Genomic DNA, 60,948 nt, shown 5'->3' with positions numbered 1-60,948 from the left:
TTAGTATAACTGTGACATATGCATGTAATGTAATTTGAATGTACATTCAATTAAATGTAGTTGTTTTATTACTTTCTCTGTGTTCAATCCCAACATGTTTTTTCTTTCTTGTGCCCCAGGTCAAAACACAGCTCATTCCCTTTGAAATACTGTGAAAAAATCAAAATAATACATCTTTAAACACGAATAATTTGCTATTACTGAGAAAATTGAATAAAACATGTACACACAAATCAAAAAGTGTCACACTTGTAGTCTGCTTTTCATTTGATAGCACTCTATAGTCTACAGATAAACTCCACAACAAATAATAACACATGTAACTGATGAGCCAGACAGTAACAGTACAAGAAAAGGCAATGAACAAAAAGTCTTTGGATAAACAAAGAAATAAAACGCGAGTTAATATCGGCGTGGCTTTCCAGCGATGGCGAGAACTGAGGGAACTCAAGGGGCTGAAAAGTGACTCCTTGATGGCTTTATTTCTGCTGGACAGGTAAATCTTTCTTTTTGTATTTTGATCATACATATTTTTTTGTTTATTTTTTCATGAAGCATGTGTCATTAGCACACGTAGCTGCGTAATTTAGCTAACATAACATTACGTAGCGAGCCGTAGTAGAGACGATAAATAATCTATAGGAGCCCAGAAGGGAGGGGGTGGAGTGAATGGAAATAATGAGCTGTCTTTAAAACAGTCGTGAGAGGTCTATAGACACTCGATTTTTATACTTTCTTTTTCAGAGTACTTACATTTTAATTATGTATTGATATATAAATAAAGTTTAAACAAATTTGGAAAAAAAGTTTTTTATACATTTTTTTTACCTACCCTGCCTTTAATAATAGAAAAAAAGAGTATGTAATATCAAAGGTGGAATAATACAGAATAGACAAAATGAAGAATAAATTAATAGTTAATTATAGAGTAAAATAAATAATTGTGAAATGTAATTTTAAAATACTATTTGTGTAATAATTATTAAACAAATTAAGACACAACTAATGACAGAACACAAAAAATTGTGGACATGAGTTCCAAATTGTGTTTAATTAATGAGCTCCTTAAGTATAATATATACATGTACACACATACACACATACACACACACTCATACACACACACACACACACACACACACACACACACACACACACACAGACATACATACATACACACACATATATATATATATATATATATATATATATATATATATATATATATATATATATAAAAATCCTCTGAGAAATCCTCAAGAAAACATTTTATAATAAATACAGATTAATTCTTCACCGCTTCTCTCAAGATTTTCTATTTTATTCAATTAATGAGTCAAATAATGTAAAAGACTTGACGATGCTTCATTTGTTCTTTAATGCACATTACACACACTCATGCAGAAAACACACATTTTGAAACAGTGGTTTGTTTTTGTTAATACATATGAAGGTTTGGGTGTGAGTGTGTTAGGTTTACCTTGTACAACAAAATCTTAAAGTATAGTTATGTTTATCACACACCAGCATTAAACAGCCTGTGCAAAGCTTTTTAAATGCAGTCTAAAGTATTGTGATCGACTGAGGAAACTGGTTGTATTTAATTATTAATAACTAATAATTCCTTACATTAATATAGCGCTTTTCTGGGCACTCAAAGCACTTTACATAGAAGGATGAATCTCCTCAAACACCACCAGTGTGCAGCATCCACCTCCAAATATTTGACAAAAACTACAGAAACATTTAATAAGGTAATTATATTATTTATATTAAATTATTTTTTATCATTCAGGGCTGCTCTGGGTTTAGTACAAACACAACATTAGTCTGTGGAGGTATAGTCTTGTCTCTTGGAAATGCAGCTTCCTCAGCTTTCCTTGTCCTGTTTGCAACTGGCTAAAAGGGAAGAGAAAATAATAATAAAATACATAGAATAAGTTCAGTTTTATGAAAAGCTATGAAATCCTTAAAATTAAGTGATGATAAACTTAATCGGTAACACTTTTGAATAATGGTCCATTAGTTAATGTTAGTTAACTACTTTAGTTAACATGATCTAAGCAAGAACAATCCTTCTACAGCATTTATTAATCTTAGTTGATGTTAACTTCAACATTTACTAATGCATTATTTAAATCAAAAGTTGTGCTTGTTAACATTAGTTAATGCAGTGTGAATTAGCATGAACTAACAATGAATAACTGTATTTTCATTAACTAACATTAACAAAGATGAATAAATACAGTAATAAATGTACTGTTCATTGTTTATTCATGTTAATTAATGGATGAACTAACATTAATGGACCACGATTCTAAAGTGTTACCACTTAATCTTTGCTTTAGCTCCATCACTAATCTAGACAGTCAAAGTGCTCACTGTACATATTATGCTCATAACACCATTTAGTTTATGATATAAACGTAAATAAGAATTCATTTAAACTTTGAATTTTTATAAAGTCTCAGCTTTCACTTCTAACTAACGTTACGTTAGCGATATCGCTAGCTATTATTAATAGTCTGACACTAGCGGTTAATTAAGCTGTCAACATAATGTTAAAAATGACCAAAAAACATCGAGAAATAACGGTTGAGTCTACCTATGAAAGATAATACCCCGAGATCTGTTTTTATTATCGTGTGACGGTTTGTAGATGCCCAAGCTGCAGATGAGTCAGGTATGTTTTCTTCTGTCCTGATGTGAGAGAGTTTATCTTCTCGTTCCCGCCTACTTCGCAGAATTATGACGTTTGTAGCGTATCAATGACGTACGGGTCGGATACATATGGCCTGGCTGTTCAGACGGAGGTCGCATTTCAAAAGATCGGATACGTATTGGATTCAGGACCACATACCCAAGTGGCCTGGGTCATAGGCGCCGATACCGTGGGTGCTCCGGGGCTCGAGCACCCACGGAAAATACCGAGCACCCACGGAAAATCAGCACCCACGTGTGCCAGTGCCAGACTGCCAGTAGGCTACATTTATTTAAAAATAAACATTGCAGTTGGCGCTATGAAGCGTCTGCCACACTGTGATTGGTTATGTTGTTGTCAGTGACAGTGACATAACCAGTCGCATGCATGTTCCATATCCTATCCACCAATCACAGCGTTTCTGAAAACGTCCCATCCCCCACTATACAGTGCCGTGCGAGTATGTAATCATTTATTGCTTTCCGTAATCACTAATCATTAATCAGACTAAGAGTTATTCGTTCGCTATGAGACCTTGAGTAACAGCTGGTAGTACAGAGGGAAGAGAACGCAGGTCAGTATATCGCGATATACACTGTACATATTGTATAGACACACTAGGTAAGAAGTGAGCGCCACACATTCTCGAGGTCGGACATCCGGGACTTTTACTCCCATAATGCACTGCGCGCGCATAGCAACCGCGGCGAAGGGTAAAACAAACCAGCGCTCGCCATTAAGCAACACGAAGCGAAAGACAGACGAGCGGAGCTGTCGAGAAAACTGCCGAGAATCATGCCTAAAAACTGTTGTGTTGTTAGTTGCACAAACAACAGCGTAAAGAGGAGTGACCCTTTCATTTTATATGATACCTAGCAAGGCAACTGAGCCAGAAAGGAGAGAGAAATGGCTCCAGGCGATTGGACGAGGTGTTACATCACACAGCACAAAACTATGGCGGCCTACATCCGATTACCATTACGTTTGCTCCTCTCATTTCATGGAAGGTATGTTGTTATCAAGATTCTTCACATGTTTCTGTAGTTGCCTGTTAATGTGGTCGCCGTTTGCCCATCAGTCCCCCACTGGGAGCTTCTTAGTAGGAAAAATGTAGATGTTTTCACTTTGTTCCTCAAAACAGGAAAGAAGAACAACAACCCCGCACACCCAGATTACACTCCGTCCATTTTCCCGCAAGCAGTGCTGAAAGAATCAACTAAGAGTACCAAACTTGATCGCTTCAACAGAGCACAGAAAAGAAAATGTAAGTTCGCTACCCAGTTCCGGAGCCATTTTTTTTTGTTTGTTTAAAGGAATAGTGCACTTTAAAATGAAAATTCTGTCATCATTTACTCACCCTCATGTTGTTTCACACCTTTATGAATTTCTTTCTTCTGCTGAACACAAAGGAAGATATTTAGAAGAATGTAAGTAACCAGACAGTTTCTGGGTCCCATTGACTTCCATAGTATATATTATTTTCCTACTATGGAAGTCAATGGGACCCAGAAACTGACTGGTTACTGATATTCTTCTAAATGACAGAATTTTCATTTTAAAGTGAACTATTCCTTTAAGCCAGCCTCCTTGCACAGTAACGTTACCCTATATCGTTAACAGAAAAACATCAAACTGGAGTGTGACGCAAAAGATCAACTTGATACACAGTCTGTACCCATCCAGACATGAAAAATTTGTAGGCTTCAAGGGATCTATAATTGTCCATGGCGGCAGAACTAAAAACACCTGAAACAAAAGAAAATGAAGGGATTAATCTTTTTTTCATTGAGGTCTTTTTATACATGGACATTTCACATCTAGGAGAGTGACAATTGACCAGAGCAAAAACATTGACAAATTGCAAGTAAATGATACAAATGCTTTCATGTCAATCTTCACGCCTTTTAGTATTTCACAACTTATACTATGTCTAAGAAACAATTTCTCATTACAAATGTTAAAGTCTAGCTGTTGTCATTAGACACTACATTCATTAAAATTGAATCTGATGCCTGGTTACTGCAAAAAGTGTGAATAGAGGGTATGCACATACCATTTTACTTTAAATCTAAATAGAAATGTAATCTCAAATGAATGGAAAAATTGAGGGGCAAATCAAAGAATAACAAAATAATACCACTGCAGAGATGGCCACTCAATTTTCTGTTGCTATGTTATGACATTGCTATGCATAATGGTCGGCAGCTCTACACTGATAAGCAACAATGAAATGCACTAGTTGTGTGGGGAATAAGATACGTTTCTGCAGTTAGTCTATTTTTGCTTTTTTTGAAAAAACTGTGTCCCTCACTGACACTGTACAAGCTGTGCCACTGACAGACTGAGCTCATTACAGCCATTGTGTAACACAGTGCTTTTGAATAAACATCTTTTTTTTTTTTTTTAAATGAACATAATGTAATCGATGTTTGATGGGTATTTAAACATGACTGCAAGTGTAGGACACATGGTATGTACACATGGTGTTCATACCAGGGGATTTGATGAGGTAATTGTATATGTCTGGATACTCGAGCCTGGGCCATGCCTTTGGGTTGTTCTCCCAGGATTCAGCTGGATGTCGATAGGGACAAGATTGTAAGGTTAAACCTACAAGCGACAGCTTTCTGTGGTACCTGGTCAATGCAGGCGCAAGTAGACACTCTATATATTGATAAGACATTCTGTAATAGAATAAAGAAGATCTGTATTTGTATAGCTGCTAGCGCCTTTCACATACATGTAACGTTAGCTAACGTTAGTCACAAAGCGCTTTACATGAGTGTTTTATTACATTCACTTCACTTCTCACCACCGACATACATTCGCATACACAGATATCATTCATCATTAATACAAAGTAGTCACGTTAGTATCCATAACTGACATAATCCATAACAAAACTTCTGTGAATAGATACCTTTTTGATTTTCCTCGGGCTTTGCCTTGATCGCCTTCGGTTTGTTTTACCCTTCAAACACGGCGGCGGCGGCTTGTTGCTATGCAGGTCACATGATTTGTGACGTAACGCCGACCAAGAGAATTGTATTTCTGTTTTTGTTAGACAGTTTAGTTAAGGTGCCGGATGCACTGAAGATTTCGGTTTATTTTCTACATTTTGCTTTGGTTAGATTAGGTTTAGATTAAGGATTGTTTTCTTATATTGTGTTCTTTCCTTTGGCGCCGCTTTCGTTCTTTTCCCATTTTATTGTTTGTTTGTTTACATTTTCACCTTGTACATAGCGCACATTATTATTGTTATTTTACTCGATCTAGTGGCTTTGGCTTTTTGTGAATAAACAGACTGTCTGTCATGTTCTTCCACCTCATTTCATACCCAGCAGTAGCTACGTTAATATGTAAATGTTACGGTACATTCCCTAGACTCTTTAAAGTTCGTAACAGGATTTAAATGGGAACAATTTTCTGCTCAAGTATAGGCCTATATACGGTTTAAAAGAGGAAAAACTAATGGACACAAAAGTAGCCTACTTTTGGACAGAATACGAGTTCTTTGTTAAATACATAAAATAAAAAAATATTTTTTTAGCCTATATGAATAATGGATTCGAAACCTCAAAGAAAAGCCATGCCACTATCAAAAGAAACCTCGAAACATAAATGAGGTAGACATTCCCAGAAACTCATTATTTTAGTCGCAACAATCGGTTAATGGAAACGCTGTCCTTTCGCAATAGTTTTTTAATCAATATTTACAAAACATTAATTTCCCAAGAAGCTGAACGCATTAGCGGTTACGTGTCAGTTAAACTTTTCATCTCCAATCCTGTTTGTATTTTTGAGAAGTGACGCTGCTGTGTTTGTTTGTATCGGCCGCTGTCCATTAGCCTAAGGTTCTGAAATGCAATATTTTTTGAATAGCCTAGTCTATTTTTTTTATTTTTTAAATGGCGTGCGCCCTTGAGCACCCACGGAGAAAAACATAAATCGGCACCTATGGCCTGGGTCACATTTGAAAAGGAATTGGGTCGTTTCAGCCTGCATTGTGAACGTAGCCTAAGGTAATGCACAATGTTCTGAACTGAAGACTATTGTAGTAAGCCTTTGCTTTTTTTGAATATTCCACAGCAGTAGTTAATTTTATTTTGGTAGAATGCATTATCAAAATAATTTTGATTTCGTATTACCAAATAAATAACTAAAAATTCAAACTTTTCTTGTCATAGGTAAGTAACTATTAAGTTAAATGCACAGTCTACATAGTAATTCTGTAAATGTTGTTGGTTAAATGCAGTAATTTGAGAAAATAACATTTGATCTGTAATATTTAGGTTCAAGATGCAACCTTGCAGGATGATTTGGAGAAAGCAGTCAGCTGCTGTGACTCATGGCGATATCAAGTAGAGGGGCTTCCACTCGTAGTCGCCATGGCCAACAGAGATGTGTTTGTGAAAAATGCAGTTCTATACCATACTGTTGTGCAACGGCAGAGCTGTCTTGATCAACTCATTGATGGCTTGTCTCACTATGGAGTAAGATTTACCTCACAGTTCTGTATCATCTTTGATTATCTTTATGGCCTTTCATTTATGGTGTTGAATTTCCCTCCAGGTTTTATCACTCCTGAGAGAGAACCCCAGCTTGCGTGTGCTGCTTAACACACCAGGAGAGGACAAAGGTCAAGAAGCTGAATTTGTAGCTCGTATTCTCAAACCAAGCTACTCCGTACTGGGGATGAATCTTTATTCAGCACCATTTAAACAAACAGTTAAACAGTTAATTTGTGAAAGAACCCTTGCAGTGTAATACACCACTGTTTAGTGCAGGGCTCCACATGTTTGTTCATAGAGGACATAGTTTGTCTATGTTATAAAGCAATGGTTTCAATTGCAGTACATAAAAAAGCTGAAAAAGAAATACTTTAGATTGTGTTTTTCCATCTTGCTTCACACTCTTTGCCCTGTTTTCTTACAAAAAATGTTTACCTCTGTGAGGACTATCTGACCCTTCTTTATACTGTAAGATGTTGTACTGTATGATCGGAAGGATATGGAATCAGTCATCGCAGTAATAATAAATTACCAATGTAGTTACTTTAACCCTGTGATGTGTGTTTTTTTTTTAACAATTATTGTTTATGAATTTAATTACCATAGTTTTTTTTAATACTGAATCAGTAGTGAAGGAATAAAATATGTACATTTACTCTAGTAAGGTACTTCCGTAGAAATTTGAAGTACTTTTCACATTTAAATTTTGAAAGGCTTGTATATTCAGATTTATTGCTGTTGAATATTTTGTGCTAAACTGAAGATTGTATGTTCATATGTTGAAAAAAAATCCCACTCAATCACTTGACAAAACCTTTTGGATTCGCTGCAAAATGCAAAAATGTTTTTTTCTTACCTTTATGTACAGCAATCTTCTCAGAGATACATAATAAAGATACAAGTTATGTATTATTATATGAATTTTTAAAACACTGACAGGTATCGTTTTACTTCACTGAGTACGTTTACTTTGCATATTTAGGTACTTTAAAATCAGGAACAATGTAGTGGAAGACAGTTATGCATCAATACATCTGTAGAGCCCTGAAAAGTATTTCACTGTTCTTTCACATAACATGAGGAGTCATCTTGTATTTATCCACACTACCATTGCTTTGGACTTGATAGAAAACTAACAGATGCAAAAGTATGCCTGTAGCCTTTTTAACACTGACATCATATATGTGCCAACATGTAATTTTTTAAAAATCTATATGCTGGTGAGAGGCTGTAAATCTTGTAGTTCAAGAAGCACAACAAAGTATCAGTATTTGTTTCACAGTGTACTTTTGAAAGTACAATAAGGCTAATGTTACCCAGTTGTCCATGTCATGCTGAGATCACACATTTACAAGTTTCTCAAAAATAAACTGTTGTGTTCTCTGAAACAATGTTTTGTCATTGTTGTTGTCATTTTGAAGAGGGTTAATGGCATCATTCAGTTCTTGCAAATCCCTTTCATTCAATGGGGAAAATCCTCTTTGAGAGTTTGGTGAGGAACAAAAAACTACCCCTGCTGTTGAGAGTTCTGGGTTGTGAAAATGAGGCAAATCATTGTCCAGAGTAAAAAGCTGAACTGGTGTTCCATTTCCTTCAGATGATATAGAGTGATTGTTAAATCCAGCTTTGAATTCTTCCAAAGTTTGGTTGATTCTGGGTACAGGTAGAAAGACATAATGGAGACAAAATAGGTCTGTTGCATTGTCTATGTCTAGGATACCCAGGGATTCCAGTTCATAAAAAATGGGTGCATAAATATGGCTGCAGTTTTTGTTCAAGTCTCAGTTAAAACGCTCAATCCTCTGGTTGTGTACAGAACTTCCTGTTAAGACAGAGCCTTCCCCCCTGCTCGCATGCATGTCCTCCCAAATCTGAACGTTCTCTCCTCCGTGATCAGTCCTGATGTGCAGTGGTCTGTCAATCTGTCCAACAGCTGCAGTAAAGAGGTCTCTTACAGTTTCAGCACGATTATTGTTGGAGCAGTGAAGAATTATCAACATCCTACTGTATCCGTCTATGGCACCATGAACAACCAATTTCCACCTAATCAATTTATGATTTCCATCTTCATGCCATATGAAATTTGGATGTGGGACAGAGTATACTCGGCGAGCTATTGCTGTTCTTCTCCTGGCTAGGACACCAATTGGGTCCATCCTTCGCAGTGAATCTCTTACACATTGTCTTTGGACCACAACGGAGATGCCCCATTAGCATCACTTCTCCAACATTTGGGTGTTGAGTTTTTATTTGTGACACTTCAAGATCCAACTGTTGATCACTGATGCTCTTAAATTTTGATGTTGGGACATTATAGTCTTGCAGTAACTTGTAGAAAGTTGGCCTTGAGATTGAAAGAATAGATGCCGCTTCGGTAAAGGTGGTTTTCAGTGAAAGAACATGTTCAAGCTCCTCTTTGGAAATCTGATGTCTTCCTTGGTAGTCATTCTAGAACACACCAAAGAATATGACATTTGGAATGTTTATATAACAAACAAGGGTTATTCAAGAGAAAATTATAGACATGATGAGCATTCACATCCACTCATTATCTTCTGACTGAAAAAAAATTATAGATTGTACTGTACTTAAGGAATGTTTAAATAAAATGGACAATGAAAAGATGAGATGTTACTGAGAGTTAAATGAGAAATAAATCAAACAAATATGAACATGAATATCAATGAGTACTTACTGACAGACAGGTCACTGGAGCGAAGTCTGTTGCTGGTAAAGGTGTGGTAGCGCTGGTGCTGGAGCCCTGAGGAGTTTTAAAATATAAACAAAATACCAAAGATGTTATCTTGTCACATGTTAGTGTTGTATAAAATATGCCACCATGATTGGAACTAATGCTGAAACATTACACCTCACAAATTAAAAAACCAAACAGCCAGCTAGGTTACATGAGTATGCAAGTATACCGAGCGGTATGATGTCCCAGTGGAGGTGGTGGGTGTGGCTGGCCCTGGTGTGTAATTGTAAGTGGTGGGAGCCTGAATAGACATTAGCAAAACATTAGCAACATTATATTTCAATTGCTTTTAATGCTTATATGCCCAGCAGTCAAAGCAGGGTTGAGATTGGCAAAGGAAACAGAGAGATACATTTTAAGCTTTTTTACAGTATGCACTCTGACTCTGGTACCTTATTCACATTAAATTAAATGTTTTTATCATTGTGACTGCCTCTGTCCTCCATTAGCATTTCTCTCTCTCTAGCCAGCTAGTTTAGTTAAGTTTAGTTAAGTTAGCCTTGACAAGAATCCAATGCTACGTGATTTGGAAAACATACTTACCGAGGTTGCCTGTGGTGGCCCCGAGGCGGTTGCTGTCATTGTTGAAACATTTTGAATAGCCGCCAGGACGGCTCTGCCGATGCTCTCGGCTAACGGCGATTCGTTGGAAATTTTGAACAACAGTAACGTTAACAGTTACCGTACCTGGTCAGGGGCGGGCGGGGATATAGGCTCTTGCTGGCGTTTAAGCATGCGAACATAACAGAGAGTGATGACAGAGTGATGATGAGCATGATGAGTGAGGACATAACATTCAGTCAAAGTGAGACCCCTCGTGGCTGGCTATTAAGGCTACAGGTCATCATAAGTCCCGCACTTTTCATTAAAATGACACTAGCCTTCTCTTCAAATACAGTTTCTCCAAACGTGTTTATTATTTTTGGGGAAGTCGTGGCCTAATGGTTAGAGAGTCGGACTCCCAATCGAAAGGTTGTGGGTTCGAGTCCCGGGCCGGCAGGAATTGTGGGTGGGGGGAGTGCATGTACAGTTCTCTCTCCACCCTCAATACCACGACTTAGGTGTCCTTGCTCCCCGGGCGCTGCAGCATAAATGGCTGCCCACTGCTCCGGGTGTGTGCTCACAGTGTGTGTGTGTTCACTGCTCTGTGTGTGTGCATTTCGGATGGGTTAAATGCAGAGCACAAATTCTGAGTATGGGTCACCATACTTGGCTGAATGTCACTTCAATTTTAGGTAGTTATTATCACGATAAACCATGTCCAAGAGTCAATTTCCTCGGATGAGATGGTTTTTATTCGTTTCTTATTTGACACGATGCTATAAACACACACTGACCTCCTCGAGCTTTCATTGTGGCACTTCCGGTTGTCGGCATTTTGAATTTGCATATTAGTTAAATATTTAGTTTCACCCAAAACATTTAGATTTAACATTTAGATTTAGATTTAACATTTAGATTTAACATTTAGATTTAGATTTAACATTTAGATTTAGATTTAACATTTACATTTATATTTAAAATTTAGATTTAACATTTAGATTTAGATTTAACATTTACATTTATATTTAACATTTAGATTTAGATTTAACATTTAGATTTAACATTTACATTTAGATTTAACATTTAGATTTAGATTTAACATTTAGATTTAACATTTAGATTTAGATTTAACATTTACATTTAACATTTAGATTTAGATTTAACATTTACATTTAAATTTAAGGTTTAGATTTAGATTTAACATTTAGATTTAACATTTACATTTAGATTTAACATTTAGATTTAGATTTAACATTTAGATTTAATATTTAACATTTAGGTGTAACATTTAATATTTAGATTTAACATTTAATATTTAGATTTAACTATTTAAAATATCTCTAAGTTGACAAATATTGTTGTAAATGTGATAAAAAGTGACCGTCAAAAATTCATACCAGTTTTTAAAACATTGTTTGAAGCTAAATGTGACAAAATGTTGCTGTTATTATCAGCGTGAGCCGCTTTACAAACGGCGCCCCATACCTACTCTTCGTCTTTGTTTTTAAGTGTTGTGATGTATCTTAATCTGATTGTTTCCTGTTCAAGTCTGAGATGATGTGCTTTCAAAAGTGTAACATATTATTACCACTGAGAATCAGAAAATCAAGTTGAACGTTTACAAACCTAGCAATGTGGAGGAATGGGCAGCCAACAGGGGACAAAGAGTGAGTAGATCTTTTACAAAATCCAAAATGAAGTAGCCTATACTTATTTGCTTTAATCTCTTTAGGGATGCAGTCAGGATTAAACATTTCAAGCAACAACAACAAAACGTATTATGATTATTATTTGCTGGACCTAATAGAAGACTAGCAGATTATGTTTTAGCTGCTTATTTTAATTTCACTGTAAACTGTAAAAATTACTCACACTTTTTGTCTTAAATGGTTGTTGTTTTTACACATTTTAATGTTTATATATATATATATATATATATATATATATATATATATATATATATATATATATATATATATGTATGTATGTATATATATATATATATATATATATATACTATTCTAGCTCCTATTCTAAATTCGGATATACTATTTCTGAAACTGAACCAAAACGAAGAAACGAAAGTGAAAATAAGCAGAGGGGTGTGATCATCAGTAGCCTATATATACTGACTGCAAGTAATGTGCAATTGACCAGAAAGAACACGATGGAGGAACATCATTATCCCGTCATTGTCGAGGGAGACTGGGTGCCGGCAAAAAATACGAAAAATAAACTTCAGATTCATTTTCAGAGTAAGAAAAAATCTCAGGGAGGAGACTGCATCGAACAAAATAATGACGGGAGTAACTCTGCTACGATTCGGTTCAAATCATCTCACAGTAAGTGCTAAACAAAACATTCAAGGTCATTTCAGGTTTAAATACAAAGTGCAACAAACTGACGAAGCTGTCATACATTTAAAAAATATTTCAAAGAAGTTAGTACTAGACCACAGGCGTAGCCTAGATTACGCGGGGGAGGCACCTTTAATATCACGGAAATGCGTCCCCCGCACTTTTTCGGTCAAACTGTTCGCTTACAGGTTTTCAAGAGCTGGGGTGAATAAATATTGATTTAAACTCAAAGAGAAATTTTGCACATGACCTGATATTTTATTCTGACCCAGAATACTCGAAGCCGGAGGGCGCTCTCACGCAGAAAGTCATAGTCTACCATTAAATAAATGGTAGCGTCCAGCTATCGCTGTATGAAACAAATATATATATGGAAACACGATGACATTAAACATATGATTGCGACAATATATGGTTTTTCAAGTCATCTCCAGCAGGTGATAAATAAAGTATATGAACAATGAAGTGCTAATTGACTCAGCTTTTATTGCAGTATACAAAATATTCTGCCTTATGTGATAAAAAAAGTGTGTTTAGTATATAAACAAATCATTATTATTTGTTACTGTCCAACAATTATATATCTCTAAGCCAATTAAAGGCTGTTGCCTATAGTAGGCTATAGGCCTACACCATCATACATGTAGCCTACCCCTCACTTCTAAAAGATCACTACGCACCTGATTTGTCGTGAAGAAATGTTGAGCATTAAAAATCCTTTAATGCAGTGCAATTGCCGTTCATTATCCTGCTTGTTCCATGGTCATTTGCCAAGTTACTGTATAGACAAGTTAGTATTGCTCTTTGCAGGACATTAAATCATCAAATGTACTAATATTCTCTCCATAAAGTATTTAGTATAGAGACTGCAACCCCAAAAACTCAGAAACATACCAGAAACCATTTTAAATTCTAAAATAATAGAACATTAAATACTCAGAACAGATCTCCCACTATATTAAAAGCAAAACACATTAAAAGACAACTAATTTTAAGATTACTCACCTTTCAACTCTAAGAAGCAAAGCATGCTGGGAACTGTAAATCTGCTGTTAACTCATTCTGTGAATGTTTATATGTACATGTTTACATAGATTCATATTCATATGGGAATTCATACAGTATATGTAATATATGTGCACAATAAAGCTATTTCATAAAGATATAAAACTATGAATATTACATTCAATGCTATTTGTGTCTTTATTTCTAAACCTTTTTCTATGTATTAATATATAGCCTTATATTGTCAATGCTTATTTGCTATATATATTTCATTAAAATATATATTAATTTAATAAAAATGGACACAGTCATTAATATCTCATAAAATGTTGCAGAATTAACTGTTTTGTTCTTTGTTTTGACGTGTTGTGATGTACAGTATCTGACTAAATCTGATTGTTTGTGTTTAAGTCCGAGATGAAGTACTCTCAAAGGCAGACCACATTATTACAATTGACAATCAACAAATCAAGCTGAAAGTGTACAAACCCAGTGATGCAGAGGAACAAGCAGACAGCACTGGAACAAAAGTGTGTAGAATTATTACTAAATGCAGAATTAGGACCACAATGCTTTAAATCAAACCGTTTAGATTGCATGAAGTAACTCTATATTAAGAGATTGATCATTAAAATTATACTTCAGTTTTACGGTTGATGCATTTTAGGAAAATTTTAAATGAGTGATTAATTTTAAAGAGAGTTTCTCTGAGAATTTGGTTATCATTTCTCTATATTGTTTTAAAGGCTGTAGAGAGTAGAAAGAACAAAAACTCTTTGTCCATAAACATAATTGTGAATGATTTACATTTGTGTGGTTTTCAGACGGAGCAAGCATGTGGATATCAAGAACCAAGTAAGTAAATCATCTGAACTTTGGTCTCTTATGTGCGTGTAATCTTTATTTGTTAGGTTATGGTCCCATTACTGCTGCTGTGGTTGCACATTGATTTTAAGTAGCAAAGATATCAGTTAGGTACAGATTGATAGAAAACATTATTTTGTTTATTACCTGTAACTGACACGGCTAGCTGACCTTCCAACAAATAATTTGCAGGCATACTGTATGTCACTTTTATTTTGCCCTAAAGATCGAAGTGTGTCAAGTGCTGTTGTCCTGGAGAACCTTCCAGATGATGTTAAACAATATGTTTTGACTCTTTTGGTGGCAGGAATGACCCATGAGATAACTGGAATGAAACCCATCATAGAGAAGTTTTTGAAGAGAGGAAAAAATCAAATAGAGAGAGAGAAGAACAGTGTGACAGAGGACATGGAGATTTCTCCTGCCATGTACTCTCTGCTTGAACAAGATGGCATGAAAACTGTTTCTCAACATCTGCGCATTGACTACAACAAAAAGATGAACAGACTTATTTTATCAGGTCTTCATACAGAAACTCTTGCCTTCAAAAATTGGGTCCTTGAGAAGAAAATAAATATGAAACAGAAGTCCTTACAGATTAACTATTCAGTCCTAGAATTTCTAAGATCAGTGGATTGTGATGAAATGTCCAGAGATCTCTTCATATCTCATGGAATAACTGCTGTCTACACAATTGAAAATAGAGGTGTCATTGTGATTGGAAGCACAGAAAGAGCACTTAAAGAGGCAGAGAAGAGGATAAATACAGTTCTTACAACCAAAGTCCTTGTTGTAGAAGATCAGGGTGTCCTTCAAATGCCGGAGTGGCTGAATCTCAAGAAACAACTGGAGAATTTGTTCAGTACTGTCAAAAAGATATCTGTGTTGATAAACCTTTCCAGAAAGAGAGACAAAGTAATAGTGACTGGATACAGAAAACCTGTAATGGAGGTCAGTGAGTACTTAGGACGTTTAATTGAGAAACACACTAGAATCGTAGAAAAAGTTCATGTCAAATCACATGCTGTGGTTGATTTAATTAAAGTCAGAAAATCACAAGACTGGCAGCATTTCATTAAGTCTAAAGAGGTGAAAGTAAGTTTTGATTCAGTGAGACCCTTGATCGAACTGTCTGGAGAGCGTGCATTTGTCCAACAAGCTAGGACCTTCTTTGAAAGGATGGCAGGTGGTCTCTACACGGACACACTGATCTTACAAAAGTCAGGAGCAAAGAAGTATTTCAAAGATCAGGGTAAAATGATGCTCCCAATTCTGTTAAAGGAAAAACGATTTGTGGTGGTTCTTCAGGAAGATGACATGCTGGAAGAGGAGGGTGATTTATTTCAAGGTACAGTTGATGGTTTCACAAAAGATGTAGCAAGAAAAAAAAACTTAGAGACCACTTATACCTTTTTGTTTTTTATCTTTAGCAGAAGAATGGAATCAACGTATGATCAGAAGATTTGGTAAGAAGGTAGAGAATGATAAACGTGTACTTACTGAATTAAAGGTAATTTAAATAATAATAAAAGTATGTTCATTCCATTTTTTGTCTTTTTTCTTTTTTGGAGAAAATTTTTTTAGTTGGCGATGAAATTGAACCAGCTGTGTTTCATTTGTGTGGGGAGACACCAAAGGACCTGAGTGAAGCCCGGGACATGATCAACAGCATGATATTACGGGAGCATGTGAGCATCCCAATCCATGATCCAGCCATTGCTCATTTCACCAAAGAGGATGGAGAAATGCTGAAAGCTATGCAGAGGGAGCTCACAGTCAGTGTCCGGCTTGAGAAGAAAGGCCAAGACTCTGTCATCACACTGGAGGGTCTGACAAGAGACGTTCACACTGCAGACAATCGTATTCGAAACATGATCAGAAAGGTGGAAAGAAAGGAAAAACGAAGAAGTGAGGCATTTTTCATTAGCAGTATGGTTCAGTGGCAATATCAGGAAAATGGACGGAGCATCAAAAACTTTGATATGTTGACCAATTATGACCTGGAAGAGGCCTATCGGAAGAGACAGCCTACAGTGAAAATCAAAATTAACAATGATGAATATGAGGCTGATTTAGTTCGGAAAGAGGCCACAAAAAGAGGAATAAGTATTGAACTGAATAGAGTCGATCTGCAAGGTGAGATTATTTTATAATTTAAATAACATGAATCTTGTACAAGGATGATTTATTCACATTTTTCTTTTTGTCAATAGCTGCAGCTGGAGCTCAAAGCCCTTTGCCCTCACACTGGGAGGACATGACAGGACAGCCAGTTATTCTTATAAATCTCACAGCAGGCTCAAAGGAATATGCAGATGTGGAGAAAGAGTTCAGGAGAACCAATCTAACCTTTAACATCATTAAAGTAAGATTAAACTAAAGATAAATCTATTTATTAGTTTTGAAAGCTTCTACTCTGAATCTAATGTTTACATAAAGTAAATATTTATTTTTGCTTTTAGATTGAAAGAGTCCAGAACAGTGCACTTTGGAAAAGCTACATGATTAAAAAGGAGGAACTTGAAGTTAAAAACAAGCATAAAAACAACGAAAAACTTCTCTTCCATGGCACTGACACTTATAAGACCGATCAGATCAACCATCACGGCTTCAATCGCAGCTTCGCTGGCATGCATGGTATCAGTCAAATTCAGTATAAACGTCTTAACTTTTCTTTTAAACTTATAAATTGCTCTTGTTTTCTTTTGTATTTTATATCAACAGTCTTTTGCTCTTTTTTTAGGAGCCGTGTATGGGAATGGTACATATTTTGCTGTGGACCCAAGTTACTCAGCCCAAGGCTACTCTAAACCTGATGCCAACGGACACAAATGCATGTACCTTGTCAGGGTTCTTGTTGGTGACTTTACTCAAGGAAAACAAGGCCTTCCTGTTCCCCCTGCGAAGAGCTCCAGTAGTGTTGATCTCTATAACAGTGTGACTGATAACATGACCAACCCAACCATGTTTGTGATCTTCAATGATGTACAGGCTTACCCAGAATACCTGATCACCTTCCAGCAGGGCAGGGCTGGGGCTTATATTCATCCCAGGAAAATTTTGTTCCATTCAGCCCATAATTTCATATGGTGAATTTACATTTTTGGCTCAGTTATTCTTTAAAAATTATACAATTCGTTAAAGGTTATCACCTAATTTATGTAGGACACTAAGACCGATTAAACTAAACACATGTAGAAAACAAAGTAAGTAAACAACCTCTATAAAAGTGGCGTATATATTTCCAAATATTTAATATAGGTATAATAATAGCAACGTATATAAATGCATCTCCCTTGTTTTGCATAACAGACCACTACTCGAACGGCCCACCAGAAAAGTCCTGATGGCCAGAACATGCCTGGCTTCCAGTAATGTTTATGATAACTCAGTTTCTAGCTATAGTGTTTTTGATGTTGTTGTACATTGAGCTACTGAAGCTGAACGCACTGGTATATAACATACACGTATGTAATATTTAATGGCTATACAATTTACTGTCTGGAGTCAGGAAAAAAAGAAACAGCTCTTTTTCAGGTCACTGTATCTTTAAAATTATTAAAGATAATTTTGTTAAGTCTTGTCTTAGTGGAAGAGTGGTGAATCTTCTCACAGCAAGAACTGGCAATCTGGTGCAATCCATAAGGATGGGGATTCTGGGATTCATTGTTACATTTCTGTTTGTAAAACGTCTGTGGAACTTGTTCAGTGTGTCTCAGATGTTTATTTTTTTTTAATTAATGATCTATTTTATACAGAGTATCTACACAAATATTTGCAATTGTCAAGAAATTAGCTTACAGTAAAATCAGTTAAAAGTAAGAGAACATTTCTCTCTTTTTTTTGGAAGTTAAAATTAATGAATGAATGAATGAGCCTAATAATACAAAGTAGCCTAAGAGCAAACGTTTATTTCACATGGCTGGCTGAAGGAAAGTACGTTATACTCAGATGGTTGTACATCTAAGAAGTTGGTAATAATTTTTTTTTTGTAGCCTAACACATCCTTTTGATACCATGTATAACAGTGGTAGGAGACTGGCCATTATAATGCGTTTCAGATGTGGGTGTGTTGAAAATGGTCTGACACAGAAACAAAAGTGAAAATAAGCAGCGCATGATCAACTACTGACTCCAAATTCATTTCCTCGTTGACGAGAGGGATCACGATGGACGAATATCAAATCATTGTAGAGGGAAACTGGGAGTCTGAACACGTTAAAAGTTTGAAAAATAAACTTCAGATTCATTTTCAGAGTAAAAAGAAATCTCAGGGAGGAGACTGCGTCGTGAAATATAATGACAAGAGCAACTCTGCTACCATTCTGTTCAAATCGTCTGACAGTAAGTGCTGAACACAAAATCATTTTATGTTAACAAATAACATATTTTTATAGTATTTATTTATATTTATCTAGTAATGCAATCAGTTTGTGGAGAGACACTTTAAATACAAATCATTTAAACTTTGTGTCAGTAATGTCAGGGATTCGTCGTGTCCAGTTTAGACAGCATTACTGATTACAGTGAGTTATATTTAATTTTGACGCGTCCACACGGTGTAAGTTAGAAGGCTACTATACCCTATACTCTAGCGTCCTCTATCATTAATACATTTATTGTACTGTTTTGTGTTGTCCTTGTTTTAAAGTGTTGTGATGTATCTGAATAAATCTGATTGTTTGATTTTAAGTCCGAGATGGTGTGCTATCAAAGGCAGAACACATTATTACCATTGACAATCAACAAATCAAGCTTAAAGTGTACAAACCCAGCAATGTAGAGGAACAGATAGACAACACTGGACAACAAGTGAGTAGACTGGTTAGAGTTAGTAAAATGAATAAGACCACACTACTTTTACAGTCAAACCATGCTCTGAAAATAAAACCCTTTATTAAAGTGAAAGTGAAAGTGACGTGACATACAGCAAAGTGTGGTGACCCATACTCGGAATTCTTGCTCTGTATTTTACCCATCCAAAGTGCACACAAACAGCAGTGAACACACACCCAGAGCAGTGATTGCAATTTTAATGCAATTAGATTTCATTAAAGGGTTAGTTCACCCAAAATTGTGTTTTACTCACCCTTGAAGAATCCTAGGTGTATATGACTTTCTTCTTTCAGATGAATTCAATCTGAGTTAAATTAAAAATGGTCCTGGCTTTTACAAGGGTTAATATTGCAGTGGGTGGGTGTTTTTTTTTTAACTGTCCACAAGGCACCAAATAAAGTGCACATATCCGTAATAAAATATGCCTCACAGCTCTGGGGGATGAATACCTCCTGTAGCGAATCCATGCGTTTTTGTAAGGAAAAGATCCATATTTCAAATTTTAATAAACTCTTCTCTCTCACTTCATCTAACTGTGGTACGTGGAAGCCGTTCCGGCAGATGAGGTAGGATGTCGGCGTTGCGTTAATGACAAATGTGGAGAAAGAACAAAACAAAATGCGGTTTTGAATTAGAAGTACAAATTTGTAATGACAAATGTCTGAGTATTTTGATATTAGCCAAGAGGAGACTGTTTTCTTTTGCTAATGTAAACAAACTTGAAAGGCTAGCATATCTAAGAGGCGCACATGATGCATATGTCCTACGTCATCTGCCAGAAAAGCTTCCACCTATGATAAATAGTGGAAGTGATAGAAAAGTGTTTATTACGTTTGAAATAGGGCTAATGAACTAATCTAATGAACTTCTAATGAACTAATTGAAGAATCACCGCAGATGAGGCATTCAGTGCATGGCACTGCGACCAACTTAACATTTTATAGAGTTTAATGCAGCAAGATCAGTTTTAATCGTGTAACTGTTAATAGATTTGAACAAAGAAATAAAGTGTGACTACGCACAGGCCGTATTGATTGCAAATACAAAAACTAGACCAGTAAAGAAAACGCGTTACTTATTAAAATAATCACCCTTTAATCAAATATATGAACACAGAAAACTGCTGTTAACAGGTTAATATAACGTTTCCCATTCTATGACAAAATAAAATAATGGCAACTTACTCTGATGAACACGGCTCTCCTCTGAGTAGCTGCTAGCACTGTGTCTCCTTCTTGTGTGACAGTGTCAGCGTTAAGGCACAGTACTGCCACCTGGGGGCTCAACCAGGTACTGGCACTGGAGTATTTACATGTGGTGTTATCATAAGAGAACTGTTCATTTTAAATATTGCGGTTATTGCTAATATTGGTATATCATCACACACTAAATTAACACGATATCTATAATTGTTGCTTTGAATATCATGGTTATCGCCAATACCGGTATATCGCGACACCCCTAGTTTGAAATATGGATATTTTTCTTACATAAATGCATGGATTCACTACAGGAGGCATCACGACCCGAAGCAGTTTGAGGCATGTTTTATTATGGATGTATGCATTTTATTTGACATCTTGTGGACTGTTGAAAAAAAAAAACACCCACCAACTGCTATTATAATGCATTGAAGAGCAAGCAAGGAAATTGTTTTTATATAACTCAGAATGGATTAGTCAAAAAAAAAAAGAAGTCATATACACCTAGGATGCCTCGAGGGTGAGTAAAACAGGCTAATTTAAATTTTTTGGTGAACTAACCATTGAAGGCGCTATACATGAACAGAATGGTCTATCAGAAAAATATTATTTACATTTTTAGGTTAAGACATATATACATTTTAGTTTCTCTAAAGAGGTGTTTGCCATTTTTTCCATATTGTTGAAAATTGCAGGAGAGTCTAATAACCTTACTTCTTTAGTTCTCCATTTACATAATTGTCAATATTTTATGCTTGTGTTGTTTTAGATTGCCCGGGGCTGTGGATATCAGGAACCAAGTAAGTAAATGATCTGGACTTTGGTGTATAGCTGCTTACATGCATGTCTGTTAACGGTACTGCAAGGTGACTTTACAACAAATAATTTGCATTGAGATTGAATAAATATGTGTAACTTTAATTTTGCCTAAAGTTCAAAGTGCCTCTCAGACTGATGTGGATGTGAAGAAGCCTCAAGAGAAAAATGCTGTGGTCCTGGAGAACCTTCCAGATGATGTTAAACAAGACGTTTTGACTCTTTTGGTGGAAAACATCAGCAGTCTTCCTGAGAATGACTTTAGCATGGAATTAATACCAGAATTAAGAAAAGCAGTTTGACCTTTAAAAATACCAATGGTAAGTTCAACAGTAAAGTATACATTTATTTGTTTGTTTTATCATAATTTAAACATGTTTTACATGTTTAGGTTTATTGCATCAAAAGTTAATTTAGCTTAATATTGATTACATGGCACATGGTAGTCTTTTTGGATGGGGGAATGAGTTTCCATGTGAAAATTAGATTTTTGATAACATGACAACTTAAAGTTTCATGTTGTTGTTGGGACTTTATTAAACATATCTGGAAAATCTTTTTTATTATTATGATTTTTTTTTTACAGCTGCAGAAAAAATTCTTCAGGACAGCAGGACACATGAAAAGTTTAAACAGTATAATCTGAGGGCCCGTGCACTGGAGAGAAGCACATGTGTGCGAGTGGAGGATCTTCCAGCTGAGGCCAACAACAACAAGATGCTGCTGGAACTATATTTTGAGAAATGGGGTGGTCCAGTAGAAGAAGTTATCACAATTCCAGCAGAACAAGCAGCCATTATTACTTTTAAAGGGGAAGAAGGTAAACATTTGCAATTGCTGATAGTATTTGCTGTTATAGTTCCAGATTTGCTAACACTTCTTTGCCTCTTTTTGTCATCACCAACATATTAATTCATTGTATCTGTAACTTTTATTCTTTTCCAGCCAAAGAGATAGTTTTGAAGCTAGAGACTAACATCTGTGATGTTCCAGTCAAGATATATCCCTACTTTAAATCACTGGATACAGTCTTGTATGGTGGCAACAGGCCACAATTGAAGCAGCCTGAACCCATTACAGTCAGTGTACATCCTGCCATCAGGGAGTTCATCCTCAAGAAAGGGCAGATTTCCTCCATTAAAGACCAGATGAGCTCACACTTCTGCCAAATAAACATGGACAAACCTGAAGTTTTGCTCAGTCCTGATCCAGCCTTACTGAAACAGAAAGGAATTAGCAGAAGACACATTGATGGCTGGAGTAAGAATGCAATTGATACCTTCAAGAAAATGATCTCAAACTACACAACATCTGAGTGGCCCGTGTCACACGCCTTGTGGTCAAAAGTGGAAAGTGATGTTAGGAAAGTAGTGAAAGATCAGATATTTATACATTTGGATGACTCCAAAGGGGTGCTGACACTGGCAGGAATGACCCATGAGATAAATGGATTGAAACCCATCATGGATAAATTTTTCGGGGGAGCAACAAGTCAAATGGAGAAAGAGAAGAACAGTGTGACAGAGTATTTGGAGATTTCTACTGCCATGTACTCTCTGCTTGAACAAGATGGCCTGAAGGCTGTTTCTTCACATCTGCACATTGACTACAACACAAAAATGAATAAATTAGTTTTATCAGGGCTTCGTACAGAAACTCATGCCATCAAAAATTGGGTCCATGAGAAGAAAATAAATATGAAACAGAAGTCCTTACAGATTAACAATTCAATACTGGAGTTCTTGAGATCAGTGGACTGTGATGAAATGTCCAGAGATCTCTTCATATCTCATGGAATAACTGCTGTCTACACAATCGAAAATGAAGATGTTGTTGTGATTGGGAGCACAGAAAGAGCACTTAATGAGGCAGACAAGAGGATAAATACAGTTCTTACAACCAAAGACCTCATTGTAGGAGATCAGGGTGTCCTTCAAATGCCAGAGTGGCAGGATCTCATAAAGCAGCTGGAAAATTCATTTGGTACTTTCAAAAAGAGATCTGTGTTTATAAACCTCTCTAAAAAAAGAGACAAAGTAACAGTGACTGGATTCAGAGAACCAGTGATGGAGGTCAGTGAGGACTTAGGACGTTTCATCAAAAAACACACTAGAATTGAAGAAACTGTTCGTGTCAAATCACTTGCAGTTTCAGAATACATAAAAGTCAGAAAATCACAAGACTGGCAGAATTTCATCAAATCTAATGAGGTAAAAGTGAGTTTTGATCCAAAGAGACCCCGGATCAAACTGTCTGGAGAGCGTGCATTTGTCCAACCAGCTGTGACTCTATTTAAAAAGTTGACAGATGGTCTCTGCACAGACACACTGATCATTAAAAAAAAAGGAGCGAAGAAGTACTTCATGGAGCAGGATAAAATGATGCTCTCAATGCTGATAAAGGAAAAAAGATTTGTGGTGGTTCTTCAGCAAGATGACATGCTGGAAGAGGAGGAAGATGAATTTACTGAATGTAGTTTTGAAGATATTGGCCAGGTCTTATGTGAGGTTCAAATACCAGGTGGACTAATTGTTACTGTCAGGAAGGCAGACCTTTGCAAGATCAGTGTTGATGCTGTGGTCAATGCTGCTAATGAAGATCTGAAGCACACTGGTGGTGTAGCTTTAGCACTTCTTCAAGCTGCTGGACCAAGTCTGCAGCAATATTGTGATCTACACACAGAAGTAAATGGACCTCTGAAGCCTGGAGATGCCTTCATCACTGATGCTGGCCGTCTTCCCTGTAAATATGTGGTGCATGCTGTTGGACCTCGCTTCAGTGATTCAGACAGACGTACCACTGTAAAACGCCTGAGATGTGCTGTGAGGGAAAGTCTGAACCAGGTGTCAAGCAAAAACTGCTCTTCTGTAGCGATTCCAGTTATTAGCTCAGGGTTATTTGGTTGTCCTCTTGATCTTTGCACTGAATCGATCGCCAAGGAGCTGTGTGAATACATTGAATATAATAAACACAGAGGCTGTCATAGCACATTAACTGAAATTCACTTGGTTGACAATAATGACAGAACTGTTAATGCAATGACTCAAGCTGTCATTAAAGAGTTTGCTGCGTATAACCCTAAAATGACTTTCCCTTATCAAGATAAACTTCATGGTTATAGTAAATATGTACAAGGGTATCATGACCATGGTCCTGGAAACTACAACCAAATTAACCAACAGTTTGAACGTCCCAAAAGCCATGGAGACTTTGAAGAAAAACCACACTCAATGTTAAGTGTTCTTGAGACCAAAACTACACAAGAGGGACTAAAAATCATGCTTAGTAAAGGGAATATCCAGGATGCACATGTAAGTGAATAATAGTAATGGCAAAGAAATACAGTAAAATAAAATATATTTAAAAGGATAGTTTATCCAAAATCAAAAGTCCATCATTTACTCACACTCATGTTATTCAAAAAGAGAATTTTCATTTTTATTTTTCTCAACTATCCCGATCTATGAACTATTTAAAGACACAGTCTTTGATAAAAGGATTATATACCGGTATAAGTACAGTGAAATATGAGAATCAAAGGATGACCAGTTTCTGAAAAGAAGTGTCTGATTTGTTTATTCTGCAGGCCGATATCATTGTAAACACTATATCGGAGGACTTGGACCTTAGTAAAGGTGCCGTCTCCAGAGCTCTCCTACAGACTGCTGGTCCTCAGCTCCAGTCAGAAATCACCAGAGCTGCTCGCTCAAAGAATGTGAATTATGGTAAAATGCTCATCACAGATGGTTATAAACTGAAATGTCAAAAAGTCTTCCATGTAGTTTGCCCATTTTGGAAACAAGGCTCAGAACATAAGGTGAGAAAAACTATCAAATATAAAATTGCGAGAAGGGTCTGGCTGGAGACTTGCACTTGCACTCTCAGACTTGCATTCTCAGACTTGCACTCTCAGACACTTGTTCTTCCGCTAGCGACGTCACTTGCAGTCTTTATTTTTTTATTTTGTTCTATTTATTGATAACTTTTTGTTTGAATCTCTCAACATTTTACAACAGTAGTCAGGTGGTGAAGACAAGAAAAAAGAAACGAAATTACAATGTCACTTGCAATCAACACAAATTGTGCGTGTTGCCAATGGAGACAAGACGCTGTGGTGGTGAATAAACGATTAAAACTATATTAGTAGGCCTACTACTATAACGTACAGGGTCCTGCAAGAAAAAGACAAGACCGGCAAATCCGTGGCCACAGAACAGCAGAATATAAATGCAATGCACAGTCTTTCGTTAAGCGTTTTCCTCCTCTAGAAAAAACAAACACGTAATATGGCATAATGTATTAAGATACATTAAGTTCAATCAAAAGACCAAATTCGATATATAGTTATTATTTAATGTACTACAAGGCAAGCAGATGGCTATGAACACAATACACAAACTTTGTCCTCCCATACAGCAAAAAGCTTAATGTGGCCTAATATCAGACTAAGATGATAAAGACAATTCAGTAGGCCTAGCCTATATGTCTTGTTGTTGACTCAACGTATATACAGACCAGCAAATATGACCGTGCATTATGAAATGCATTAAGTGATTTTAAAAGGATCAACTCCATACAGGCAAGCAGACGAGTTTAGAACGCAGTGCGTTAAATTGTACATTAAACGTTTTCCTCTTATATAAAATCATTATAAATAAAACACATAATGTATATTAATGGAAAAAGACGGTGAAATAAATGAGTTTTAGACAATTTATTCTGGAAAAATAATGCGAAACTTTGCGTGTTGCGTTTATTCTGGGCTCACCTGCTTGTATTTGAATAATTTTAATGTATTTTAATAATGTAGAGAAGCATTATTATTGATTATTATTGAGCATTACTGAGTTTGGCCTTTATCATCTTAGTCAATTATGCCACATTTTGCGGTATGTGAGGAAAATACTATATGCATATTCATTAAAATAATGAACTTTATATATAATTTGATATTTTAATAGCATCTTAATACATTAAGCCATGTTAAGTGTTTATGTTTTTCTACGGGAGGAAAACGCTTAGTGAGAGACTTTGCGCAAACATTCATATTCTGATGTTCTGGCCACAGATTTGCCGGTCTTGTCTTTTTCTTGCAGGACCCTGTACGTTATAGTAATAAACTGGGTTTTATCGTTTATTCACCACCACAGCTTCTTGTCTCCATTGGCAACACGCACGATTTGTGTCGATTGCAAGTGTCGCAGGTAGCAGAGAGTGCAAGTATCGATTGCAAGTGACATTGTATTTTAGTTTATTTTTTCTTGTCTTCGCCACCTGGCTACTGTTATAAAATGTTGGGAAATTCAAACAAAAAGTAATAAAAAATTCAACTAAATAAAAAATAAAGACTGCAAGTGATGTCACTAGCGGAAGTGTCTGAGAGTGCAAGTCTGAGAATGCAAGTGCAAGTCTGCAGCCAGACCCTCTTGAAAATTGCAGTGGAAATATAACAAAGTTGTCAATAACTCGGTTACTGCTGACTGTTTTTAGGATTAAATTATATTGAAAATGTGCCTAATATGTATGCTTCACTTATTTTTTTGAAATATTAAAATAGATATATTTATTTACATTTTAAAAGGTACTCAGTCAGATCATTAAAGATTGCCTGAAAAAGGCAGAAAGCTTGAGAATGGCTTCAGTCGTTTTCCCAGCTATTGGGACTGGGAATCTTGGTTTTCCTAAAGATCTGGTGGCCAGAATCATGCTGACAGAAGTCCAGGGACTTAAGCCTACAAACATTCGAGAGGTAACCGTGATTGTACACCCTTCTGACAGGGAGAGTGTAGAGGTGAGTGTCAAAAATAGATTCATGAACCATAAAAACACAAAGAGTATGACCAATGTTTGCACTTTTATTGTTTAAACTCTAAACTTGCTTATGTTATCTTAAATAATTCTGTGCTTTACCTATTAGTGCTTTATCAGCATCTTTAGACATGGGATTCAGGGTCAAGCACATCAACATGAGCTGCCTAAAAATACAATTTCTGGCAAATCAGCTCAGAAATCTGGTAACACTTTCTGATGTCCATCAAACTTATTTTTAAAAAACATTTTGTTTAAATATTCTAATAACAAAGACATGTAACAAGATATATTTAAGATAGTGACAAGAGAAATTCCAGCAGAAAATTCTATAGATTTTCCATACATTTTTATATTTTTCTTTAGAGTTTGGTTGCAAAGTCTTCTCTCCCTCTCTTGGGGTCCACATTATGCAGCTGGATCAGGTGACTCTGATGGTTTCATCAGGAGACATAACTAAAGAAAAAACTGATGCCATTGTCAACTCCTCAAATCAGACATTTTCACTGAAAGCAGGTTAATCCAACTTACATGTTTCAGTGAATCATTTCTAATTTCTGTCACATTCGAAGAGCATTATACTATTTCTCTTTGTAATCCAGGAGTATCCAAGGCCATTTTAGATGCTGCTGGAGTACAAGTGGAACAAGAATGTTCACAGATTGGTTTGTATTCTTTTAAATTTACTCTTTCTTTTAGTTGATGGACTTTTATTTATTTATTTTTTGAAGATATTCTTTTTTTTTGCATATACTTCAAGAGAGATCTAATGAATTTTAGATGCTTTTGTAAATGTAGTGCACATGTTTCAATAGTGAGATCATCAAACATGCGGCAAACAGAGATTGTGACTTCAGCTGGGCGACTTCCATGTAGAAACATCATCCATGTTATTGGACGCAGTAGTCCATCTGACATTAAGGATGTTGTTTTTTCTGTTCTGAAGATATGTGAGGCACGCCAAATTACTTCTGTTGCCTTCCCAGCTCTTGGCACTGGTAAGACACGGTGTGTGAATTTTTTTTTTTTTTTTACATATGTAAGGGAAACAGGTCAATTTAGCTCAAAGGGAATCATTTAAGATTTAAAAGGGAATTTGAACAGAATCACTGTTTTATGGCTGATCACTGAGACGGCCAGCGATTCATTGAATGAGCCTTATAACATCAACTCTGCAATGGATATTAATATCCAAAGTATAGTGAAAACACTATTAATTAGCACAGTAACAAGATTGGCAGTTTAAGACATTAACTTGTAAGCACAAAACACAAGCTACTTCTCTTTTCAATATGAATAAGGCTTTATTAGATAAATCTAAGACATATAGACTAATATAACACATAAGCACATGCACTCACACATTCACACAAGTTGCAGGAAGATAGAAAGCTAGGGAAGAATGAGTTTAAGAGAATGAAAATGTGAAATCGCAAGTTTACAGCAATATGTGAAATTGCATAGACATGAACAAGCATCGATCACTTAATTAATCCCCGCACTGAGTTCCTCCATGAGGTTAAAATTATATTAGATAGCTACACTAGTTTAGATCAGAGTCTGGAGGTACTTACTTGTGTTGTCATTGAAAAGGGGGTTTGCCGAGGTTGCTGATTGACTGGGAGTTCAGTAGTCGTTTCAAGCAAGAATATTCAAACACACACATACTAAACATGAATATGAATCCTTAAGCTATTCAATAGTTATTAAAAAGACATACACAATAAGCGATTAGAAACATGATAGTCAAATGTGTGGTTTACATATATGATATGGAGTTAAGAAATAGATGAATATTCATTTATAAGTCTTTTTTAGTTAATTTTGGTGAATAAAAGACCGTTCCTGTGCCATCCTTTGACATAAGGATGTTCTGTGGAGACCAGATGTTAAAAGGTCCCCTTAGGAATTTCAGTCTGGTTCTTTTCTTCTAGGTGGGGGAAGTCAATCCAAAGATCTTGTGATCATGATTGCTTTCATGGGTTTACATGGGATGGTCATACTGTGCATCTCTTTGACCATCAATCTTGATTACTTGCCCCAAATTTGACAATCTCTTTTGAATTGGAATTGTCCATAACTGTTCTTTTGTTCTAATGTTGAAAGCTGCTCAAGCTGCTATTAGTGGACTTGGTTCTCTCTGCTGATGATAAAAATTTATTTATAACATCCTGTTGTCTTTCTGTGGAATTTGGCTCCTCATGTTTTAACCATGTTCCCGATCGAACCTTTAATTTGTCTGGTTCAGGTCTGATACGCTACATATAACTGTAATGAGTTTTGTTTTGTTACTTATTGTATAATTAATTATTATTTCTTTATTTATTGAGTTTAATACATACAAAATTATTTAATGCTTCAGCACCGCCAAGAAAGACCAAAGTGTGAAAAAAAACCTCATTATATACAGTATACATAACTCATGCAATGCAATGTAACATTATGTGATTACCGTTTTTCTTTTTATAATGTGATAGTATTTTATTTTAAAAATTGATCCATTTCTTGTGCCAAGTAGCCCTGCCCCCTACAAAAGATTTTTCTTGTCAAAACTTTGCATGTTTATATTAATACAATAACCTAATAAACCATTGTTTAATAGGGAATATACTGTAGGTGTATTACTTTACTTTACTTTATACTTTATTGTCAGACTGTGTCTGAAATTTTTCTTGCATAACAGTTTTGTGTTTACAACAACATTTAACATACATTCTACATTGACATTCACTCCAGCAGTACAATTATACATTTCATACAACATTTATACATCTGCAACACCGTCCCAATACTCTTGATCTCTGATTAGGTGTTTTGGTTCAGTGCTAGGATTGCCTGGTGCACAAAAGAATCTTTGAACAGATTTTTAATTGATTAAAAACCTTGTTTTTTAGTAGGGATGTCCCGATCAGGTTTTTTTGTCCTCGAGTCCGAGTCCGAGTCATTTGATTTTGAGTATCTGCCGATACAGAGTCCCAATCCGATACTTCTATAATACATAAAAAAGAATAAAGAAGAGCGAAAAAACAGATCCAGGATCTTCAATAAATTACATTTTGAAATATATTCAAATATAAAACAGCTATTTTAAATAGGCTAGTAAAAATATTTCAAAATCTTACTGTTTTGCTGTACTTTGGATCAAATAAATGCAGGCTTGGTGAATAGAAGGGACTTCTTTAAAAAAAAAAAAAAAAAAAAAAAAAAAATAAAAAAAAAAAAAACACCTTAACAAGCTTACTATCCAAAAACTTCTGACTGGTAGTATAGGCAACTTTATTTTTTTCTTTAATTTCTAGCTTTTAATTGGCTTAGAAATCTATAAATGCTGGACAATAACAAATAATAATGATTTGTTTATATACTACAAACACTGTTTATCACATAATAATGCAGAATAGTTTCTATACTGTAATAAATACTATGTCAATCAGCACTGCATTGTTCATACTTTATTTATCACCTGCTGGAGATGACTTGAAGAACAATTTATTGTCGTGATCGTATATTAACGTCTTCGTGTTTGCATAAGTTTCTGTTTTCCTGTGAGCACCACAGCATAGCTGGACGCTTTTGTCCATATTAGGAATATCCTGATATCAGCGCGAGAGCGTGCTCCGGCTTCGAGTATGAATGAAACCTACACTGCATGAGAGTTTAGCGCTCTGTGATGTTCATCTCGCTGTATCCTGGGTCCGAATGAAATATCAGGTCATGCGCAAACTATCATGTCTCTTTGAGTTTGAATCTATATTTATTCATACCAGCTCTTGAAAACAAAGTGATGTCATGCCGCATGCGTTGCTGTTTCTGTGTGGAGTCAAAAGGGTCTAACTCTGTGCCACCGCATAACAAAAGATGTGTTAAAAATTAATGAGAATATATATATATCCGAGTCCTGATCGGGAGGTAACGTCCGATTCCGATCGAGTTCAATTCAATTCAATTCAAGTTTATTTGTATAGCGCTTTTTACAATACAAATCGTTACAAAGCAACTTTACAGAAAATTATGTTTCTACAATATTTAGTAGTAGCTAGTAGTTTGTGCACGTTTGACAGGATTTTAGAAAAATAAAAATAATAATAATAATAATAATACAAGACGTAGTCAGCTAGATGATGAACTATCAATATTATTAATTAATAGTAATTATAGGATGCAGTCACACATGTAGCAATAATTGTTAGTTCTGTTTGTTGATTCAAGGTTAGCATCATCTGGGGTCCTCTGAGGGTCAGCATCATCTCTTCTCAGGTGTTCTGGATCCAGACTGGAGCTTGTGTAAATCCTAGTTACCACGGGATGTAAATCCCGTGGCAAAACATAGAAACAAAATAGAGACATCATTAGCATAGCTGCTGATCCAACAAAGTAAAATTAGTTTAACCCAAGCTAAAGAATAAAAATGCAGATGCAACTACACTCACAATTTAAGAGATACATTATTCGAATGCTTGGCGAAAGAGATGCGTTTTTAATCTAGATTTAAACAGAGAGAGTGTGTCTGAACCCCGAACATTATCAGGAAGGCTATTCCAGAGTTTGGGAGCCAAATGTGAAAAAGCTCTACCTCCTTTAGTGGACTTTGCTATCCTAGGAACTACCAAAAGTCCAGCGTTTTGTGACCTTAGGGTGCGTGATGGGTTGTAGCGTGGTAGAAGGCTAGTTAGGTACGCAGGAGCTAAACCATTTAGGGCCTTATAGGTATGTAATGATTATTGTTATTGTAACTGATACGGAACTTAATAGGTAGCCAGTGCAGAGACTGTAAAATTGGGGTAATATGATCATATTTTCTTGACCTGGTAAGGACTCTAGCTGCTGCATTTTGGACTACCTGTAGCTTGTTTATTGACGAAGCAGGACAACCACCTAGAAGTCCATTACAATAGTCCAGTCTAGAGGTCATGAAAGCATGAACTAGCTTTTCTGCATCAGAAACAGATAACATGTTTCGTAGCTTGGCAATGTTTCTAAGATGGAAGTATGCGGTTTTTGTAACATTGGAAATATGATTTTCAAAAGACAAATTGCTGTCCAATATAACACCCAGATTTCTGACTGTAGAGGAAGTAACAGTACATCCGTCTAGTTGCAGATTGTAATCTACAAGATTCTGTGTGGTGTTTTTTGGTCCAATAATTAATATCTCTGTCTTATCCGAATTTAATTGGAGAAAATTATTTGTCATCCAATCTTTTACATTTTTAAAACACTCTGTTAGCTTAGATAATTGGGAAGTTTCATCTGGTCTCGTTGAAATATATAGCTGAGTATCATCAGCATAACAGTGGAAGCTAATTCCGTATTTTCTAATAATATTACCAAGGGGCAACATGTATATTGAAAATAGAAGGGGACCTAGGACGGATCCTTGTGGCACTCCATATTTTACTGATGATAAATGAGATGACACCCCATTTAAGTAAACAAAATGGTAGCGATCGGACAGGTAGGATCTAAACCATCTTAGAGCCTGCCCTTGAATACCTGTATAGTTTTGTAATCGATCTATGAGTATGTCATGATCTATGGTGTCGAACGCAGCACTAAGATCAAGTAAGACTAGAAATGAGATGCAGCCTTGATCTGACGCAAGAAGCAGGTCATTTGTAATTTTAACAAGTGCAGTTTCTGTGCTATGGTGGGGCCTAAAACCTGACTGAAATTCTTCATACAGATCATTTTTATGCAGGAAGGTGCTCAATTGAGCAGACATAACTTTTTCTAAAATTTTAGACATAAATGGAAGATTTGAAATAGGCCTATAATTTCCCAGTACACTAGGATCTAGTTTTGGTTTCTTAATAAGAGGCTTGATAACCGCCAGCTTGAATGGTTTTGGGACGTGACCTAAAGATAACGACGAGTTAATGATATTGAGAAGCGGTTCTTCGGCTACAGGTAACAGCTCTTTTAGTAATTTAGTGGGTACAGGATCTAATAAACATGTTGTTGGTTTAGATACAGTGATAAGTTTATTTAGCTCTTCCTGTCCTATATTTGTAAAGCACTGCAGTTTATCTTTGGGTGCGATGGATGAAACTGAAGTGTTAGACGCTGTAGAATCTACATTCGCTATTGTATTTCTAATGTTATCTATTTTATCAGTGAAGAAATTCATAAAGTCATTACTATTTAACGTTGGTGGAATATTTGAATCAGGTGGCGTCTGGTAATTTGTTAATTTAGCCACTGTGCTAAATAAAAACCTTGGATTGTTTTGGTTATTTTCAATGAGTTTGTGGATATGCTCTGCCCTAGCAGTTTTTAGAGCCTGTCTATAGCTGGACATACTGTTTTTCCATGCAATTTTAAAAACTTCCAAGTTAGTTTTTCTCCATTTGCGTTCAAGACTACGAGTTACTTTCTTGAGAGAGTGAGTATTACTGTTATACCATGGCACAGTACGTTTTTCTCTAACCTTTTTCAATTTGATGGGGGCAACAGCTTCTAATGTATTAGAGAAAATAGTGCCCATGTTGTCAGTAATTTCGTCTAATTCATGTGTATTTTTGGGTACAAATAGCAGTTGAGATAGATCAGGCAGGTTATTTGCGAATCTGTCTTTGGTGGCTGGAACAATAGTTCTGCCCAGACGGTAACGCTGAGACATATAGTTAATATCAGTTATACGCAGCATGCACGATACAAGGAAATGGTCTGTAATATCATCACATTGGGGTACAATATCTATAGCAGTAAGATCGATTCCATGCGATATAATTAGATCTAGTGTATGATTAAAACGATGAGTGGGCCCGGTGACATTTTGCTTGACTCCAAAGGAGTTTATTAGATCAGTAAACGCAAGTCCTAATGTATCATTTGCATTATCAACGTGAATATTAAAATCTCCCATGATTAGCGCCTTATCAACTGTAACTAGAAGGTCTGAGAGGAAATCTGCAAATTCTTTTAGGAATTCTGTATACGGCCCTGGTGGTCTATACACAGTAGCCAGAGCAAGAGATACATTAGATTTCTTTTGCATGTCTGACAGTGTAACATTTAGCAGAAGTATTTCAAAAGAGTTAAACCTGTATCCTGTTTTCTGGGTAACATTGAGAATATCACTATATATTGTTGCAACACCTCCTCCACGACCAGTCTGACGGGGCTCATGCTTATAACAGTAGTTTGGTGGAGTAGACTCATTTAGACCAAAATAATCATTTGGTTTTAGCCAGGTTTCAGTCAAGCAGAATACATCAAAACTATTTTCTGTGATCATTTACAATAACTGCTTTGGGTGTGAGTGATCTAATATTTATGAGCCCAAACTTTAAAAATTGTTTTTGTTCATTTACTTTACATTTTTCTGGTTTAATTACGATAAGATTTTTTCTAGATCTTACATTATATTTTGACCTCACTATTCGGGGAACAGACACAGTCTTAATAGTTTTTACAGCACAAGTACTTTTATCATTTAAGCGGGTGGAACAAAACTCATCATAATAGTTATTAGAGAATTGTCTTACTAGTCACATGGAGCGAAGTGTCCTGGAGATGTTGTCAGAGAGCAGCTCCGCTCCGATTCTGCTTGGGTGTAATCCATCAGCGCGAAACAGCCTAGGACGCTCCCAGAAAAGATTCCAGTTATTAACAAATAGCAGTTTCTGTTCTTTACACCATGACAACAACCATTCATTTAAAGCAAAAAGTCTACTGAACCTTTCGTGTCCTCGTCGATACGTGGGCAGTGGTCCTGACACGACGATCGTCGCCGCGGGCGTCGTGCTGCGAACCGTCTCGATCAGGCTGCTGAAGTCCCTCTTCAGCGTCTCCGTCTGCCGCAGCGTGGTGTCGTTAACCCCGGCGTGAAGCACGACCGCTCTGGGGCTCTCGTCGACCTTCAGGATCGCGGGTATCTGCGCAGAAACATCGAGAACACGAGCACCAGGCAAACAATGAGTGTGCACTTTACCTTCGGCTAACGTAGCACTTACGTGTCGGACGATGGAGTCTCCGATGATCACAGCGTCGCGTCCTGTCTCGCGGAGGGGAGCGAAGCGGTTCCGGATGGAGATGTCGAAGGCAGGAGGGGGAGAAGTCGTCGCCCGGGACCCGGCTCGCGTCCTCCGCTGTGGATGCACCCAGGGTCCGTGGTGTCCCGGCGTCGCAGTGAAGGACATCTGGGAAGATCGCGTCCTGGGTGCACCGGGCCTGTGCAGAGAAACACACGGAGTAGACGTGGTGGGACTGTTAGCAGATCGCTGTATACTTACCCCGGACTTGTGAGCGACAGCCCGGGATGATTCCAGCGCGGTTCTCCGCTCTCTCAGCTGGGCCTGCCTCACCTCCAGGTCGCGAATCTGCTTTCCCACGGCCTCGAGCTCGAGCTGCACAGAGTGGAGACATTCATCCGCCATTAAAGCAAGTAACAGTGAGTACAGCAGTGGTAATGTGTGTGAATAGAGTATTAGCAATGTTAGCGCAGTTAGCTGCAACCACGCCGCTGATGCTAACGGGCTAAAAGCTAATAGCGGACCCGGGAGATCAAAATAAAACTAGTGATAGCGAGGCGCTCTGATTGTTTTTGTTGTAGAATACAATAGAGGATATATTCACACGTTATATAAACGGAAACGATGATGTATAAAATTGATTTTTGAGTTAAAAATAGTCAATGAAAAGAATATAGTGACGGAGCTCAAACGCAGTACAGCCGCCAACAACAAACAGGATGTGACGAGTCTGAAACCACGCGATCGGGCCCGATTTCCGATCACGTGATCGGATCTGGACATCCCTATTTTTTAGCGCAACAGATAAACTTTTATACCAAATAGAGTTGCAGTATTGCAGTAAGCTCATTATCACAGACCTATAGAACAACAAAAGAATCTGCCTTCTTACTCCAAATGACCTAAGACGGCAAAGAAAATGGATTCTCAATCCATTAGTCCATCCAGTATCAATGTGATCTTTCCAGGACAACATGTCATCTATAATTACTCCCAAATATTTATAGGTCTTAACAAATCTGATTTTCTCGTTATTTATAAAACCAGGAGTTATATCCGCCGTAGACCCGAATACAATCTCCTCAGTTTTACTTGTATTAATGATAATTAATTAGTGATTCATTCTCACACCACTCTATCAATTTAGTTACACCTTGTTGATGAACCTCAGAACTATCTGAGTCATTCAACACAGATATTAAGACAGTGTCATCAGAGTACTTCAGAATATACTGATTAAACATGTCCGTTCTACAGTCGTCAGTATATAAGGTAAAAAGTATGGCAGAACTAACGCAACCTTGCGGTACTCCGACATTTGTAATGATTTCAGACGACACGGTTTTATTCACCATGACTCTCTGAACTCTATCAGTGAGAAATGATGTATACCACCGAATCAGATAAGGATTTACCCCCAGCTGTGCGAGTTTTAACACCAGTCTGTCGATCTGTATTGTGTTGAAGGCGGAAGAGAAATCCAAAAACAAAGTTCTTACAATTGTTTTGGGTTTGTCAAAATTTTTTGAGATAATGTGCAGTTAAGAAGCAACTGCATCTTCAGTACTACAGCCTTTCTTATAGGCGAACTGCCAGGGATCTAATTTATCTTTAACTTCTATAACCAAATGCTGGAGTAACAGTCTCTCTAGACATTTTACTATTACAGAGGTAAGAGCTATTGGTCTATAGTCTTTAAATTTTTTTGGACATGATATTTTTGGTAGTGGTTTTATGTATGCGGTCTTCCATATCACAGGAACAGCATGTGTGTCAACTGAAGATTGAAATATTGGTTGCCACACAGGTGCTAATTCATGAGCAAAATTTTTTAAAAGGCCTGCACTACAACCATCAGGACCCACAGCCTTTTTTGTATTGATAGATTGAAACATTTTCCTAACATCTTCAACCTCAATAACAATTCTCTCCGATGATGCTAGAACTATATCTGTTGTTTCTTTAAATTTGTCTTGTTTGCCTATTAGTTCAAACCGGGTAAAGGTGTTTAATTTATTCCCAAAACTAAGTTCGTCATCAGTTACAATGGATTGTTTTTTGAGGATGACAATCCAGACATAGTTTTCATAATGTCCCAAACCTTTCAGTATTATTAGTTTTGAAGGCTTTTTTCCAGACACTTCTTATGAGCTTCTTTTGTTTCCTTTAGTTTAATTTTTAACTCTCTTTCCGTTTGTTTAAATACCTTAATATCTTTATCCTTAAAAGCTACTTTCCTAACATTTATCATTTCTTTAATATCTTTAGTCACATATGGTTTATTATTTGGATAAACTTTAATCTCTTTAGTGGGTATGTTCAGCTCCACACAGAAATTGATATAGTCATTTAACACTCTAGTTCTTTCGTCCAGTGAGCCTTCATCAAAAATGTCCCAGTTTGTCCAATCAAAACAGGCTTTCAGTTGTTCTGCACCCATCGTGACACCGCATGTGTTTGGGGTTTCACGTGCAGTCGAACATTGCATTGTCAAACATAGTCCATAGCAACCGATCATCCAAAAAATCCAAATCAAGAGTACGTTTTTCTTAGCCTTCATCTTTCCCCTACAAGTCCCTACCCGGACTTACTTGACATTAGACAAACAAACAAACCGAAACATAGTACTGAAACGTAGTGCAGCCGCTGAGCAGCGCACCGGAAGACTCTCTATTATAGCCTATTCTGCACTAAACGCACACATAAAGTTTGCCACAAGGAACTGGCAAAAGTAATGATTATGAATGTGTTGGGGGAAAAGAAAACATTTGAATTATTTGTTAATAGTTGCCAAATGCAGAAGCTGACACTGATCTTCACCTTTAATTAAGAAATGCACCTTGTCATGCAGACTACATAATTAGAGAATATTTGTTTTTACTCGAATTGTTCCAAAATAATGGCAGTCATTTCAAGCTTTCTATAGATTTCTTTCTTATGTCTGGGTGAGACAAGTAATCCTGTTTATTTTCTCTATTTTACAAAAGCACAACATTTTGGTGTTATTGTAGGTGTACATAGTGTTTCTGTGGCTCAAATGGTAGAGCATTGTGTTAACAGTGCAAGGTTGTGGAGTTGATTCCCAGAGAACACGTTAGGTAAAAACTGTTAGCCTGAATGCACTGTAAGTTGCTTTGAATAAAAGCGTCTGCTAAATGCGTAAATTTAATTGAATTATTATTTTTTTAATTTACATAAATAAAAGAATGATGAATGATGTAGCCTATTAGGCTACCAAAATGCCAAAAATGACAAATTATTTTAAGTACAGTATATTCTGCAGGAAGAAAATACAAGGTTTTGTGCAGGCTTCTCCATGTCATGCAGTAAGCGCAATAATACTCTCACACTTCTCATAAACACTTGATATGCATGTATATAGCGCATATTAATTTAAATTAACCTCAGAGTGAACCGCTGTATATCTGAGAAGCAGCTGTGGCAACCCAAAACAGCAGCTTGGCACATTTGGCCATCAATACACAGAGAGCGAAGGCTCTGGTTTGAGATTGTAAATTGCAAGTAAATATATCCCCAGTGCTTTTTGATGTCATATTGCCTTTGACTCCCTCTCTGTGTCTTTGCAGCTCTCTGTGAACAAAGGCATCTGACATGAGCACAGAAAACTGCTTTAGTGTGCCAGTAGTCTTTAAATAAAATAAAATAAAATAAAATAAACACTAAATTCTGTCTAAGTGCCCATTATTCCTGAGTTACCTCATGAAATTAAAAAAGTCCTAAAGGACTGTAAAGAACTGTGTCAGTCATGTGCATCAGTTTTTAAAGAGACAACACCTGCTGCAGTCTGTAATTGATGTAAATCAAAGAACAAAAGAAAATAAAAGAAAATAAATTACTATATAGACATAGGCCTATAGAATGTATAGTTTATGTAAAGGTTGTTTTAAGTTCACTTCTATTGTTCAAAGCCCATTAAATGTAAAATGTTGAATGGCTATTATTAATGGCTAAAATTTAAACCTTTATGTTGTTTTTACATTAACTTGGATATTTGATGTGAAATTATGATGATATAAATATTAAATTGTGATTAATCAGAATTAATTCATCCAAATGTGTGATTAATTAGTTTTTTTTAATGATTGACAGCATTAAAAATTATTACTGATATTTTATGTGAATTATTCACAACTCTTTTCCTTTTCTGTCTCTATTTTTTAGGTCAGGGAGGTGCAAATCCAGCTAATATTGCAGATGCAATGGTTGATGCAGTTCCTGAATTTGTGAAGAAAAACAAACCAGTGCATGTAAAATTTGTGAAATTTCTTATATTCCAGACGAACATGGTGGAAGACTTTCACCAAAGCATGATCAGACAATCTGGTGAGAAAATAGAAGAGGATAAAAGTCTGTTTACCAAGATTATTTTTTTTAAAGTAGGACAATTCCATCCATTCTTATTTTTTGTAAAATACAGTAATTCATCATTCGGTTTTTTTTTTTTTTTTTTTCCTTTGGGTGGAAATTCAGAATCCCCAAGAAATGAAGAGTTTGTGATGGTGGGAGAAGATATTGAGCCAGCTGTGTTTCATCTCTGTGGTGAGACACCAAAGGACCTGAGTGAAGCCAGAGACATGATCAACAGCATGATAATTGAAAACAATGCTGAAGACACCTTCTGATCAAGACAGCGTAAATGCAACAATTCAAGCCAATAATGGCTTGAATGAAACAACAACATTATGTATTTTTCTTTGCTTTATGTAACACCAGTATTTACTGTAGTTGTAATACCACGTATAAAAAAAATAATTTAATAGGCCTACCGATGTTATTTGGATTTGTTGTTTATAATTCTTTTGGATGGTTTAGGCAATTTCCTCCTTATGTCCACGACTTTAATCTGTGATGTCCATAACAAATGCTTGATTTGGAGTTACGAGTTTCCACAGGTGAACTTGAAGCATCTTAGCCAAATTAGCAATTTTGTTGCTAGATTTAGTAAAATTTGAGACTACCCTAGCAACTTTTTATTTTTTATTTTTTATTTTTTTTTTAAAAAAGCACCTAGTAATAAATTTAGCTATTTTTTAAAAAGTTTTTTTTGGCAACTTTTAGAAACTTTTTTAAAGTGACTCAAATGATAAAAAAGCACATATTTTCATTTTAATTACACGAAAAGAGGAAGCATCAAATGTGCATTAAGTTGCTATAGTTCCAATTGGTCAATAATAAATGCAAATTTATGATACAGCTTGTATATATAACTATTGTTCAGTTAAAACCTGAAAAGGTACTAGTCATTTTCTGCCAGGATGTTATCCATTAAGTTGTAACCCTGTAACCTTAAAACACAAAATGCAGTGTGGATTTTAAAAGCACAGGTAAAACACTTGCAAAAAAATAAATAAATACGGATTGTTCATTCACATTGTGTCCTATTTTACAGACTTTTTTTGTAGCACACTAACTACCAGTACACTGCTTAAAACTATAATTTCTCAGAATGTGCAGTTTTACTAGTTGATAAGAAAATACAAAAAGTGTGTAACTGTTGAATAATTCAATGTTGTAAAAAGTCTGATCATAAAGATGTTACTTATGTTACTTTTACAATTTAAAATAATTTATGCTTACTACTGTGCTTACTACTTATGCTTACTACTTACTCACTACTGTGTTTATCAGCTGTTTAAGGGTCAACGTTTATATAATAATCGCACTGCTGTCGTCCAGTGTTGCCAGATTGGGCGGCTTCCCGCCCAATTGGGCGGTTTTGAATTTGATTGTGCGGGTAAAAATTGTCTTGGGCTGGTGGACAAAATTTGGGCTGGTTTGGAGTCAGTTTGGCGGTTTTCAAAAATATAAATTGTATAGGCTAATTGGCTAACAAACAAGCTCAAGTGTGCATATACTGCATCCGAACAGTCATCACGTTGTTATAAATTGCAGTGCAGAGGTGCTGATGCTGATGTGAACGTCGCGGCCGTACTTTTAGCCAATCACTAGTGATCTACAGACACCCGTGATGATTCATGAGCAATAACGGATCTAATTTTAAATGTATGAACTGTATGAGTGATCATAATGCCTAAATATATGTTACATGGTAAAGAGTGGGAGAGTGTTTAACACTCAAAACGTGAATTACACCTGTTGAGGGAAAGATGACACCAAGACTCTAATATTACTGCAACTCCTAAAATAGAGCACAGTTAAATTATTTAATTTATAACATAATCTATTTATATCCAGAGATGTATAAAGTACTAGAGACCCAGACTTGAGTAAAAGTACAAGTGCTCTATCAAAAAAATGACTTGAGTAGAAGTTGAAGTGCTCTTTAAGCACCACACTTAAGTAGAAGTACTAAAGTATTCAACATTTTTTGTACTTAAGTATTGCAAGTAGTCTATTTGAAAATTTACTACTCAAGTACTGAAAGTAAAAGTACAAGTATTGTGTTATGTAGTTATTAAAGAAAGTAGTCAAAAGTTTGAACATATTGTTTTTACTATTTCAAATGATTAACCTAAAGGACAATCACAATTCCTTTGACTGTAACTTTTTGTAAACTAAAAACAGATTAAAGGGTTAGTTCGCCCAATTTGCTAAATTATGTCATTAATAACTTACCCTCATGTTGTTTCAAACCCGTAAGACCTCCGTTTTTTTTTGGAACACAGTTTAAGATATTTTAGATTTAGTCCAAGAGCTCTCAGTCCCTCCATTGTCCAGAAAGGTACGAAAAACATCATCAAAGTAGTCCATGTGACATCAGAGGTGTCAGTTAGAATTTTTTGAAGCATTGAAAATACATTTTGGTCCAAAAATAGCAAAAACTACGACTTTATTCAGCATTATCTTCTCTTCCGTGTCTGTTGTGAGAAAGTTCAAAACAAAGCAGTCTGGATATCCGGTTCACGAATGAATCATTTGATGTAACCGGATCTTCTTGAACCAGTTCACCAAATCGAACTGAATCGTTTTAAACGGTTCGCGTCTCCAATAAGCATTAATCCACAAATGACTTAAGCTGTTAACTTGTTTAATGTGGCTGACACTCCCTCTGAGTTAAAACAAACCAATATCCCAGATTAATTCATTCACTCAAACAGTACACTGACTGAACTGATGTGAAGAGAGAACTGAAGATGAACACCGAGCCGAGCCAGATAATGAACAACAGACTGACTCGTTCACGAGTCAAGAACACTGATCTATATATATAACTTATATTATAGATCAGTGGTCAAGAACCGTTTCTGTCAGACGTGTCCGATTCGAGAACCCGAGGAGCTGATGATACTGCGCATGTGTGATTCAGCGTGAAAGCAAACCGACACACAGAGCTTCTGAACCGAACTGATTCTTTTGGTGATTGATTCTGAATTGATTCTGTGCTAATGTTATGAGCAAGCGTGCCGCACAAGCCCTGAAAAGTGAAGCAAAAACGTCTCGATCGCCCCCTGGTGAGTGGTCCTAGTATAGGTCATAAACCCCGCCTCCCCATGTTATTCAATGGGACGCGAGACCAACTAAACAATTAAATTACCCTTCAAATATCTTTTTTCCGAAGCTGTTTTTTTGTCATTTACTGTAGTTTGTATCACGCTAATGTAAATTATATAAATAAATAATGTAAATTAAATAAGTGTTCGTTTTTAAAATAAGTTGTTTTTTAGATAGTTATTTAATGCTCTAAAAACGGTGGTGTGACGTCGTGATTGACAGCTCTCTGAGCCGAGGAGGCACTGAAGCGTCAACAGGCTTTTTTCATGATCTTCGGAGGACTGAGGAGATTGTATTTACCTTATTTTAATGAGATTGGAGTGGAACGGAGCAGACAGAGTTCACAGGAGCAGGACTCCACTTCCAAAACAGTGCAGATTACGGTATGTGCATTCTGCGAGGGAGAGTGAGGGCGGGGCACAGGGGCGGGGCCGTTGATTTCGCGGCTTTAAGGCTTTACTTCCTGCTTGCTACTGCGCATAGCTACTGCGCAGAACTGGTCCCTAGATCGCTATCTGCACAGGCGCAAGTCCAAGATGTCAGCGTCATATCGGGACACTGGCGGCTTCAGTTTTGACCAATGGATGAGAGTGAAGGCGAGTCGTCCATCTTTTTTTACAGTCTATGGTTATGAGCGCTGATAAACCGAAGGCTTGCAGTCAACGCCAATGACGCCATTACGTCGAGCGCAAAAGAACCGGTGAACGGTTTTCTTCAACTGGTTTATTGAATCGAACTGTCAGAAAGAACTACGGGTGATCCGAAAACCGATGCAACCGGTTCTTGACTCGTGAACGAGTCATTATCTGGCTCGGCTCGGTGTTCATCTCTCTCTTCACAGCAGTTCAGTCAGCACGCGCAGTCTTCTTAATCGCTTGATTCGCTCAATAATGTGCCAGCTTCATCAAACCTGCCATCTACAGTTCTGTTTGTAATGGAATGATTCGTAATATTTTTATAATTGTAACGAGTAACGATGCAGCACATAAAAAAATATCGGAGTAAAAGTATTAAACTCATCGAAAATATGTACTGAAGTAAAAGTGGAAGTAGGAGAAAAAAATAATACTCTAGTAAAGTACAGATACCGCCTTTTAGTACTTAAGTACAGTAGTGAAGTAGTTCTACTTCGTTAGCCTACTATACATCTCTTTTTATATCTAATATGTATCTAAACGATCTTGTCTTTTATCTTTTAAACAGTACAGATTGGTATCTTCTTAGTTTTGACTGTGCAAATGTAATGTTCTACAATATGAACTTCACAAAAGACTAAAGCCCCTATTAGGGCGGTATTGTTTCTCATGTGGACCGCTGTGAAAATAAATTTACATACCACCTCAGTGATAAACTCATGGATTCGGATGGCGATTATTATTGTTGTTGTTAATTTTCATACAGTATTTATCAATGAATGACAACACAGTTTTGACTGTTATATGTGTGCATAAACAAGTGTGAAATACCTAATTACGTTGCTTTTTCCTATCACTTATACTGGACACTTATGCATTTAAATTCTGACTGTTGACATTGAAAATGATGCATATGTTTTTCGAGGGTATCGGTAAATCAATTGTAAATCAAACAAATGTTTTGACGGTGACTGCTTGCATAACCTATTTTAATCATATTCGGTAATTGTCTTTAATGTATTTGCCACCATTTGATCCATGGGAAATTTATCTAACGTTATTATTTAGTTTTAAGGAGTTAAAATGGCTCTTAACACCTTTGACTGACATGTTGTATCACATTATTTTGTTAGTTAAAGTTTTGGGCGGTTTTTGTGAGCTTTTGGGCTGGAAATCGTCCATCCAATCTGGCAACACTGGTCGTGCCCGAGAGAGAGAGAGAGAGAGAGAGAGAGAGACCCAGTTTCACAGTAAACTTACGCAGAAACAAAAGTGAAAGCGAGGGCGTGATCAGCTATATAAACTCTGACTCGCAACAAGCCATTTCCTAGTTGATCAGAAGGATCGCGATGGATGGATATTATCCCATCATTGTAGAGGGAGACTGGGGACCTGAACACGTTAAAAGTGTGAAAAATAAACTTCAGATTTACTTCCAGAGTAAGAAGAAGTCTCAAGGAGGAGACTGTGTCGTGCAATATGATGACGGAAATAACTCCGCCACGATTCTGTTCAAATCGTCTGACAGTAAGTACTGAACACAAACGCACATGTTGACAAACAGAATTTTTGTCCTCAAGCTTTCCAGACGTCTAAAATAACTAAGGGCTCAAATACAAAGTGCGACAAACTCTCTCGAAGTTAGCATTTAATCTGTGAATTTTAACGTTAAAATTGGCCTGTCATAACTAACAAGGCCAGCGGACCAATGGCAAAGTTAGACAGATGTAAACATTAAATATTCGTGACCAGGGGCGTAGCACCAAATTTTGGGCCCTGGGTACAAACCATCTTGCTGGGCCCCCAATACCATAGTGATACCAATGGGTAAGGTATTGCATTTTTATCATAAAAACACTTAAAATGTATACAAAATAGGCCACACTCTGATTAATATATTTTTGTTTTATTGTCGAAAGTACTACTTACTGAGATGACCAAAGGTCTAGCAGGTCCAAACCTGGACTAAATCAAATATACTGTAAAGCAGTTCTGAAAATGACCATACCAAATAAGAAAAACTTTGGTCTGAAACACAAACTAAATAATGTCAGTTTTTACTAAATGCCCATTGACGGGTCTTTGCATGCGCAAATTTGCTGATCAGGTCTTTAAAGTCCAGTTTTTTGCTAGTATTTGAACAATAGTTTTCCTGTGCTTATCAGTAAGAGTTGTTGGCCATAATCCTGGGTCCTCTGACAATCCCTCTCCAGTATCCCTAAGTCTCTCATTCTCTTCTCTTTCCTCTTCAGCTCTGTCCTCCTGCTCCTGACTACCTTCATCACATTCTTCACTTTCCCTCTGATCACTTATATGAATATCAACCTCATCTTCTATTTCTGCCTCTGCTACAAGAGGAAATAAGCAAAATGGGTACATTGTTATTGTACACATTTAAACTTTAAACTGTAAACTTTAAACTGTAATTAGTAATTACACTTTAAAGTTTAAATGTGTACAATACCAATGTACTAATTTTGCTTATTTCCTCTTAACACTTAATTACTAATTACTAAGTGTTAAAAAGCTCACCTTGTATCACTGTCACACTCACATCCACCTCACTGTCACTGCTTTCACCTAGCCATGATGAGGGGCCTGCTGCTGCAGGGTCTGACTCTGAAACTGAAATATATGGCTTCAAATGGTTGCTAAAATATCATTTATTGTCACAATACCTTTTTTTTAAAAGTGTAGGCTAAGTACAAGATAATTGATGATTATTTGTCTGTTTAAAATAAATGCAGACTAGACTATAGAATCACAGGGTAAACTAACCGCCAAACTAGACATTCAGTCTTTGAATTATGTTTTAAAATAAGTCATTTTTCAATCATTAAGATGTGCATTATTATACTGAGAACAATCCTGTACTTAATGTAAGAGCGTGTGCGAGCTAATTTGCATAACAATGCGGTAAAATAGGCGCTAACGATCTGTGTTTTCGCGGGTGTTAGATTTTGACAATGGAGGGAAATATACAGTGTTTTCATGTAAACTTCTGACTCTGAGAGTGGGGAGAACTGCAGCAGAAGAGGAGACAAGCGTTTAGGCAGCTGCCTGGAGTGGCAGTGTGTTGAGCTCCGTCTGCTTCTCACTCCCTGTTATTTACGTAAGGGATAATGTATAACGTTAGATTACATTATCCTCCGCTTCGTGTCGGGGTCCTGTTCAGCCTGTCGGGGTTGTTATTCGCTATAACGACCGCCTCTCTATAGATTATCCCGCTTATTACATACATATTTGTTGCTACCCACAAAATAAATAAATAATTTGCCACGGATTATTGATTTAAAAAGGAGTTTATTGATTTAAAAACGATTGTATTGCTTCCGCCAAAGAAAATAGTCCGTTCCGCGTCCATAGCAACACGCTGTTTTTCATGGCAACGGTCTGTTATACTTCGCAGCGGTCTGTTATCAAGAAATAACAGACCGCATTCTACATTGGAATTCAGCCAAGCCATGTAATAATCAGAAACATTGTTTGCTCGCTATGAAGGGTGTGATACTATAAAGTATTGGTATATTATTCATAAATGCAAACATAAATGTATGCTATTCTACCTGGAGTCGATATTTATGTTAAAACATTGTCAATGCTTGATGATGCATTTGGAGCTCACCTCTCTTTTCAAAAAAATTTGTGAGCAACTGCTTGCCCTCATTTGCCCTTCTCTCTTTATTCTGCTTCTCTTTTCGTTTTTGAGCCCCTGATTTTCCTTTCACGGCTCACTCCAGCTCCTGTCTCATCAACTGATTCAATCACCGCGGGTCCGCAGCAGAAGCACCTGACCTGCGGGTCGTACCATTTGCATTGATTCGAGAGGGGTCTGGGGCCCTGCACAGCATGAAAATGACTTTTTTATACCAAACCAGCGCCTAACTAAAAGTTTAGTTTTGCACAGGAACTTTTTTAGTTGTACATAAATGCTATACAAATGTTAGTGCATGTATATGTATGTATAGAAAACTGACTTCTAAGGGCCCCCCCCCCCTGCCTCGGGCCCTGGGTACTCGGTACCCTTTACCCCCCCAGTCCGACGCCCCTGTTCGTGACTAAACAATGTCAGGTTATATTAAGGCAACATTAAGAAACAAGCCCTTGGGTTAAATAAATAAATACATATAATATGAAAACAGTAAAAACAGTGACAACACTATATTTTTAATATGACTTGTTATGTTAGTTACAATAATATTACATGTAGCCTATTGTTTTACATGTAACAGCAATCACTGTAATAAGGACACCTTAAAATAAATGTACTGTACATATAACAAGAACACATTAAAATAAAGTGTGACAAAAATAATATATATTTGATACAGTTAGTGAAAAAAAACATTTACCTACAATCTAAATAAATTTACACCTATATACAGTAAACCAAAAAAATTACATACATTTCCATATGTCAGCACTTTTCTTAAGAAACCACTTGTAGCTCTGTTCTGTTGTTTCTTTATCCTGAAAACACAGATCAGTTATTCTAAATATTTGTTTATCAAGCAATAGCCTACCAGTTTAACTTAATTTTAGTTTGTGTGCCATGAAAACAGAACAAAATATGACCGTGTCAACGTCCCTGTTAATGCACAATTTTAGTTTCTTTAGCACAGTAGACAACCACATTCTGGCTGTGTTAATTAAGACATCAGTGATCATTGTGTTTCTTTGGTAATATGTTCATGTAAAGATACAGTTTTGCCTTGCTAAGGCAAAAAATGTAAACATGTCTCTCAACTCACACACATTCTGGCCATGTTCAAACATGTAATACTTTTCAAAGCAAATATACCAATAGATTTACCCACATTATAATCCTTTATTTAATTCACTACATGATATACTGTGTTAGAAAAAATTCAGTAATATTGCAGTCTAAGCTAAAGGGGTCATATGATGTGATTGCAATTTTTTTCTTTCTCTTTGGAGTGTAATAAGCTCTTGGTGCATAATGAAGTTCTGTAAAGTTTCAAAGACTAAAGTCTCAAATCCAAAGAGATATTGTTTGTAAAAGTTAAGACTTGTCCACACCCCCTAAAAAGGCTCATTCTAACATGCCCCCACATCTCTATGCTCACACTGAAAGAAGGCGTACCTTTTATTCTCACTGTAGTATTGTTGTTGCCTCCGCCCTGTAGTATAGACACTGTGTGTTTGGTTGTGAAAGCAAAAATACTTTGTTTGTCCTTCCAAAAGAGGATGATATTGGTTTTGTCATGCCTGGAGCTGATCTGTGCTGGTCGCTGAGGAAATACATCAAATTTGCATTGTGGATCGCCGGATCGGCTTTCAACGTGGATGAAGTGGAGTCTAGCCCGGGATTGTCACATGTGGTTGCCTCAAGCTGGTTCTTAGAATCTGCTGGTTGCACCGTTCTCAAGGCCGCCCACCTCTGCTCACTCAAGCCGGACTCTGCTCACTCTAGCCGCGGCTCACTCTAGGCCTCCGGCATCTGCTAACTCAAGGCCACTGTGTCTGATGCTGTTTCATTGAGAAAGTGAAGCACCTTTGTTTGGCCTGCTAAAAGAGGACACAACCAGAAATCATGTTTAAAAGTTTATAATGTGGTTTATAAAGGGAGGTAATTTCTGTCACACGCTTGAGGTATTCAGCCAATCACAGTGCGCTGGATAGCTGGCCAATCACAGCAAACTTAGCTTTTTAGATCGGTGAGCCTAGTAAAATTCAACGCGTTTCAGAAGGCGGGGCATAGAGGAGAAACAATAATGTACAGTATGTGGAAAATAATGCATTTTTTTTTACCTTTAAGCGCATAAACACATTTTATTACACCAAATACACAAAATAATGTTCTTTTTAGCAGCATCATATGACCCCTTTAAGATTTTTCTACCTGATTGTTGAACTAAACAACTACAAAGGCCATGACAAATGATGACATGAGACTGACATCACACATACCAATGCATTATCCCTCATGAACAAATAAAACATCTGATGTTTGCATACTTGAATAACTTGAATGTACCATTAAGATGTCCTTCATGAATAAACATGATGTCTGAGGTATACCAATGTACAGTCATAGTCTCAAATACAGTAATTTCATTGGCTGCTATGTGTGTTGTCACATTAGCATGGACAAAACGGATAAAATCTAATTTCATGTGTTCTGTTTAAATAAATAAATCTGTGATAAATAAACTTGCCTTTCAGAAAAATTACGAGGAAAAACCTTTTCAAAACTATAATATAGGCCAATGTCACATCAGTTAATCATCACATAATCACGTTGGCTTATATCACATAACATGATCTACATTATTCCTTACTGTGATGTTTTCTAAGTGTTGGGATGTACAGTATCTGACTAAGTATGATTGTTTGTGTTTAAGTCCAAGATAGCGTGATCTCAAAGGCAGAACACATCATTACCATTGAGAATCAGAAAATCAAGTTGAAAGTGTACAAACCCAGTGATGCAGAGGAACAGGCAGATAGCACTGCACAACAAGTGAGTATACTTGTTACAGAATGCAGAATTAGTACCGCAATGCTTTAACAATCAAATTGCATAGATTGCATGAAGTCACTATACATGAACAGAATGGTCTATCATAAGATAAATTAAGATTAATTCCGTTTTATGGTTGCAATATATTTGTATTTTAGAGTTTCTCTAAGAAGATGGTTGTCATTTCTTCATATTGTTGAAAAGGCTGGAGCAGAGGGACCAGTTAACTAAACCTACTTGTTTAGTTCTCCATAATTGTAAATGCTTTACATTTGTGTGATTTCAGAAGGAGCAGGCATGTGGATATCAGGAACCAAGTAAGTCTGAACATCTTAACTTTGGTCTCTGGTTGCTTACGTCTATGTAATCTTTATTGGTTAAGTTATTGTAATGTTATTGCCGAAGTACTAATTAACATAAATTTTTTATAGTACAGATATAAGTTATGTACCAGTAGTTAATAATTGATAAAAAATATTATTTTGTTTGTTAACTGTAGCTTTTATTTTGCCTTAAGATCAAAGTGCCTCTCAGACTGATGTGGATGCGAAGAAGCCTCAAGAGACAAGTGCTGTGGTCCTGGAGAACCTTCCCGACGATGTTAATCAAGATGTTTTGACTCTTTTGGTGGAGAACATCAGCAGTCTTTCTGAAAATGATTTTAGCATGGAATTTATACCAGAATTAAGAAAAGCAGTTGTGACCTTTAAAAATCCCAGTGGTAAGTTATCCTATAAAATATACTTTTTTTTAATCATAATTTAAACATATTTTACTTAGTCATTTTTTATTTAAATTAATTTGGTTTAATCTTGAGTACATACAGTAACAGTAGGGGTTTATATGATGGTCTTTTTTTTAGACTTGGGAAAGTATTGTTGTGGGGCATAAATTATTATTATTTGTTTTTTGAAACATAATACCTTTAATATTTTGCTTGTATACATAGTTGTATGTTGTTATTATGGCTTGATTAAATGTGTCTGGCACTTTCAGTCAAATTTAATTGAGAAACAAATGTAACTTAACAGCAGCAGAAAAGTTCCTTGAGGACAGCAGGACACATGAAAAGTTTAAGCAGTATAATCTGAGGGCCCGTGCACTGGAGAGAAGCACATGTGTGCGAGTGGAGGATCTTCCAGCTGAGGCCAACAACAACAAGATGCTGCTGGAACTATATTTCGAGAAATTGGGGGGTCCAGTAGAAGAAGTTATCACAATTCCAGCAGAACAAGCAGCCATTATTATTTTTAAGGAGGAAGAAGGTAAATGCATCTACAGCTGCTAAAAGTCTTTGCTATTATAGTTAAGACTAGACTAAGTCAAACTTCTTCAACTAAGTAAAACTTGTCAATATCAATGCATTGATTCACTATGCCTAAATATTTCATTCTTTTCAGTTAAAGAAAGAGTTTTGAAGCAAGACAATAACATCTGTAATGTTCCAGTTACGATATATCCCTACTTTAAATCACTGGATACAGTCTTGTATGGTGGCAAAAGACCTCATTTGAAGCTGCCTGAACCCTTTACAGTCAGTGTAAATTCTGCCATCAGGGAGTTCATCCTCAAGAAAGGGCAGATTTCATCCATTAAAGACCAGATGAGCTCACACTTCTGCCAAATAAACATGGACAAACCTGAAGTTTTGCTCAGTCCTGATCCAGCATTACTGAAACAGAAAGGAGTTACCAGAAGACACATTGATGGCTGGAGTAAGAACGCAATTGATGCCTTCATGAAAATTACCTCATGCTACACAACATCTGAGTGGCCCGTGTCACACGCGTTGTGGTCAAAAGTGGAAAGTGATGTTAAGGAATTAGTGAAAGATCAGGTTTTCATAGATTTAGATGCATCTAAAACGGTGCTGACACTGGCAGGAATGACCCATGAGATAGTTGGACTGAAATCTATAATGGAGAAAATTTTAGAGAGAGCAACAAACCAAATAGAGAGAGAGAAGAACAGTGTGACAGAGAACGTGGAAATTTCTCCTGCCATGTACTCTTTGCTTGAACAAGATGGCATGAAAAGTGCTAAGGCTGTTTCTCCAGACCTGCACATTGACTACAACAAAAAAAATAACAGATTAGATTTATCAGGTCTTCATACAGAAATTCTCACTTTCAAGAACTGGGTCCTTGAGAAGAAAATAAATATGAAACAGAAGTCCTTACAGATTAACCGTTCAATCCTGGAGTTCTTGAAATCAGTGGACTGTGGTGAAATGTCCATAGATCTCTTCATATCTCATGGAATAATTGCTGTCTACACAATCGCAAATGAAGATGTTGTTGTGATTGGGAGCACAGAAAGAGCCCTTGCTGAGGCAGTGAAAAGGGCGAATACAGTTCTCACAACAAAAGACCTCACCGTAGAAGATCAGTGTGTCCTTCAAATGCCAGCGTGGCAGGATCTTAAAAAACAATTGCAAGAATTGTTCAATACTTCCAAAAAGATATCTGTGATTATACATTTATCTAAACAGAGAGACAAGGTTATGGTGACTGGATTCAGAGAACCAGTGATGGAGGTCAGTGAGAATTTAAGATGTTTCATTGAGAAACACACTAAAATTGAAGAAACTGTTAGTGTCAAATCACATGCAGCGGCTGTATTCATACAAGTTCGAAAGTCACAAGACTGGCATCATTTTATTAAATCTGATGAGGTGAAAGTCCATTTTGATCCAAAGAGACCCCGGATCAAACTGTCTGGAGAACGTACATTTGTTCAGCCAGCTATGACTCTGTTTAAAAAGTTGACAGATGGTCTCTACACAGACACACTGATAATTAAAAAGGCAGGAGCAAAGAAGTACTTCATGGAACAGGGTAAAATGATGCTCTCGATGCTGTTGAAGGAAAAAGGATTTGTGGTGGTTCTTCAGGAAGATGACATGCTGGAAGAGGAGGAAGATGAATTTACTGAAGGTAGTTTTTCAAATATTGGCCAGGTCTCTTGTGAGGTTCAAATACCAGGTGGACTAACTGTTACGGTCAGAAAGGCAGACATTTGCAAGATAAGTGTTGATGCTGTGGTCAATGCTGCTAATGAAGATCTGAAGCACATTGGTGGTGTAGCTTTAGCACTTCTCCAAGCTGCTGGACCAAGTCTGCAGCAAATCTGTGACCAACACACAAAAGTAAATGGGCCTTTGAAGCCTGGAGATGCCTTCATCACTGACGCTGGTCGTCTTCCCTGTAAATACGTGGTGCACGCTGTTGGACCTCGCTTCAGTGATTCAGACAGACGTACCACGGTGCAACGCCTGAGACGTGCTGTGAGGGAAAGTCTGAACCAAGCTTCAAGGAAAAACTGCTCCTCCATTGCAATTCCAGTTATTAGCTCAGGGGTATTTGGTTGTCCTCTTGATCTTTGCACTGAAACAATCGCTATGGAGGTGTTTGACTACATTGAATATCATAAACACAGAGGCTCCGATAGCACATTAACTAAAATTCACTTGGTGGACAATAATGACAGAACTGTGAATGCCATGACTCAAGCTGTCAGAAAGGTTTTTGCTGCTTATAACCCCGAAATGACTTTCCCTCAAGCCAAACCCCATGGGCATAGTGACTATGGCCAAGGCTATCGTGGAAATGGTCGTAGAAACTATGGTCAAATAGAACAAGATTTTGAAGTTGTCAAAGTTCGTGATAATAGAGACTTTGAAGGCGAAGAACACAGGAGAAGAGAAACTTCAAGCTATGGTGGCAGACCAGATATATCTGAAGGATTGAGTGTTCTTAAGACCAAAACTACACAAGAGGGACTAAAAATCATTCTGAGCAAAGGGAATATCCAGGATGCAAGTGTAAGTGAATATATGAGATTACTTTTTATTATAGAAACATAAAGATTAGATTTATTTAATTTTTTTTTTTGTCTGAATGCCAGTAAAAAGTATCCTAAAAACCTTAATAACAAGAAATATCTACCTGAGAATTAACCCTTTGAAAAATTCCTCTCCTTTTACAAGTATATCATTTGTTTCTTCTGCAGGCCGATGTCATTGTAAACACTATATCGGAGGACTTGGACCTCAGTAAAGGTGCCGTCTCCAAAGCTCTCCTACAAACTGCTGGTCATCAGCTCCAGTCAGAAATCACCAGAGCTGCTCGCTCAAACAGTTTGAATTATGGTGAAATGCTCATCACAGATGGTTATAAACTGAAATGTTCCAAGGTCTTCCATGTTGTTTGTCCATTTTGGCACGGTGGACAAAACTCAGCAGATAAGGTGAGACATACATTTAATCAACCTCAGTCAAATGTATACTTGTTTTTTCAATTAATATTTTTTATATAGAATTTATTAAATTGGATAATGCAAATGTGTCCCATATGTTATCTACATATTTAGATGGTGCTTTCTTAAAAGATAATAGATAAAAGATGTATTTATCTACATTTTAAAGGTACTCATTCAGATCATAAGAGATTGCCTGAGAACAGCAGAAATGCAAGGAATGTCTTCAGTCGTCTTCCCGGCTATCGGGACTGGGAATCTTGGCTTTCCTAAAGATTTGGTGGCCAGAATAATGCTGACAGAAGTCCAGAAATCTAATTTTACTAACCTTCAAGAGGTAACTGTGATTGTACACCCTTCTGACAAGGAGAGTGTAGAGGTGGGTGAAATAAATTTAGATTTAATTTAGATATTCTACCATAGTTGCTCATGTTAATGTTATCTTGTATATTTCTGTGCTTTATATATTAGTGCTTTACTAGCATCTTTAGACATGGGATTCAGGGTCCCTTCACAAAAGGATCACATCAACATCTCAAGACTAAAATGAATCTTTTTGCCAAATCAACTTCTGGTAACACTTTCTTATCTGAAGTCCATTACCTTCTTTTTTTGTTGTCACAGAAATCATATTAAACATTATTATGAATATATTATTTTCTTATAATTAGGGGCCGCTGGCAAAGTCTCCTCTCCCTCTCTTGGAGTACACATTATGCAGCTGGATCAGGTGACTCTGATGGTTTCATCAGGAGACATAACTAAAGAAAAAACTGATGCCATTGTCAACTCCTCAAATAAGACATTTTCTCTGAAAGCAGGTCAATACAACTTTGAATACACGGTTACTAATTTTGATTTCATTTAAAATTAATTTCACATTCAAAGAGAATTACAATATAAATTCTACTTTTTATTTGTAATCTAGGAGTATCCAAGGCCATTTTAGATGCTGCTGGGGTACAAGTTGTACTAGAATGTTCACAGATGGGTTTGTATACTTTCAAAATTGCCATTTCTTCTAATTTATATTGAAAAATAGATCTATTAAGCTTAAGATGCTATGAGTTCACATGTTTGTCCAATAGTGGGATCATCAAACATGCAGCAGACAGAAATTGTGACTTCAGCCGGGCAGCTTCCATGTGGAAACATCATCCATATTATTGGACGTAATAGTCCATCTGACATTAAGGATGTTGTTTTGTCTGTTCTGAAGTTATGTGAGACACGCCAAATTACTTCTGTTGCCTTTCCAGCTCTTGGCACTGGTGAGAAACCTTGTGGATTCCTACTTTTCTACACCTAGTGGTTGCAGTACATTGATGATGTATTTATTTATTTTTACTTTTTTGGGTAAATATTTCAAACCCTTTAGGTCAGGGAGGTGCAAAACCAGCTGATGTTGCAGATGCAATGGTTGATGCAGTTGTCGACTTTGTAAAGAAAAAGAAACCGGTGCATGTAAGGCTTGTGAAGTTTCTTATATTCCAGACGAACATGGTGGAAGACTTCCACCAAAGCATGATCAGAAGATCTGGTGAGAAAGTAGAGGAGGATAAAGGTTTTCTGACCAAAATTAAAGGTCAGTAAAGAAACGTAATGCTCTTTACATCTTTTCATATGAATAAGTTTAATAAACAATAATTGATCCCTTTTTATTTCTATCAAACCTGTAGACTTCTTCTGGTCCGGAAGTTCAGACTCTCCTGCAAATGAAGAGTTTGTAGTTGTTGGTGAAGTAATTGAGCCAGCTGTGTTTCAGCTCTGTGGGGAGACACCAAAGGACCTGAGTGAAGCCAAGGACATGATCAACAGCATGATATTACGGGAGCATGTGACCATCCCAATCCATGATCCACTCATTGCTCATTTCACCAAAGAGGATGGAGAAACACTGAACGCCATGCAGAGGGAGCTCACAGTCAGTGTCCGGCTTGAGAAGAAAGGCCAAGACTCTGTCATCACACTGGAGGGTCTGACAAGAGACGTTCACACTGCAGACAGTCGTATTCGAAACATGATCAGAAAGGTGGAAAGGAATGAAAACCGAAGGCGTGAGGCCTTTTTCATTAGCAGTGTGATTCAATGGCAATATCAGGAAAATGGACAGAGCAATAAAAACTTTGATATATTGAACAATTATGACCTGGAACAGGCCTTTCAGAAGAGACAGCCTTCAGTGAAAATCGAGATTAATGATGTTGAATATGAAGCCGATTTAATTTGCAAAGTGGCCACAAAGGGGCGCCTGAGAATTGAACTGAACAGAGTAGATCTTGAAGGTGAGATGATTTTAGTTATAAAAAAACAGAACAATTTGTCATTAGCTGGATATAGTTGCCTGTTAGAAGGCCATCAAAGATTACATTGGGATCTTGTTTTTGTCTACAGCTGCAGCTCAAAGATCTTTGCCTTCAGACTGGGAGGACATGAAAGGACAGCAGGTTGTTATTGTAAAACTCACAGCAGGCTCAACAGAATATGCAAAAGCGGAGAAAGAGTTCACAAGCACAGGACTATCCAGTAACAGTATCATTACAGTAAGACACTACTGAGAGGGAGGAGCAATGTGTATTTGATAGTTTTAAAAAGCTCTTTTGTCTATATTTAGTACAATGTTGTAATACTGTTTTGTTCATTTTAATTTGTCTGTAGATTGAAAGAGTCCAAAACGTTGCACTTTGGAGAAATTACATGATCAAAAAGGAGGAACTGGAAGACAAAAACAAACACACAAACAATGAAAAGCGTCTCTTCCATGGCACTGGCCCTGATAAGACCGATCAGATCAACAATCACGGCTTCAATCGCAGCTTCGCTGGCATGCATGGTATCAGTCATATTCAGTATAAACTTTTTAACTTGCATCTATTTGTATTTTAAATCAACTGACTATTGTTCTTGTTCTGTTTTTAGGAGCCATGTATGGGAATGGTACATATTTTGCTGTGGACCCACGTTACTCAGCCCAAGGCTACTCTAAACCTGATGTCAACGGACACAAACGCATGTACCTCGCAAGGGTTCTTGTTGGTGATTTCACTCAAGGAAAACAAGGCCTTCCTGTTCCCCCAGCAAAGAGCTCCAGTAGTGCTGATCTCTATAACAGTGTGACTGATAACATGACCAACCCAACCATGTTTGTGATCTTCAATGATGTACAGGCTTACCCAGAATACCTAATCACTTTCCAGTAATGATTATGAGATAAGTTTCTGTCAGCTAGGGTTTTTGTTATTTTTCTATATACTTGGAGGAATTACAGAAGTTTTTAGAATAATCTTTTCTGTTTATATATATATATATATATATATATATATATATATATATATATATTTTTTTTTATTTATAAATATGAGAGAACCATAAACCTATTTCCTACTTTAGGGGTTTAATCTTATGATTCTCTTTTAACCTTATAGGGTTGATCAGCAATGGTTTGTTTTTATCCTGCTAATTTAACATATTGAGTAAAAGCCTACTAAAGAAAATGGGTTCAAGCTGAGCATTTCTGCTTTACAGGGGATTAAAGTCTGATAAAACATAAAACCATTCTTTGAAACCTACTTTAATAAACTTTTCTCTATAATGTTGCAGTTAACAGCTATTATGACAATTTTTTGAGTGTGTTTATGTGAAGAGTATTTGATAAATAAAAATTGTTTTCTTTAAAATCACAAAATTGTAATTGTACAAGTTTTTTTTTTTTTTTTTGGTGATTATACAGCCCGTTCTCATCCATGGCACCCTCTAGCGTCAATATTAGAAGCAGATAAAAATGGGCCAGAAGGCGCCTCCTAGCGGTCTAACCCTAACCCTAACCTTAACCCACAATCTGTGTCTCATATTGACGCTAGAGGGTGCCATATGCGTAGGATGTTGACGAAATGTCAAGAGTTGGACTTGTAACCAGAAGGTCACAGGTTTGAGTCTCGGTGCTGGCAGGACTTGTAGGTGGGGGGTGGGTGAATGTACAGCGCTCTTTTCAAGGCACTGAACCCCCAGTTGCTCCCCGGGCGCTGGATATAGCTACCTACCGCTCTGGGTGTGTGTTCACTTCTCACTGCTGTGTGTGCGCTTGGAAGGGTTAAAGGCAGAACACCAATTCCGAGTATGGGTTACCATACTTGACAAATGTCACGACTTTCACTCTGTAAGTTTCCATATGTGTTCCTTGACCACAAAACATAGTCATTGTCAAAAGGTTCTTCTTCTTTTTTTCTTTTTTTTTTTGATTTATGCATAATCTGAAAGCTATATAAATAAGCTTTCCATTGACGTATGGTTTGATGTGACCGGACAATATTTGGCCGAATTACAACTATTTGAAAATCTGGAATCTAAGGGTACAAAACAATCTGAATATTGAGAAAATTGCCTTTAAAGTTGTCCAAATGAAGTTCTTAGAAATCCAAATTACTAAAAAATTTGTTTTAATATAATTACAGTAAATTTACTAAATATCTTCATGGAACATGATATTTACTTAATATCCTAATGATTTTTGGTATAAGATAAAAAAATAAAAAAAATTACCATACAATTTATTTTTAGCTGTTGCTACAAATATATCCCAGTGACTTAAGATTGGTTTTGTGGTCCAGGGTCACATATGCTTAAATCTGTCAAAACCTGGGGACATATGAGATTGTAGGGGTGAATAGTCTTTCTCAACTTGATTTCTGACTGGACAGGAAGGCCTAAAAAGTCCAACCTCAGGAGCTGGTTTAATATTTCATCACAAGCTGTGTCCAATTATCCAGAGAGAGTGATATTTGAGTGAGTATGCATAAATATCCCATTGTGGATATACAGTAGAGCACAGCACACTCTGTTCTGTCACCTGTGCCAGTATATGACGCCTTGGGATGAGAATGCGTTAGATTATATCAGTCAGTTCAGCTCTTCAGCATGCGTTGATATGAGTATGGATTGATATTTAAGTTTAAGTACTATGTGATCAGTTTATCAGAGCGATGATCACTATTTATCTCTAATGACGTCAAAATGCACCCCCAACTAAAGACATAACAAAAACAAGTTTGTTGAAAGATCCAGTATTGTCCATTAGTTATGTTTACAAGCTGTCAGAACTATTAACAGTTAATATCTGGGGCTTAGTTCAGAGACATCCATGTTTCAGAGTACACTGGATACAAAAATATATATGTTTAAATGTTACATTGGTTTATAAATGTTATATCTTGTTTATTAAATTAATGAATTGTTGCCCTGACAATTCAACCAAATAATTTAATTAAATTGATCTAACCAGTTCATTTAATTGCTTTAAATGCATGTGCGTTGAAGAAAGAGCATAGTATGATTTAATATCTATATTTGTTTCTTCACATTGAGAGGGCTCAGTTATAAATATCCATCATGAAAACTCACACGCTTAATTAAGTTGCATGTTCATGCAGGGCTTTTCTTTTTTGTGTGCAGAGGCTCTTCGCTGGAGATGAAGTAAATAGTATTGCAGACAACACTTATGAATACATTATTTATTAGAGAGCAAGTCTGCGATCCTAATAGAAATTATTTTATGCATATGAAAATTCAGTGATGATGCATACAAGGCATAGTCATAAAAACATTCAAGGCTTTACTGAAAATATTTCGGGCTTCAGACCACTTAGCCCACCCCTAGCACTGCCCTGATCTCTGCAATACTGCAAAGGTGATTTGCTTTAATAGTCAAACCTTCTCTTTGTTTATGGATTAGATATACATAGCTACACAAAGACGAATTACATGAAATGGACTTGTATGGGTGTGAATGGGTCCAATGAAAAGTATGGATGTGGCTTCTGTCTTCATCCCAATGTTAAGTTGAAAGACAGGTTAAGTGCACTTTGTTAGCCTCAGGACATGATGACAGAGACGTGCAGGTAGGTTTAGTTGAAGTTTGGTCAGTCAGATGAATTAAAGGTCTATCATAACTTTCAGGTGTCAAACCTGATTACACACGTTGTCTTTCTTGGTTTAACCAGACTGATCAAATTCCAAGTAGTAACCAGTCCTATTACATTGGCAGACCAGAGACTTAACTGTTAATAGAACATTACATCAGAAACATTCAGCCTTCACATTTCTTTACCCACGTGAAAAGTTCGGATTTTGGAAGGCATCAGGATGGAGAGGTGAGGTGTTTTTTAATTTATTTATTTAATTTACAATTTCTTGATAGTGTGCTTCATTATTGGTATTTGAAACATCTGAGGCTACTGGTTTCAGCTTTTTTCCTTCTTTTAAAGGATTCTGTCTCCCCGAGGAAATAAATAAAGCAGACATCATGCTTTAATATGTCATGCAATTTCAGTTACTTTATGGAGAGACACCCATGACTTTAAATGTACATCCTTTCTACTGTGGGGTCCACTGTTGGCATACTCTGCTTTAGTTTTTTTAATGTAAGACCTGAAATGATCTCCCCATGAAATCAAACCCCAGGAACTCGCATAAAACATGCCATGCAACAATTCAATAAAAATAATCTGGAGAAGATATGATGTATGTTGTAAATCTGTTGTTTTTCCCTTCATGATTAGTATCGGTCTACGTGCAATTGTTAAAAATAGTCACAATTTCACAGCAGTCACTTGTATTATGAGAAAGACTGAAAACAGTTCTGGTCTGGATATAAAAGTGAAATGACAAAACATCTTGGGATTCTGTAACCTGAAAACCCCCACACAGTGCCTGTGAGTCTCACTGTAAGAATA

General features: G+C 36.6%; 3 protein-coding genes and 1 pseudogene across 3 annotated transcripts; all 4 read left to right on the top strand.

Annotated features, from left to right (window-relative positions):
* Positions 1 to 15,046: 15,046 nt before the first annotated feature.
* Positions 15,047 to 16,302, top strand: LOC132127167 (uncharacterized). The gene is made up of 2 exons (XM_059538842.1): positions 15,047 to 16,084; positions 16,167 to 16,302. Exons 1-2 carry the CDS (start codon positions 15,067 to 15,069, stop codon positions 16,253 to 16,255), a joined length of 1,107 nt encoding a protein of 368 aa, XP_059394825.1. The 5' UTR covers positions 15,047 to 15,066; the 3' UTR covers positions 16,256 to 16,302.
* Positions 16,303 to 16,317: 15 nt separating this feature from the next.
* LOC132127166 (protein mono-ADP-ribosyltransferase PARP14-like) lies at positions 16,318 to 17,910 on the top strand. Its single transcript, XM_059538841.1, has 4 exons — positions 16,318 to 16,872; positions 16,950 to 17,101; positions 17,199 to 17,373; positions 17,480 to 17,910. The coding sequence occupies exons 1-4, from the start codon at positions 16,395 to 16,397 to the stop codon at positions 17,827 to 17,829; spliced, it is 1,155 nt and encodes a 384-aa protein (XP_059394824.1). The 5' UTR covers positions 16,318 to 16,394; the 3' UTR covers positions 17,830 to 17,910.
* An 891-nt stretch (positions 17,911 to 18,801) lies between these two features.
* Positions 18,802 to 40,365, top strand: LOC132127283 (protein mono-ADP-ribosyltransferase PARP14-like; annotated as a pseudogene).
* Positions 40,366 to 44,747: 4,382 nt separating this feature from the next.
* LOC132127281 (protein mono-ADP-ribosyltransferase PARP14-like) lies at positions 44,748 to 57,883 on the top strand. Its single transcript, XM_059539078.1, has 17 exons — positions 44,748 to 45,006; positions 49,845 to 49,963; positions 50,250 to 50,280; positions 50,481 to 50,684; positions 50,995 to 51,228; positions 51,364 to 53,786; positions 53,975 to 54,211; positions 54,390 to 54,599; positions 54,692 to 54,794; positions 54,892 to 55,041; positions 55,149 to 55,211; positions 55,309 to 55,491; positions 55,599 to 55,805; positions 55,900 to 56,505; positions 56,615 to 56,763; positions 56,879 to 57,053; positions 57,140 to 57,883. Exons 1-17 carry the CDS (start codon positions 44,829 to 44,831, stop codon positions 57,418 to 57,420), a joined length of 5,553 nt encoding a protein of 1,850 aa, XP_059395061.1. The 5' UTR covers positions 44,748 to 44,828; the 3' UTR covers positions 57,421 to 57,883.
* Positions 57,884 to 60,948: the final 3,065 nt, after the last annotated feature.

Source organism: Carassius carassius, chromosome 45 (genome assembly GCF_963082965.1).
Source record: "Carassius carassius chromosome 45, fCarCar2.1, whole genome shotgun sequence".
NCBI lineage: Eukaryota > Metazoa > Chordata > Actinopteri > Cypriniformes > Cyprinidae > Carassius > Carassius carassius.
The sequence above is the reverse complement of the archived record's forward strand: the minus strand, read 5'-3'. Positions and strand labels throughout refer to the sequence as shown.

Excerpts from the sequence above, each read along its gene's own strand:
- LOC132127167 (XM_059538842.1), top strand. The coding sequence starts at position 15,067 with ATGAAACCCATCATAGAGAAGTTTTTGAAGAGAGGAAAAAATCAAATA. Across the intron at positions 16,085-16,166 it reads GGAGGGTGATTTATTTCAAG|CAGAAGAATGGAATCAACGT; the intron begins GTACAGTTGATG and ends TTTTATCTTTAG.
- LOC132127166 (XM_059538841.1), top strand. The coding sequence starts at position 16,395 with ATGATCAACAGCATGATATTACGGGAGCATGTGAGCATCCCAATCCAT. Across the intron at positions 16,873-16,949 it reads GAATAGAGTCGATCTGCAAG|CTGCAGCTGGAGCTCAAAGC; the intron begins GTGAGATTATTT and ends TTTTGTCAATAG. Across the intron at positions 17,102-17,198 it reads TAACCTTTAACATCATTAAA|ATTGAAAGAGTCCAGAACAG; the intron begins GTAAGATTAAAC and ends TTTTGCTTTTAG.
- LOC132127281 (XM_059539078.1), top strand. The coding sequence starts at position 44,829 with ATGGATGGATATTATCCCATCATTGTAGAGGGAGACTGGGGACCTGAA. Across the intron at positions 50,281-50,480 it reads ATGTGGATATCAGGAACCAA|ATCAAAGTGCCTCTCAGACT; the intron begins GTAAGTCTGAAC and ends TTTTGCCTTAAG. Across the intron at positions 55,212-55,308 it reads ACTAGAATGTTCACAGATGG|TGGGATCATCAAACATGCAG; the intron begins GTTTGTATACTT and ends TTTGTCCAATAG.